This window comes from Cyprinus carpio, chromosome A4 (assembly GCF_018340385.1).
Source record: "Cyprinus carpio isolate SPL01 chromosome A4, ASM1834038v1, whole genome shotgun sequence".
In the NCBI taxonomy this organism is placed as follows: Eukaryota; Metazoa; Chordata; class Actinopteri; order Cypriniformes; family Cyprinidae; genus Cyprinus; species Cyprinus carpio.
The window spans coordinates 35,766,047-35,818,411 of NC_056575.1; the positions used below are offsets into that span (position 1 = coordinate 35,766,047).

The 52,365-nt window shown below is 41.0% G+C and overlaps 1 protein-coding gene and 1 long non-coding RNA gene across 2 annotated transcripts; both read right to left on the minus strand.

The window, feature by feature from the left end:
* Positions 1-8,766: 8,766 nt before the first annotated feature.
* Positions 8,767-31,126, minus strand: LOC109050260 (solute carrier organic anion transporter family member 1C1-like). The gene is made up of 9 exons (XM_042747041.1): positions 30,905-31,126; positions 29,094-29,235; positions 20,219-20,351; positions 19,970-20,094; positions 15,921-16,067; positions 14,053-14,151; positions 13,445-13,705; positions 13,097-13,261; positions 8,767-8,957 (listed from the first exon to the last, which is right to left on the minus strand). Exons 1-9 carry the CDS (start codon positions 31,007-31,009, stop codon positions 8,767-8,769), a joined length of 1,368 nt encoding a protein of 455 aa, XP_042602975.1. The 5' UTR covers positions 31,010-31,126.
* Positions 31,127-39,789: 8,663 nt separating this feature from the next.
* On the minus strand, positions 39,790-43,220 carry LOC122140823. Its single transcript, XR_006157399.1, has 2 exons — positions 41,637-43,220; positions 39,790-40,974 (listed from the first exon to the last, which is right to left on the minus strand). It is a non-coding gene; the product is annotated as an uncharacterized LOC122140823 (long non-coding RNA).
* Positions 43,221-52,365: the final 9,145 nt, after the last annotated feature.

Genomic DNA, 52,365 nt, shown 5'->3' on the forward strand with positions numbered 1-52,365 from the left:
GGGCATTAAAGGGGTGGGTAGTTAGAATTTTTATGTGTATATTTCTATGGAAAATAAAGAATATGAGTGAGTTATCTAAGGTTGTACAGATTAGTATCTAAGCTGTTAACAATGCGAACTGTGCTGGAGGATTGACGAGACGTGAGTACTCGGAAATGCTTTATAACCAAAAGATGGTAGAATCAAAATAGACTGAGTAAATACATACAACACAATATTGTAGACTCATTGAAGGACGAACTGCAGTAAGACTAGAACTTAAATAATATGGGGTAATGAATCTTAGCAGACAGCTGGGAACAATGAATACAGAATGGCGGCGCAGAAACCAAATATAAATACTACCAAACATAAAGGTTGTACAAGAGGGTCCGTCACAACCGGAGAAAACAGCCAATCACAAACAGTGAGATAAAAGGAATAATGGTTTGTATTATGAAGATTACTAAATTTTTGAATTGGCTTAAAATTCGACGTGGTGCAGAACAGACAACCAGATGGTACGACATAAAAAATGTATAATAATGAATAGTACAAATTGTGGGGAACTTTGTAAGGATTAAAAAAAAAAATCTATCTTTGACCAAGACACCACTCTGGAGAACAGTGTGTTTTACCACGTGCCCACAGCAAGTGAGAAACTGAGGACCGCACAACCCGTAAGTGGCGTTGCCGGACTAAGCAGAAGAGGGGCTCTCACAGACTGATATAAAAGGAGCTGGGATGAATACGATGAAATGAGCGAATAGACGAGTGCAAGCTACTTCCGTGAGCAGTACTGGGGGTATGATGTAAAGAAATAGAGGACTGTGAGTATGCATAGAGATTAGGGGCGAGTGCGGGCGGCGATGGAATTAAAGGAGGAGGTAGCATGAAGAAGCAAGGGGATTACGGTAAATGGGTAGTTTCAGTGGTGGAGGCAGCGGCTGGCTTGTGTGTCATGACAGTAGGTGGCGTAATGCAGACGTAGAAACGTGGCACTGCCCTGTCAATAAATTCCAGCGAAGAAGGGAGATCCACCCAGGGGGGACTGGAGAAGAACATCAGCACACAGTTAGAATTGCAAAGCATCAACGGCTCAACTGAACTTGTTTGCTGGACTGAATGGAATGAGCAATGGCTGGTCAATACACCAGAGGGAACCGGTAAAACTATGATGGGCAAAATCCACATGAATAATACTAATAAGAGGGCCCTTGACTGTACACACAAAAACAGCCACTGGCGTGTCTTTGGTGTTGTTACCTTTGCCTCCTGCAAATCGTTGGGAATTGGGTTGCTAACACACCTGTATTAAAATCTATCAGCGGTGTTACAAGGAGGGTCAATGAATTATACATCCCACAAAAGTTTACTGCTACTACCGCATGCAATTATTGGATGAAGTCCCCTTCTTCATCATTAAGAATACAAATTTTGCTTTTCATCATCAGCCTTAAGAGTGTAGTCTTCACACAACAACCACAAAACTTACGCGTACAACGAAGGTTGAATCAGAATCATATTACCGCCTGTGAGGCTGCAGACCGTCACCAGGTGCTAAGGACATATTACCATGTTATAATGGACAAAAAACAGGCCAGCACAAACTAAGAGAACAGAACCTCCGTCAACACCGTAGTAATCTGACGAAAATGTTGAGAAGACTTTTTATAGAGTGTTGATCTAGCAATCCACTGTTGATGACCTCTAGAAGGACAGAGCAGCACAGCCTTAATTTCAAGATCTATTGAATTTTTGTATATTGACTGAGATGTTCTGGAATCCTCGGGGTCATGCTTAAACAATATACAGTGCGGTAAAAAAATAAAAAGAACAATGGGAAGCAGATGGTGTATAAATTGACGAACAAACAGTCTATGCCGCTTACAACAGCCAATAGTTTTGAAGAGTGGAGCAGCAACTGGCAACATATTAGCATGGCTGCAAAGACGAGGCAAACCAGCCCTTGGCTCCTAGAAGAGAAGAAGTCGATGACGCAGGTATAGTGTATCTAACAACAAAGAACTTTTTATAAAGCACCCTACCTAGGTGGCTCACAAAACAAACTATGTCTAGCAATTTTTAACAAAAAAACCGCTGCTATTTATCTATTTCCGCTGTGTGTAACCACGGGTCCAACGTATATAGTTTGTCATGATAAGATAAGGATTTAGGTGAAGTAAACGTAGGTGTCCCGTGATACGACGGGTGACAGCACAGGTTAATTACCGGCATACAGTATAGTGGGATGTCTGTTATCCCACTTAATTAAATTAATTTGCTAATTATAATATTTTTAAAAAAAAAAAAAAAAAAAAAAGCACTTGCACAATTTCTCTTGAAATGATAAAAAATTATTTTAAAGTAGCCTTGAAAAAATGTTACTACAGGTGCAGTGACTGGTTGCAATGCAGTCACTGGCTAAATGGAGTGCCAAGACAGTAAATGCCAAGTGTACAAGAAGTCCTCCCCCCCCTCAACCGTGGAGCAAGCCCAAATCTTGTAAAGAACGTCTTGGGAGAGCATAAACTCTTCGCCTGTTGCATGCCCTCAGACCTACTTGACTCTCAGTCGATGTCCGGAGATATTCTGCGTTTGAATTCTTAGCAAATGAGGTGATATTGTGATATCTTCGCTTCGTTATTTGAAAACACATGAAGCTTGTAGATAAAGAAAAATAAATAAACTTTCATATATTTTAGATTCATTGCACACCAACTGAAATATTTATGTCTTTTTTTTTTTGTTCTAATACTACGATTTTGCCACAGCATTTGTGTCATTCAAAAGTCGATGCAAAATGACACATCTCAAAAATGTAACAACAATAAATTAGGCGCCATCATGTCTTAGGTGAGTAAACGAAATAACTCCACCATCTGGAATCAACACCTGCAGACTAGATAAACAACAATGTCAAACAGCAAAGGCTCATAAACATGGAATAATGTGGAGGCACAGGGGGTCTGAAGGGCAGCACAGGCGGAAGCTAGTCAGTAGGGGCCAGCACAAAGCTCAGGCATAGGGGGGCACAGTAGCAGCAATGGAAGCCAAAGGTTGGGAAGCTGGGGTGTAGTACAACACATGAAGGGCGTGGCAGCTAAAGCCGGGGGTGGAAGGAGCGGCGCTGGAGACGGAAGGGCAGTAGCAGCATAGCAGCAGTGTGGGGCATAAAGCATGCCCACACAGCACACAGGCGTAGCAGCCAGTCAGCCATGGCAGAAGTGCTACAGCTTATTGCCTCCCATGCTAATGTGCCAGCATTGGAAGCAGCTGGCTTTTACAAGCCAAAGGATTCTCACCAAGCATAGCTGAGTGCATAACTGAACATACTATTTTGAAAGTTTGACTTTTTTTTTGTATTAAAACACTTTTTCTTTTTATTGGCTATTCTGGATGAAATATGCTAATTTTTGAGATAGAACTTGGGGTTTTCATGCAGTGACTGGTATGCCAAAAAGTCATCAGCACAAAACAATAAAAGCACCTGAAATGATTTCCCCTGCAGTTGGTGTGCAATGAATCTAAAAATATATGAAAAGTTTACTCCTTATCATTACATAGATGGAAAAAATAATACAGCTTTTTTACAATAATTTTGAGAAGGACCTAATATGCATAAATCTCAAATTTGCTCATGCCCATTGCCCTTATATCACATAACATTTTAATTGATTCTGAAAATAATTTTTGAAATCATTATCTTTTTAAAATTATTTTTCCTGGTTAATAAAAATTACACTTGTAAAAAACATAAAATAAAAATAGCATTGGCTGGGACCAAACTTTCAGTATTAGCTTTACCAAAAGGCTGATGCAATCTAATCCTATTTGTATGTGAGCCAAGCCTGATCCCGAAGAAAAAGTTGATGTTATGGACCTGTTGCTATGACAGTAACTCCACTTGATGAGCTTGAAGAAACCTTAATGGTCAAATCGCCAAACAACAATAAAATCCAGTAATTTTTTTTATTATAATTACTTGGCAGCTTAAGTACATAGTTGTTTGTTTTGATACTGTTTTGAATGTTATTCTTCAAATATTATAAACATTATAAATACAAATGTATACCATTATCTTGAGAATAAATTGGAAGTAATGTTGTGGCAAAAGGTCAATAAGCATGAATTTAGAAAAAAGTCTTTCTTTTCACAAAACAGCATCCAATCAATAGAAACATACAAATTAACACAATTTCATAGCCAAAACCTCCTGCATTTCCGCTGTATAGCTCGTTGTTATATCTTTATATAAAAACTTTTTTAAGCAATACACACATTAGACTTTGCAAGCTAATAAACTTCAGGATACCAGTCTCCCTGCTCTGGACTTTCTTAGTACTTTATGATAGCTGAAAGATCCTGGCCCCACGTGGGGTAAGAAGAGAAACACAATTGGGTTAATCCAGTTCTGGAGCTTTTACTTCGGCCTTCCTAAGCCGCTAAACGGCTTTCACGCGATGAGACAGTCTGCTGTGGCTTCTGTGACTCCCCCACAACCACGAAGAATATGGGCGGCTGGCCATACATAACACCCAGCACATAATTTGCAGGCAAAAAAAAATATATAAAAATAAAAAAAAATCATATTTTTATTTACTCACAAAAATTTTGAAAATAGGTAGTAGTGAATACAGAAGTTCTGCATGAGGAGCAAAAAGCAGAATAATAGTTTCTAAAAAGAGCTCTTCAGAAGTTTAAGCTGCAGAAATATCCACTTTTTGAGCTAATGTGGCAGCTAGAGTGGTTTGAACATGAGACCCTCATATGATTCTGGAGGATTATTCTGGTCTTTTCAGTAACAAAGCGGTTTTTGGCACAGCAAAAAAATACATAAGGGTATCATACATATTCCCCATAAAAAAAGTTGTGACCACTTTCAAGAAGGTCGCTTTTGTCGTATATCTGTCCTGTATTTTACTTCAAACACCAATATATAGGATAAGCTTATTCACCTACTGTATTGGTAATTGCTTACTAGCTGCAAAAAGGTTAAAACAGTATTTATTAATTTATTTCTAATATGTTGGATTTCTGAAAGTGCCAGTGTGGGTTAATCCAACCTGAAGGCACTAGAATCATAGATACGCATCTGATATCTCCCTCCGCATTGTTTTTGTGCCCATTTCCAGTGACAGGTCTAAGTGTCAATCATACAATTCAAGGAAACACACAGGAGAGGGGGAATGCCACCTAGAAATGTTTTTCAGATACTTAAGATACAATTTTAATCAAGATACTTTTCTTTCTGTTGTTTAATAATCTTGTATGTTGAAAATGAGAAGAAAAAAAACTCTTACCCAGAGTCCGAACAAGCAGTGGTATGTATACCAGAGCCAAAGACTTTAGTTCTGGATTTATGGATCCTAAGAGGCAACAGTCATGAGGACATACATGCATCATTTTTGAAATGTATGTTTCTGATTCAGAAATGTCCTAAACAAATAATTCTAGAATTTATTTTTGTGCCTAGGGAAAACCTGTATATACACTGCATATACACAGTACATTGTAGTGTGGATAGAATTGTCTAACATGGTTGAATATTAATTAAATATAATTTGAAAAAGTATCTTTGCTAGCAGATAAATAGCTACAGTACACATTAAGTATTTAAAGTAAACTTCCATTTATCTCATTCACCTGGTTATGTCACCTACATTGTAAAAATACACTGTTATAAAACAAAAAAATAAACGTTTTGAGCAATTTGCATCTTTCTTTCTTTTAATGTTATACAGCACATGTTTAGGACCCACTAACGTATTACAAAGTTTTCTTAAAAGACAATTAAGTCTTTCAAAGGTGTTTGTTGTTTCTACTGTTGGAAAACAAATACCTGAGCAAGGAATAAAGTATCCTGGTGTGGCTGCACAAGGAGAAGAAAGGCACAATGCCTGTCACCGCCCTGTAGGACTTAAAAATGTAGTCACAATCACTCGGGCGAGGGCACTGGCCCAGCATGCTGACATGTTTGCATATGGGGTAGAGCGGCGGACTCTCTAAATACAGGTGCAGTTGGGAAATATCTTTAAAAAAAGAGTAAAGCATTATGTCAACTCCGACAAATAAACCAGCAAATGCAGTTGGGTCTAAATACAGTAGACCATACAGTATATATGCAATGTTTGTTTTTGGTTTTCGTTTTCTTTCCCTCATGTTAAATATAGTAATGGAAACAAAAAGGTGGTGTAACATTCGGTATGTTTTTTTTTTTTTTTTTTTCTTCATGAGAAAATTTAAGGTTAAACAATTCAAACACTAATTCTAGGTCACAAATTCAAATGTAAGCAACCATGTTTCTATTTAACAACAAAGGTCAGATGTGAGAAGCACATACCCAGGCATCACATAGATTATCAAAGTTTACACAAACTACTTCATGCCAGCTCAATTGCTGCTGCTTGTCAAAAGGGGTGTGGTGTGGGGGGGGGGAGGAATCTTAAATAACTGAATCGTATTGAAAAAGAAATATTTTTTTCAGTGACAAATTGTTCACATACTAAATACTGAAACATACTGAAAAAACAAATATATTTTTCTGTACAAATTTTCACCATACTGATTACTGAAACATTGAAAAACAAATAGTGAATGGTGAATGAAAAAATAAAAATTAAAATCAGCAAAATAGTAGCAGTTTCACTAGTGGTGATGTATATAATCAATACTAGCACTAGTATTATAGTACTAATATTCAAAATTCTGTATGTTTGCATACAAATGTGTGAATCTCCCTAAAATAATTATAATACAATTTTAAACCACAGAAAATTTGCTTTTACATTTTCAAAATTGAATTAGTTTCTCTGCCTATGAATTGACTTTTCGATTAATGGTTAACAAATATTATTAATGGCTAAAATTTGTTTCACAAATACATAATATAACAACAGCAGTTTTACATCTTATGTTTTAGTTTGTCTACACAAATGTTTCACTGTAGGTATACATGTTTGCTCTATACTACCAAAACAACAACAAAAAGTATCTAATATCTAAGCATAAAGTCTGTTGGTAAAAAAGGCATGTAGATGTCTGAAAAAAAAAGTGGGAAATAGCTTACCATTTCCTTGCCAACCCCAGTGGAGGTCTGGCAGCCAGCGAGGCACGGGGAGGCATAGGTCAAGCCATTGCTGGCACATATTGGATCCCAGTGTCTGAGAGAGCAGGAGCAACCCATATTACATGAAGAAATTAGTGCATTCTGCTTGTAGGACACCTCTGGAGCCCTGTTAGAAATACACAGAATAATTAAATCACTTAATAGAGTTTAAAAAATGACTGTATGTTCCTTTGCTTAACAAAATAACAAAATCATTGTTATGCTCTGTTTGAGATCGAGGAGACCCCCAATTTTTAATATCTCAAAAATACTTAACAAAACATTTATTTTCCCAAGTTTGGTCTGATCAGAGTATTAATAATTATGATTTGTTTGTTTTTTCTTTTTTTTTTTTGTTTCTTTTTTTTTTGACTGATGAAGGCTGTATTCATTTGATCTAAAATACAGCACAGCACACAAAAGTACAGTTCAATACTTTAACACTTTACTGGTCAGTGACTATGATGACAAAGGAATTCAACATTAAGTTACGTGACATGTGGCCAAGTATTTCATCCAAGTGCATACACACAAACACACATATGGATAAGTGGGCAGCCAATTTTTGCCTCTCCTTCTTGCTAACAAGGAGAAAGGAATCATAATGAGGGAAACCAAATCAGAAACCATGACATCATTAGAGCAGGGACATATAGAACTAAAACCATGGAAACTAATGAATGATAGGGCTGGCAAAAAGCAGGGAGCCATAGGGGATTACAGCAGGAGACACCAGGGTGGGGAGATGATGGTGGGAGGAGTCAGGGAGGGGCAGAATGCAGAAGAAACCAGGCAGGCTCCCAGAGCAAAGCCAGGATGAAGACCCACTGGAGACTGATGGAGGAAGAAGGCAGGGTGGATACTGGAACCTCCCTGACTGAGGTGGAGCGAAAGAGGAACCAAAGTGCTGAGTGAAGCCAGTGTGGACAGAGCTAAAGAACTGGAAATTTTAGGTATAGGAGGAGGGAGTGGGAGGCTGGACGGGACCAATAACAATGAAAACTTTCAGCTGGGTGGGACCAGCGACAATGAAGAAGACTCTGAGCTGGGTGGGACCAGTGGAGTCATAGGAGATTAAGGGATGGACGAAACCAAACGTGTGGGGAAGGAAGGTTTTTACTAAATCCCTAATAAAATAGTACAGAGGCCAGATACAGCTCCTCCTCAGCAGTGGGAGTATGGGCAGAGCTCCAATTCATTCCCTCAACTCCACGAGGATGCCCTCGTGGTGTACGATGTTAACGGCTCATGCACCTAGTCAGACTTTTCATTGAACATGAGCTCCCCGGGGTGCTGACAGTCACAGGCACAGGCTTGGGCTGTAGGTGAACAGCAAAACTAACTAAACAGTCGCACTAAACCATGCAAATCAGGATATTAGAATGCTAGAACATTTCTGAATGATCATGTGACACTGATGTCACTGAAAAAAAAAAAACTGTAATTATAATAACTTTTAACTGGTAGTGTAGACAATTTGCAGGGAAAGAAGTTCATATCAAAATCGAAATTTTTTAATTTTTACACATTAATAGATGGATCCTCTGAGACCAAACAGAACATAAGAACATAAGGACGCAATACATTAATTACATGTTTCTATTGACTGCTCAAAGCTGCCAGAGAGAATGATAATAACAAAACACGAACTGTAGTGATATTTCTGTGTTTTACCCTTGCTATGACACTGTAAGTCCAGGCACGTGTGAGTTGTCACACTGCAGAAAATACTGAACAATCATCAAAGAGAATGCCAGAACAGATACTGTAATGCAGAACTTGGATGCTCCAAGAACATTCAGCCTGAACTTCTTCATTATAAACCCCCCAGTGACAATTCCAAAAGCCACAGACGGTAAATTTGAAATGCCTGGAAAAACAAAAGATTAATAAATTCATGATACATAATTTATTTAAATGACAGTGGTTGACATTTTAAAAATGACAATACATTAGCTAAATGAATAAAAAAATAACATTAAAAAAAAGATTAGATTTGATCATAATTTAAAGAAGTTTATCATATTTGAACAAGCGTAGTGGGAGTGTTGCTGTGGTTAGTGGGGGTGGAAGCGGGGATAGTATAGTGACAGTTTTTCAAAGGAACGAAATCGAGAAATCACAGAGGAGCAAGTGTGTAGTAATGGCACTGTGAACTGTGGAAAAGTTTTCCAGACCTCTGAGGACTTAGAAGATGTGTTTGAGGATTGTTTTAAAGTAAAAGGTTTTCATTTTGTTCATTTAAATATACAGAGTTTAATGTCGAAGGTGGAGGAGGTAAGGTGGATGCTGAAGAAATTTAACTTGGGGATATTTTGTCTTACAGAAACTTGGTTAGATTCATCAATAACATATGATGAGATTAGGGTAAATAGGTATAATATAAATAGGAAGGATAGAAATAGAAAAGGTGGGGGGATATGTGTTTTTATCCGTGAAGACATTCATTTTAATGTGAAAATTAATTTCATTCAGCACAGATTATTAATCAGTCAACCACAGTTTGGGAAAAGGGAGAGAGTACCATTGACCTTATTTTAGTCTCTGACAAAATGAATATTGCCCAGCAAGGAGTGATTGAATATGGGGTTAGTGATCATTATATTATAAATTGTACAAGAAAATGTTATAAACCAAAGTTTATGGGTCATAAAACTGTGCGGACCAGACTGATGAAAAATTATGATGTTGAAGCTGTTAAAGAACAACTTAGAACAATTAAAATGGGAGAATATTCAGAATATTACAGATGTAGAAGAGGCTTGGGAGAAATGTAAAGAGTGTTTTCTTAATGTTGTAGCTCCCCTTAAGCCCGAGACACACTGCACAATTTCCGGATGTCCGAGACGAATGATGGGCATCGTGAAACAATCGTGACGATTTCTGTGATCATGGCTCCTAATCGGTGGTCCTATGTCATACAGTGAGAGAGGTTAAAAACTAAACACATAAAAACTAAAGCTGTCAAAGTCTGAATCATTATGCTCTTTTTGTTTATCACTAGCGCATGCTAATGATGTTTTATTCTTCTATAGAAACATGCGTCGTAGATTACAAGTCAATAGGTTTCATCATCATACAGACTACATCAGGGGTCGGCAACCTACGGCAGGGATAATTGCTGGCAAGTGAGCAATAGGAAAAACTGTATACTGACGTACATTTTGAGGTAATAACGTCTAATAGTCACATAGCCGGTTAGGAGCTATAAATACTATTACAGTGTGAGAATTAACTTGCGCTAGTCTACGGATGCGCATGCGACCGCTGCAAATACTAGGCACTTCAAATCAAAGCCTCATCGGTCTAACAGCACTCGTCAATGTCAAAATGACTGAGATCAATCAAATCAAAGTAGGCAGGGTTCACTGTTGACAGAAACAGAGCGCGAAGCATCAGTTTAACATTAAAGAGAGCGAGGTAAGATGACACTGCAAATCATTTCATATTTGTCCACTTTTAAACAATATATTTTACAATATAAATGTTAAATGACCGACAGCTATATCCTGTGATGCAAACTACTCATTTTGGCACAGCGGTTAACCAGAAAAATTAAAAATGGCACGTCATGTCGAAAAGGTTGCCGGCCCTGGTCTACATGCATGTCGTACCCAAGTTTATTAGATCCATGTCACACAGTGTGACCAGCAATGATCTTATAGGATTGCTAAAATAGTGCAGTGTGTAGAAGGCTTTAGAGAGGTGCGAATTAAACAAAGAGCTAGTCATTGGATGGATCAGTCGATAAGTGATCTAATAAATAGTAGAAATAAAGATTTTTTTTTTTTTTTAAATATGGGAGGACGAAGGACCAGGGTGATTTTTATAACTATAAAGTATTTAGACATTTAGTACAGAATAGGATAAAAGTAGCAACATTTAATTTATTAAAGATCAATAAAATGTAAGAATGAGGATCCCAAGTCATTATGGAGGGTTTTAAAAATGTTTGTGCCAATGGGAAAATCTGAACCTACCTCAATTAAGATAGTGTTAGGTGTTTTTGGAGGGACAGAATATGAGTATAATAGTAGAATAGTTGTAAAATAAATTGAATTACTTTTAATGATTTTGTTTAATACATCTATATCAGAAAGAGAATCACTTTTATTGCCAAGTACTGTATGTATACATGTACAAGGAATTTGTAAATTAGTAAATTGGTGCTTGACAAAGACAAAAGAAAAACAATAATAAATAATAGAACAATGAGATAAACAATTTTAAGTAAAAGCTATACAATAAGAGCAGGGAAAAAAATCAGGAAGATAAAAATATAAAATACAAAATAAACATGAACATGAACATTAACTCTACATTTGTGCAGATTATGTAAAGTGGGGAAGTGCAAATGTTCACAGTTGAAACTTAAATTGTACATTCCTGAATATTGTGCAAAATGTGCAGCAAGGAGCTAGTGCAAAAATTAGCATTGTTGATAAGTACAGTTGCGGATGGAAAGAAACTGTTTTGTGGTGTGAGGTCCTGGTCCTGACGGACTGCAGTCTTCTGCCAGATGGGATTGCTTCAAAAAGTTTGTGTCCAGGGTGAGAAGTGTCAGCCACAATCTTAACCGCCCGCTTCGGGGTCCTGGAAGTGCACAGGTCCTGAAAAGTTGCATCCAATTACCTTCTCAGCTGAGCAGATGACACGTTGCAGTCGGCCTTTGTCCTTGGCAGTGGCAGCAGCATACCAGATGGTGATGGAGGTGGTGAGAATGGACTCAGTAATGGAAGTGTAGAAGTGAACCATCATTGTCTTTGGCAGGTTAAATTTTTTTAGCTGCCTCAGGAAGTACATCCTCTACTGTGCTTTTTTAATTAGAGAGCTGATGTTGAACTCCCACTTGAGGTCCTGGGTAATGATGGTGCCCAGGAAGCGGACATAATCCACAGTTTCTACTGAGGAGTTACCCAGGATAATGGAGGCAGGTGGGGCTAGGTTCTTCCTGAAGTCTATCACCATCGCCACTGTTTTTACAGCATTGAGCTCCAGGTTGCACTGATTGCACCAGGTCACCAGATGATCAATCTCCCACTTAAAGGCAGACTCATCCCCATCAGAGATGAGCCCAATGAGGGTGGTGTCATCTACGAACTTCAGTAGTTTGACAGACTTGTGACTGGAGGTGCAGCTGTTGGTGTACAGAAAGAAGAGGAGAGGAGAAAGAACACAGCATTGAGGGGAGCCAGTACTGATGGTTCGGGGGTCAGAAACATGTTTTCCCATTCTCACATGCTGCTTCCTGTCAGACAGGAAGTCTATGATCCACCTACAGGTGGAATCAGGCACATTTAGCTGGCAGAGCTTGTCCTTTAGCAGAGCTGGTATGATTGTATTGAACACAGAGCTGAAGTCCACAAGCGGGATCCTGGCGTAGGTTCCTGAACCCCCACCCTGGCCTCTATGGCTGGAGCCCTATAACCCCCCCCAAAAAAAATACTTGGGGAAAATTACGGACTCCAAGGCCCTCCGTGGGCCAGACATAGGAACCAGAGCCCTCCATGGGCTAAAGACAGGAACAGGAGCCCTCTAGCTCAGTCCAGTGTTGTCTGTGAGGTCCAAGGGGCAATAGCAATTGGCCCTGATCCAAAACAGAGAGTTTAGTGTGGGGTCATCCAGCGCTGTTTTTGCGGCGATCCCACAGAATCCACGCATACTCTACAAAGGGGAGATCTCTGTAGGCTAGGGCTGAGAAGCTAGTAGCTAATTCCATGGCGCGGGAAGAAAATAAGGGGAAAAAAAGACTTTTAAAAACAAAAACACAGGGAGAAGGTGGGCCGCTTACTATGTTGGTCGGATCTTCTATCACGGTTGCCTACAGGAGGAGCGAGGATTGAGGGGACATGGAGTCATCACAAATAACAGTCTTTAATAAACTTCAGAAGGTGAGACACAGGGCATATATGAATACGAGTGACAACAACTGGCTTCACTATGTGTATTTAGACTAACTGTAAATGAATATTAAACAAATAAAAATATAGGCAATAAATTTAAACCCACCTATCAAAAATATGGTCCTTGATGCTGACAAGCCGTAAATTTGCTCCATGTACTTTGGTTGAAATGTGATCATTCCTATAAAACCATTGAATTGTATGATTGTGGTAATTATGATGATCAAGTAAACCGTGTTGCTGAAGAGTTTCTTCAGTGATGGCAGAAAATCTAGAAAATATCAAGAAGAAACTTTACGTAAGGTCAAGGGTCATGTATGCTCAATAACCAAACCTCATGAAAAAAAAAAAAAAAATAATAATTATAGATATATATATATATATTATATCTATATATATATATAGTATATATATATTGTCTATATATTCAAAAAATATTTAATTAAATGCACACCTTTAGCCAGAACTGCCATGGAAACTGGAGATGGTTTGTTGGGAGCAGTACTGTTTTTGTTGTTGTCCGGAATGAAACAGTCCTGCTCGCCCCCTAGAACATTAGAATTTCTTTCAGTTTCAGTCTCACCCTGCTTAGGAAGAGACTTGGGGAGGAACCAAAATGGAATTCCAGCCAGTAGCATCACTCCACCAGTTAGCAAAAAACCCAGCCACCAGGCACCAACCCAACGTGAGTCTTTGTGGTTGATGGTGATGGTATCTTCAGAAAAACAGACATGGACATAATTTGCCAAAAGTGTTTATAATTTGAAATCCAAACAAACAGTAGGACCAAATACCTTGTATTGCAATTATAACTTATTGGGTCAGCCAGTCAGTAATTATATAGAAGACTAGTTATCATAATGTCATGTCATTGATTAAAAATTATGATCCACACTGACTTCAGGTAATGATGTGTGTTACTGCAGAGTTATGATCTGGCCAAACAGAGAGCTTTTTCAAAGTTACACTTTTGAACCGACTAGAAGTGACCTGGCCAATCGATTAGACTAAAAGTCAACATCTACGTACATTGCAATCTTCACTGGTTAAACAGGTGAATACCTAAGTCCACTGCTCCTATGTCCACATAGAGCTTAGCACAGAAAGATCCTAACATGAATCCAAACATGGGCCCCATTATTCCCACAGTCTGTATGAGAGCTGGAAAAATAAAAATAAAATTCATTCATTCATTCATTCATTCATTCATTCATTCAATCAATCAATATTAAAATGTTGATTTAAAATCACCACTGAGAATAATGAAAGTAAAAAAAAGCAAAAACACATTACTTGCACATTATGTTTTGTTGTTTGTATGATCATATTGTTTCAATAGTTATAAAAATGGGCTTCATGTTCATTTCATCTTCATTTTCATCACAAAAATATTCTCAATTCATTATTTCATTATTTTTGAGGTGATATATATTTTCATGTATTGCATTCATTTATTACATCATATATGTTTTCACATTTTTGTTTTCAAAAAGAGGTACCAATCTAGGCATAGCATATTTTTTAAGAGTGTTTATTACATAAATGATATACTATAAAAATATAAGTATATAGAAGTAGACTTATAAAAGTATATAAAAATATAATTGAAAAAAATTAACTATTTTATTCGTGCACTGTAATCCAAATCTTCCGAATCCATATGACTGCAAAGAACAGACCCAAACTCAAGCCTTTATTAAGCAATCTTCATCTCCATCCTGAGCAGCGACCGTAAGCAGCAATTCCCATGCCAACGTGTTCATTACAAATGTAGAAATTACCACTTCAAGAAGCTTTACGACAGGTTTGCAGCAGTAAAAAGAACGCTCATTGGCTCACGCCTACTTCGTCATAGATTGCGACATTCCATGGTTCTGGTGAGGTGTGTTTGAATAAGAAATCCACGCCTTCACAGAGTGTATCAGGATAATAATCTGGACATTATTTTTAAGTCAATAACAACTTTTAAAGAAAAAAATGTTAATTCTGCTCTGCACCTTACACAAGCCTATTATATTCCATGAGAGAGTGTCATGATTTCCAGCTGGAGTGCCCATGAACTCCACCAGAGGGCACTCCACCCCTGACCCTTACCACTCTCACAGTCTACATTTCCCATAATCCTTTGCCGGACTCATAATCAATTATTGCATTCACTTGTGTCTTATTACTTCCATCAGTCTCACCCATTTTATAGCCTGGATGTGTACTCATTCATGGCTCAGTGTTGTTAGCCTGTAGAGTAGGCATCTCCAACCCTGCTCCTGGAGAGCAACTGTCCTACAGATTTCAGCTCCAACCCCAGTCAAACACACCTGAACCAGACTATATAAATATATTTTTAATGCTGTATTTTTACTAAAATGGTAATTTCCCTGCATATTTCATATTGGCTCTGTCTCAAGTGATTACGTTTTATATATTTTTATATATTCGTTATAAGGGATCAAAAAAGTTTTTTTAGCTAAAAATATGTAGCGATTCTTACGTTTTAAATGTTGGAATAAGTCCAAATTTTACGTTTCTTTATCGATAAAAACATACAAAATTGTAAGTTTTGTGCTTATAAATTTTATGTACTAATGCCTACATATAAACAATGAAACCTGGGGTGCGTTTCCCAAAAGCATTGTTAGCTTACTATGGTTGTTAGTTCCACTGAACTCTATTAGTAACAATGGAACTTTATTACTATAAATGTACTTCAATGTGTTAAGTGTGTTATTTTAAATATGTTATTTTTAAGTTATATGTATAAGTACACATATTCACAATCATTAAGTAAAATAAACAATTGAAATGAAAATGGAAACATGAAATCAGTATGTTTTGACATCAAATGGGGTTCCAGTGTAACTAGCAGGATGTCAATAAGGCTTGAATATATACCAGAATTGATAATAATGATTGAAACTGGTAATCAATCATACCCATGTAAAGAGCAGTGTTTTCCTCCCTCGAAAAATCATCCAGATAAGACAACCCAAGAGGCATGACTGGTGTTTCTCCTATCCCACGAAGCATGTTCCCGAGAAAGACATAGAGCCACAAGGAGGAGCTGGCTGCTTTCTCACACTCTTCACAAAAAAAATAAAATAAAAAATAAAAATAAATAAATAAATAAATAAATACTAATGAACAACTACACACAGCTCTGTAACACACTTCAATATCAGCATCTTAATGATACAAATACAAAGTCTAATTTTGTAGATTTCAAGTGTATCAGTTACGTAAAAAGCAATCAAACCCAATATATTAAGCTTCCCAAAGTTCAGAAAAGAGAAGCTAGGTAAGCAATCTAGAGTGACAGATCAGTGTTGCAGAGAATTGTGAGTAATGCAATCATACTACAAGCCAAACATGACAAATGATTCCACAACTCAACTTTCTCATCTTGTGATTTGTGAGAATGAAGTTATTTTTGAGTTATTTCTTATGAATGTGGATGCCAGTTTTAGGGTGGATCTTACAAAAATTATAAATATCTGGGGCATACAGGTGCTGGTCATATAATCAGAATGTCATCAAAAAGTTGATTTATTTCACTAATTCCATTCAAAAAGTGAAACTTGTATATTATATTTATTCATTACACACATACTGATATATTTCAAATGTTTATTTCTTTTAATTTTGATGTTTATAACTGACAGCTAAGGAAAATCCCAAATTCAGTATCTCAGAAAATTAGAATATTGTGAAAAGGTTCAATTTTGAAGACACCTGGTGCCACACTCTAATCAGTTAATTAACCCAAAACACCTGCAAAGCCTTTATGGTCTCTCAGTCTAGTTCTGTAGGCTACACAATCATGGGGAAGACTGCTGAATTGACAGTTGTCCAAAAGACGACCATTGACACAAAAGGTCACTGCAAAAGAGGCTGGCTGTTCACAGAGCTCTCTGTCCAAGCACATTAATAGAGAGGCGAAGGCAAGGAAAAGATGTGATAGAAAAAAGTGTAAAACCAATAGGGATAACCGCACCCTGGAGAGGATTGTGAAACAAAACCCATTCAAAAATGTGGGGGAGATTCACAAAGCGTGGACTGCAGCTGGTGTCAGTGCTTCAAGAACCACTACACAAAGACGTATGCAACACATGGGTTTCAGCTGTCACATTCCTTGTGTCAAGCCACTCTTGAACAACAGACAGCGTCAGAAGCGTCTCGCTTCAAAAAGGACTGGACTGTTGCTGAGTAGTCCAAAGTTATATGCTCTGATGAAAGTAAATTTTGCATTTCCTTTGGATATCAGGGTCCCAGAGTCTGGAGGAAGAGACATTTCTTGAGGTCCAGTGTAAAGTTTCCACAGTCAGTGATGGTTTGCGGTGCCATGTCATCCGCTGGTGTTGGTCCACTGTGTTTTCTGAGGTCCAAGGTCAACACAGCCGTATACCAGGAAGTTTTAGAGCACTTCATGCTTCCTGCTGCTGACCAACTTTATGGAGATGCAGATTTAATTTTCCAACAGGATTGGCACCATTTAGGCAACCTGCACACAGTGCCAAAGCTTCCAGTACCTGGTTTAAGGACCATGTTATCCCTGTTCTTAATTGGCCAGCAAACTCGCCTGACCTTAACCCCATAGAAAATCTATGGGGTATTGGGAAGAGGGAAGATGAGATATGCCAGCCCCAACAATGCAGAAGAGCTGAAGGCCACTATCAGAGCAACCTGGGCTCTCATAACACCCTGAGCAGTGCCACAGACTGATCGACTCATGCCGGGCGCTGCATTGCTGCAGTAATTCCAAGCAAAAGGAGCCCCAACTAAGTATTGAGTGCTGTACATGCTTATACTTTTCATTTTTATACTTTTTAGTTGGCCAAGATTTCTAAAAATCCTTTCTTTGTATTGGTCTTAAGTTATATTCTAATTTTCTGAGATACTGAATTTGGGATTTTCCTTAGTTGTCAGTTATAATCATCAAAATTAAAAGAAATAAACATTTGAAAAATATCAGTCTGTGTGTAATGAATGAATATAATATACAAGTTTCACTTTTTAATGGAATTAATGAAATCAACTTTTTGTTGATATTCTAATTACAGGTCCTTCTCAAACAATTAGCATATTGTGAAAAAGTTCATTATTTTCCATAATGTAATGATAAAAATTCAACTTTCATATATTTTAGATTCAGTGCACACCAACTGAAATATTTCAGGTCTTTTATTGTTTTAATACTGATGATTTTGGCATACAGCTCATCAATCTCAAAAACAATCTCAAAAAATTAGCATATTTCATCCGACCAATAAAAGAAAAGTGTTTTTAATACAAAAAAAAGTCAACCTTCAAATAATTATGTTCAGTTATGCACTCAATACTTGGTCGGGAATCCTTTTGCAGAAATGACTGCTTCAATGCGGCGTGGCATGGAGGCAATCAGCCTGTGGCACTGCTGAGGTGTTATGGAGGCCCAGGATGCTTCGATAGCGGCCTTAAGCTCATCCAGAGTGTTGGGTCTTGCGTCTCTCAACTTTCTCTTCACAATATCCCACAGATTCTCTATGGGGTTCAGGTCAGGAGAGTTGGCAGGCCAATTGAGCACAGTAATATCATGGTCAGTAAACCATTTACCAGTGGTTTTGGCACTGTGAGCAGGTGCCAGGTCGTGCTGAAAAACAAAATCTTCATCTCCATAAAGCTTTTCAGCAGATGGACGCATGAAGTGCTCCCAAAATCTCCTGCGATAGCTAGCTGCATTGACCCTGCCCTTGATAAAACACAGTGGACCAACACCAGCAGCTGACATGGCACCCCAGACCATCACTGACTGTGGGTACTTGACACTGGACTTCAGGCAACATGTGGCATTTCCTTCTCCCCAGTCTTCCTCCAGACTCTGGCACCTTGATTTCCGAATGACATGCAAAATTTGCTTTCATCCGAAAAAAGTACTTTGGACCACTGAGCAACAGTCCAGTGCTGCTTCTCTGTAGCCCAGGTCAGGCGCTTCTGCCGCTGTTTCTGGTTCAAAAGCACACGCCTGTGCACGGTGGCTCTGGATGTTTCTACTCCAGACTCAGTCCACTGCTTCCGCAGGTCTCCCAAGGTCTGGAATCGGTCCTTCTCCACAATCTTCCTCAGGGTCCGGTCACCTCTTCCTCGTTGTGCAGCGTTTTTTGCCACACTTTTTCCTTCCCACAGACTTCCCACTGAGGTGCCTTGATACAGCACTCTGGGAACACCCTATTCGTTCAGAAATTTCTTTCTGTGTCTTACCCTCTCGCTTGAGGGTGTCAATGATGGCCTTCTGGACAGCAGTCAGGTCGGCAGTCTTACCCATGATTGCGGTTTTGAGTAATGAACCAGGCTGGGAGTTTTTAAAAAGCCCCAGGAATCTTTTGCAGGTGTTTAGAGTTAATTAGTTGATTCAGATGATTAGCTTAATAGCTCGTTTAGAGAACCTTTTCATGATATGCTAATTTTTTTGATAGATTTTGGGTTTTCATGAGCTGTATGCCAAAATCATCAGTATTAAAACAATAAAAGACCTGAAATATTTCAGTTGGTGTGCAATGAATCTAACATATATGAAAGTTTAATTTTTATCATTGTGGAAAATAATGAACTTTTTCACAATATGCTAATTTTTTGATAAGGACCTGTATATGACCAGCACCTGTATATCACCTAAAAATGAGAAATATTTTTTTTATGCATAATGAAAAAGAATATATGAGGTGAACCCAGTAAGACCCAAACATTTCAACATTCACCCATTATACCATATTTATGTTAATTCATGCAATTTAATTAAATATAAATTATTATATAGGATACACTGTATATATAGGATTTTTTATAGGATTTTTTGGAAGAAGACATTTAATTGGAAAGGATATGGATCTTCTCTAGAAACCTGTTAAGGCCCATAAGTTTATATTGTGATAAATTGGTTGCAGTGTCCCTATATATGGTTTACTATCTCATCTGAGGTCTGTCTCAAGGTCTGGGCAGAACAACTTACCTGCTTGAATTTCCACTATGGGAATTTCATTATCATGTATAAGACTCCCGATGGTTAAGCATGGTAGAATACCCTCTGTACCATTGAAGGCAGGGAAATGTGAAATTGTTGTCTCGTATTTGTACCTGTATAAAACAAATGCACATTTGACACATATTGTTTGTCTTATAATTTGAATCTAGAAACATATCCTTGTTGACACAAACATGGTAACTAAAGGGATTTAAAGATTTAACCAGTTAAACGTACGGTCCTTGGAAGAAATGTGGTGCCACAGTTATGAAGGATCCCATGGCCATGATTAAACATCCAGCTCCTATGAGTCGTGGTCTATGAAGCTTAGCACCAAAATAACTCACAAAAGCTATTACAAGCAGATTACCTGAAAAAAACAAAAATTGGTGTCCTATTAACATCACCACCCATTTTAACCATAAAGACAGAAATAAATTGCACTTGTATAAATAAAACTGCTATACAGAATATATATTAAAAAAACAAACAAAAAAAAAAACAGTTTGAATACACTGGTCCTAAAAAGTTACAGTCATCTGTGTTTTGTGTTTGCTTTAGTTAAACTTTGTATTTTATCTGTTTCTTAATCAGTTTCTTTTGTCTGTAATAATTTCCTACTATAGTTACTCATTGTATAGTTACTCATAGTTACTCATTGGCTTGTTTCACTTTATTTAATCTCTGTTTGGTTGGTTTGGTTGTTCTTTTCTTGAGTTCTTTTAGTTAAATAAATACAAATACAAAAATACAAAAAATGCAGCATTTAGATCCATTTCACATCTTTATTTCAACCAAGCTGTGACAGAAGAACTGACCCAATAATCTTGCAGCAACGACAATAATCCTCCTCTTGCAGTGGAATCAGTCTCTAGAGAGGCAAATGCAGGAATTTCTGGACATTTTCCATCTTGTCCCTTATGAATGATTGTGACTACCTGTATGCTTTTCTGGACAAGCTTCAGCGTTGAAACAAGACTGCACTTGCCTCTGTAGGGGCTCTAGGGACTTTCATTTAGTAAATGGAGTGGGTACTCCTCCATAATGGTTCTCCTTTCACTATATGCGAGAGTGAGGAGGAAACCAGCAAGAACAACCAGTCCTGCGACTATGAAGACAGAGACCACTACAGATGCCAGAGCCCCCTGCGATCAAAGTGCCAGTGATGAGGAGTGAGCTGAAGATCATTCCAGAGCCCAGGTCTGATGTAACATCTCAAGTCAAGTCAAGTCTGCTTTATTGTCAATTCTTCCACATGTACATACATACATACAGAGAATCATAGTGCAGTGGTGCCTGGGGCAGAAGAGGGAAGGGGGGCAAGTTCGGGAGCGAGTTCAGCTTCCTGACAGCCTGATGAATGAAGCTGTCCTTCAGTCTGCTGGTCCTGGCCTGGAGACTCCACAGTCTCCTCCCTGATGGCAGCAGACTGAATAAGCTGTGTGACGCGTGTGTGGGATCACCTGCACTGCAGAGGGCTTTGCGAGTGAGACGGGTTCCGTAAATGTTCTGGAGGGAGGGAAAAGAGACACCAATGATCTTCTCATCTTCTCTCGCTATGCGTTGAAGAGTCTTCCGGCAGGACGTGTTGCAGGCGCCATACCACACAGTGATGCAGCAGGTCAGGATGCTATCAATGGTGCCTCTGTAGAAGGTGCACATGATGGGGGCCGGGGCTCTAGCTCTTCTCAGTTTGCGGAGGAAGTAGAGACGCTGCTGTGCTTTCTTGGCCAGTGCTGCAGTGTTGTCTGTCCAGGAGAGGTCCTCTGTAATGTGCACACCCAGGAACTTGGTGCTGCTCACTCTCTCCACAGTCACACCATTGATGGTCAGAGGAGCATGCTGAGTGTACACTCTCCTGAAGTCAACAACAATCTCCTTCGTCTTCTCCACGTTCAGAGAGAGATTGTTGTCACTGCACCACCCGGCCAGGCAGCTCACCTCGCTCCTGTAGTTTGTCTCATCTCTGTAGGTAATGAGACCCACCACAGTACTGTCATCCGCAAACTTAATAAAGAGGTTGGAGTTGTGTGACGTGTGCAATCGTGGGTCAGCAGAGTGAAGAGGAGGGGGCTCGGCACACATCCTTGGGGGCCCCAGTGTTCAGTGTGATGGTGCTGGATGTGTTGCTACCGACCTGTACTGCCTGAGGTCTTCCAGTCAGAAAGTCCAACAGCCAGCTGCACAGCGAAGTGTTGAGTCCCAGCTGGACCAGTATGTGCTGTTGAGGTATGATTGTGTTGAATGCTGAACTGAAGTCTATGAACAGCATTCTGACGTATGAGTCCTTTTTGTCTATATGTGTGAGTGCTGTGTGGAGGGCAGTTGCGATGGTGTCATCGGTCGAGCGATTGGACCGATATGCAAACTGGATGGGGTCCAGGGAGAGGAGGGAGGGCAGATTTGATATGGTGCATGACTAGCCGTTCAAAGCACTTCATGAGGATGGGAGTAAGTGCAACAGGACAGTAGTCATTGAAGCAGGATGGAGACGGCTTCTTCGGGACTGGAATGATGGTGGTAGCTTTGAAACGTGGGAACAACAGCCTGACTAAGCAAGATGTTGAAAATGTCTGTGAAGACATCAGTGAGTTCCACTGCACAGATGCACAGATGTGTGAGCCATCTGACCAGATATGTGAGCCAGCCACATCGTCTGCCCCAGAGAGTGCCTTTGTGAAGTACGAGGGAATGGATTGGAGCACCACCCATACTCCCACCATCAAGGGTGAGCTGTGCCTTCCCTTCTTCGTCCACTTCCAAGTCTCCTTCGGTGAGGTTGTTCCCGCCTCCCATTTACACCTCCATTACCTGTTTTCAATCAGATTTGCTTCTCCACATGGATTTGCCTTAGGCTTTGTGTTCACCAGCCCAGCCAATGGGCATTGACACCAGAGCACATCGAACCTACAGCCCTGTAATTCCTCCTCTGCCTGTCAAGTAGTTTGAGACAGTCATCCACATGACTCTGCTGAGCTTCCTCCCTCCTGCTCCGTACTGATCAGTCCTCACTCTGCCTGCACCACAGACTTCCAGTCTGTTGTCTGTGTCTTTTACCTCTACCCCTTTGGCTCTGTCTTGCTCCTACTTCCATCCGGTCTCCTTCCCAGCTCTACCACCAGGGTCTCTGTCTCTGTCCATTTATTCCCTGGTTCCAGCTGCCAAGCCTCCACCCTGGCTCCTCCTTCCACCCACCTCCTACACTCACCTTACACATTGATTGGTGCAGACACTATCAGTGTTTGATTGGTTTGCTTCAGTATATTTAAGCTCTGTGTTTCCTTCTGTTCATTGTCTGTTTCTTGTCACAAGTTGCTCTGTTCTTGATTTATTTTAGTAAAATCGAATTGCCGCATTTAGAGCCATTTCCATTTCATAGCATTTTTTTTCTTTTTTTTCCAACCAAGCTGTGACAGTAACAGCAACTTATTTGTATTGTTTTTAAGAAATTCACCAAAAATGTGGTTAAAGTTCCAAAAAAGTCACCAATAAATTAATGAATTGAGTTAAAAAAAAAAATAGTTCCAACATAACTTACTTACATAAAATATTAAGCCATTTGTCGCCAACAATGATATTTATAACTAAATTTAGTAAGAATTCAGTCAGTGTGATTCAGATGGACAGGTATGATTTTTAGGGAAAAAAAGCATGACTGTCCAGCCCTAAACCGAATTGTCAGTTGGGCATAAGAAGATTGCATGGAAACTCGAACTGTGTCGAGAAATGCTTTAGGAACACCCCTGCTTGACCGCGTTCTGAAGCACGTGAATCAGTCCAGTGGAGCAGCAAGACGTCACAAGCGGTGTGACGTGAGCAACCAGGAAGTAAAAAAGCGTATCCGGCAAAGTGCAAGTTCCCCTTCAGGAACTCGAGCTGCATCAAGAAACAGTTTGGGAATGCCCCTGTGTAAACGCTTTCTGAAGCACATGTAAAATCAGTTCAATGGAGCAGTGAGACGTCATTAGCGGGGTGACGAGAGCAACCAGTAAGTAAAAAAGTGCATCTGGCAGAGCGCAAGTTAGCTTCTGCTCTTCAATACCACTCCGAGCAAACATCAAAAAAGACATTGTGGAACATCATTTCAGACATTGTGTTCCTCCCTGCCCACGATATCTGGCAGCGGGGGATGTTGTTTGTTTGTTGTCTTTTGTCTTAGGACGGAGCATCTGGGTCAGCGGGGGCCAGGCATTTCATCTATCTTCCTCTGAGGAGGTGGATGTGATGGTTGTCGAGATCTTGCCTGGCCATGTTTGATTCTTCCCCCTGGAGAGAGAGCCAGGCATTTCATCTATCTTCCTCTGAGGAGGTGGATGTGATGGTTGTCGAGACAGAGGAGACTGTGGAGCTCGTGGAGGTTGTGACTCGTGCTTTAGCCAAATTAAATATCGATTGGCCAGCTGAGAAACAGGACTCTCATTAATAAATTAGATGAGCATTTTCTTAGAGCTAGATCACAGCCTTCACGACGAGGCCTTCCATTTTTTCCCCGATCTCCATGCAGAGGTTTCAAGATCGTGGGAGAAACCATATTCATCCCATATCTACAGCACCAAAGTCTCGAATTATTCCAACATCATGGGGCTGAATGAGAAGGGATATGGGGCGATGCCAATGGTGGAGCAGACGCTTGCGAGCTATTTATCCCCATCCTCAGCATCTTCCCTGAAGGCCAAGAAGCTTCCCACCAGGCCCGCTAGGCTGACATCTAGTCTGGTTGGAAAAGCTTATACGGCGGCAGGTCAGGATGGTGCATGTTTGCACACCATGGCGGTGTTACAAGTATACCAGGCTGAGCTGCTCAGGGACCTGGATGACAGGGGGGAGGAGGAATCTGATGTGTTAGCTGAACTGCGTCGGGCAACAGATTTGTCCCTCTGGGCTACCAAAGAAACATGTCGTCGAGAGATCTCAGGAGGCGAGGAAACAAGTGGCGGCATTCCAACGTTTCCTCCCTTGTCGCTCTCAGGCCCATGGGGCTGTTGAGCGGGAGCAGCCCCAGCCATCAAGCTCCTCATACCGCCAGTCACAAAAACAGAGCAACCCACACCCCTCCACAGAAAGAAAGGGGGATGGGGCGATGCTCTCAGTTGGGGTCTTCTAGACCAAAAAAGGATCTGCAGACCGTTATTTTCTTGAGGAAGACCTCGACTAAGCGGTCCTGACGCCACCATCATCAGGTCCTTGAGGGCAGCCCCACCTGTGGACGAAAATATAACACCTCAGTATACGGTACCCAATCCTCGTCAGTGCCCTCACAGAGGTTTACTGATATTCCTGCCACCCTCTGTGCTTCAGGGCTCAGTGAGCTCTGGCAAGTGAATTTCCCAGCTGCCGCCTGGCGATGGTACAGCACGGGAGAGCTTATCTCCTCAAGTGAGGGCACTACATTAGTCAGGTTAGTCGTTCCCTACCAGTCATCCGCTTCAGGGCACCCAACTGGCACCTCTAATAACACCAGAGGCCAGCCTCGAGTGCCTCGAGCCTACTTCCCTTAGTAGATTTTTTGGCAGGGTGGAAACTTCTGCAAAACGTCTCAAAATGGGTCGTGCAGATTGTAGAGAGAGGCTACAGAATCCAGTTTGGTTTTTGTCCGCCCCATTTCCCATGCTAGTGGTTTCCCGAGTAGGCTCTGGTAATGGAACAAGAAGTAGATACTTTCTTGAGGAAGGGGGTCATATAACGTGTTCCTCCTCTCGAGAGCGTCCGGGTTCTACAGCCATAACTTCATCATTCCGAAGAAGGATTGGGGAGGTTGCGTTCAATCCTAGATCTCCGTCTTCTGAACCGCACTATCAAATGGCTTTGGTTCAAGATGCTCACTATCAAGCAGATAGTATCTCAAATCCAGTCTGAGGACTGGTTTGTTACGATAGATTTCAAAGATGCTTATTTTCCATGTTTCCATTCTTTCTCAACACTGGAAGTTCCTGAGGTTTTCTTTTGGGGGGCGAAGCATACCAATATAAAGTTCTTCCCTTTGGCCTGTCACTCTCACCCCGCACTTTCGTGAAGTGTGTGGATGCAGCTCTGGCTCCTCTGCGACTCCAGGGCATCCACATACTCAATTACATCAATGATTGGTTGATACTAGCTCAATCGGAGCAGATGGCAGCTCGGCATCGAGATGTTGTCCTCGCCCATATGAGAGAAATGGGGCTAAGACTAAATGCCAAGAAAAGTGTGCTTTCTCCACTACAGAGAACCACTTATTTAGGCATGGTGTGGGATTCAACCACGATGCAGGCATGTTTGTCTCCTGCTCGTATCGAGTCAATCCTCACAGCAGTCAAGAGTGTAAGAAAAGGTCAGTCACTTACTGTCAAACAGTTTTAAAGTCTGTTGGGTCTGATGGGAGTGGCATCCAACGTGATATATTTTGGCCTGCTGTACATGGGACCCTTGCAGTGGTGGCTCAGGACTCAGGGATTTTCCCTGAGGGGGAATTCACTTTGCATTATCAAGGTCACGCGGCAATGCTTACATGCCTTGGACATGTGGAAGAAATGTTGCTTCCTAGCTCAAGGCCCGATGTTAGGAGCTCCTTGTCGTTGTGCAACGCTAACGACAGACGGGATCTCTCACGGGCTGGGGGGCGGTCATAAATTGCCGCTCTTCCCAGGTCTGTGGGAAGGCCATCATCTCACGTGGCACATAAACTTCCTGGAGATGCTGGCTGTGTTTCAAACTCTGAGACACTTCCTTCTAGACCTGTGGGGATATCATGTGATGGTCCACACAGACAACACATCGGTGGTCTCCTAGATCTATCGGTGGGGCGGGGGGGGGGGGGGGGGTGGTCTTGCATTCGATCCCCTACAAGCTGGCATGCCAGATCCTTCAGTGTGGGCTCAGGGGAAACTCCTCTCACTAAGAGCAGTCTACATACCTGGGTATCTCAGTCAGGAGGCAGACATCCTGTCAAGGCAGGGGCTGAGGCCCAGGGGATGGAGACTCCTACCCGAGGTGGTGGAGCTCCTTTGGAAGTGTTGGCCAGGCCAGGCCAAAGTTTGGCCAGGCAGAAGTGTATCTATTTGCATCGCAGGAAATGACAAACTGTCTGGTCTGGATCTCCCTCACACATCCAGCTCCACTTGGGCTGGATGCCATGGTGCTGTTGTGGCCGAGGCTTCGTCAGTACACTTTTTCTTCGATCGTTCTGCTCCCGGGAGTTCTGAAGAGAGTACGCCGGGACGAGGTCCATCTGCTGCTAGTAGCCCCGTTCTGGCCGACCCGAGTATGGTTCTTGGAACTAGTGTTCCTCCTCTACGGCTCTCCGCTGGAGATTCCGATCAGTAGGGACCTCCTCTCTCAGGTGGAGGGCACCATTCTTCACCCCCGCCCGGAGTTGTGGAAGCTGTGGGCGTGGCCCCTGAAGGAGCACAACTCCTAGCATCTGGTCTCTCAACTGAGGTTATTGAGACTATATTCCAGTCCAGAGCTCCCGCCACAAGGAAACAGTATGCCTTGAAGTGGAAGCTTTTCACCTCATGGTGTGGACAGCAACCGCAAGACCTAGTCAACTGCCCAATTGGTACAGTTCTGGAGTTTTTGTTTTGTTGGAGCGATTCTCTGCAGGGTTATCTCCCTCCACTCTGAATGTATACGTGGCAGCCTTAGCTGCTTACCATGCCCTTCTGGGTGGTCAATCATTGGGAAGACACCCACTTGTCATTTGTTTCCTCCATGGCACCCTGAGGCTGGGGCCAGTACCGCACACTAAGGTGCCCTCATGGGACCTGGCAGTGGTTCTGGAGGGCTTGTGCAATGCCCCCTTTGAACCCATAGAAGAAGTTGCAGTCAAATTTCTCACGCTCAAGACAATTTTTCTCCTCACTATTTCCTCACTCAAAAGGATCGGGGATCTTCAGGCACTTTCTGTTTTGTGCCTGGAGTTTGCTCCAGGCATGGTTAGGGCATTCCTTGACCTGAGGGTGAGGTATGTCCCTAAGGTGCTCACTTCTTCGCCATAGTACTTCAGACATTCTGTCCTCCTTCGTTCCAGGAAGTAGGCCAAGAAAGGCTTAACCTGCTCTGTCCAGTTCGAGCACTGGACGCTTATGCACACAGAGCTGCCCCGTGGCCTAAGGCAGATCAGCTGTTTGTTTGCTTTGGTCTGCCCAAGAGAGGATCTTCGGCAACCAAGCAGACTATGAATAGGTGGGTGATCGAGGCCATCTAACTAGCCTACGAGTCTTCTGGTATCCCACCACCTATGGGGGTCAGAGAGCACTCGACCAGGAGTATTTGTGCTGTGGCTGGTCCTCTCCGTACACCTTTGTCCACTTCTATAACCTAGGCCTGGCATCTACCCCAGGATCCCAAGTCCTCTCTTCGTGATGTGCTCAAGAGATACACACACAGGAAGTGGGGAAGTCGTGGCCTAAACGGACTCCAATCGAGGGTTGTGAGTTCAGGGGGCCGGCACTTGTTTCTCTCTCCAGTAGGTGCCCTTGAGCAAGGCACTGAACCCCCAACTGCTCCCCGCCGCCGCAGCATAAAATGGCTGCCCACTCATTGTGTCCACAGTGTGTGTGTGTGTTCTCTGCTCTGTGTGTGTGCACTTCGGATGGGTTAAATGCAGAGCACGAATTCTGAGTATGGGTCACCATACTTGGCTGAATATCACGTCACACAGGCAGGGACTTGCAGTAGGTATTCTCATTTCCAAAGCGTTTCTTGACGCAGCTGGAGTTCCTGAAGGGGAATGTCTCCAGGTTACGTATATTCCCCGAGGGAAGGAGACACTGTGTCTCTTTGCCATACTCCCTGCATCCCTGCAGGCGCTACTTCATCGAGGCTGACTTGTGCTCTGCCGGATGTGCTTTTTTACTTCCTGGTTGCTCATGTCACCCCACTTGTGACATCTCACTGCTCCATTTTACATGTGCTTCAGAACACAGTTTAGAAAGGGGTGTTCCCTAAGCATTTCTCGATGCAGTGTCTCATTCCCTCTGAAAACCATGGTTACATGCGTAACCTGGAGACGTCAGCCACCAATTCACCAAGTGTAATAATTATAAATTGCCATTATAGTGTGTGGGTACATGAAGGGTTTTATTTTTAGCATTCTGTTACATTTAGACACAAAACGTAATTTTTTTATTCTCACCAATTTCAAAACTTCCATCAATGAATCCAATAAGCGAGCTAGGAATGTCAAAACGTCTCTCAATCTGTGTGACAGAGCTCTTCATGTAGCTGCCCTGAAATGCTTTGGCAAAGTACACAAAACACATGGCAACCAAAAACATCTGAGGAGAGAGAGAGAGATTAGATTAGATTAAATTAAATTAGATTAGATTAGATTAGATTCAGCTTTATAGTCATTACACATGTAAGGTATAAGGCAACAAAATGCAGAGAGAGAGAGAGTGATTTAGTTAACAATTCATGTAAATAAAAACCCACTATGAGTTTATACACTAACAAACTATATATTTACATTTTCTGAAGAAATGCAAAGTCATTATTATGCTAGGATAATCTGGGTGGTCCCTAACATTGTTGCTAAATTGCTGTGTGAGACTTCAATGTCCATCCATTTTAATGAATAAAAAATATAATAATAATAATATTCCAAATACTGTAATTCCAGAAGTAACATTGTATCTTTATTCAAAAAGCCTCACAATCTGAGATATAATTCATGTCTGTAGTAGGCTACCTGGTGCAAGATGGGTTACACACAAAATTTAATACATAAGGTTGTTTGAATAGTGAATAGGAATATTATTTATGCTTGGATTATATCACATTCCGGTTAGTTTAAATAGTTAAAGATGGTTTTAGCTAGTTTAGGTTGGTATTTCCAGGCTGACCAAGTTAATCTTAATCAAACCAGCTGAAAAGTGCCAGCTAAAATAAGCCAACAAATGATAAAATATTATGCTAATTTTAGCCATTTAATTGTACCGTAACTTACCATAATCAAACTGAAGTACTTTTGTAAATAGTTTTGTGAAACCAATTGCAATCACTCACAGGTTCCCCATTAAAAGTTATGAAATATTTTGATGACCTACCAAAAAAGGCATTTTCTAACCAATGTGTTCATTCTGTATAGTATATTATGTCATATATGTGCATTCCAAAACAATAAATATCATTGAATTCAAAACTTATTCAACACTACACGAGACAGTGACATACACCCATGGGAATACAAAGATGTTTAACCCACATTTTGAGGACTAGTAAAACCATTTTCTCAGTATTTGAACTATCATCAGATTTCCATTGTATGTTCATGTTACATGAGTTAACCATTAAAAAGTTGTAGTTTGGGTCAGAAACCGTTCCACTGATTGGTTTACACAAAAGGAAGTACACTAATCATCATCCACCACTCAAACTCTTACCCTGCTCTAAACATTGACATCCTAGAGACTAATTTCTTCTGAAAGATAAGATCAGAATTTCCTAGTAGAATGTTGTTTCCTAGTAGAATATTGTTTGTGAATGGGAAGTTAAAGGGACCAAAAATTCACCCAAATGACTAATTTATTCATCCAGATTATTGTTATTCCAAACCTGTATGGCTTTTCTATTCAGACTTTTCTATTCTTTATTTCTTTCCGACTTTTCTATTCTTTCTTTCTTTCTTTCTTTCTTTCTTTCTTTCTTTTTTTCTGCTTAATTAAGTTATTTCTTTCAAACTAATCCCAACTGGTGTAATATTTAAAATGGAATGTACACATTTGTCTGAGACTAAAATGTAAAAATTATTTTGGGGGCCACTAAAAATGTCTGAATATAAAGCTGAAACTATGCAGAGAAAGTCAAAAGAAAGTAATTGCATAGTGATGGAATTAAATGAGCTGTTATCAGTTTCATGTCTTTGATTATAATGGGTCAGTGTAAACAAACAAACAAAAAAATAAATAAATAATGAAAAGCAAGAAGAAAATAAGTTAAAATTACCTTTAATTTGGAGCAGCATTGCTCTCGTGCAGTCTTCTTTTCCACACTCATGATGCCCTGGAAGCAAACGATACGAATGACAGATGACAGGACAGTACAGAGCATGTAAACACCAGGATCATTATGAACAGCATCACATTACAGTCGTGCAAACAGCATTTTTTCCAGGGTCCGTTGTTCATGGAAGTAAGAGAACTTCATCTGAGGGGAAAGACCCCTGAGGGTGGAGCTGTGAGTGGATTCAGAAATTGCACCACATTTCCTGCAAGAGGAACTTTTCTAGAATCATGGACAGCAGGACAAACTTTGTTGATGCTGGCTTGATACTGAAGACAATGAAACATGATGTGGGGAATAGAGAGACAATGAAACATGATGTGGGGAAGAGAGAGAGAGAGAGATTTTATAACACTTTATTCTTAACCATTAAAAACAATTAACAAACATACACTTGACTTAAGACACTCAGAAAAAATAGTTCTCCATCTTTAACAGAGCATAACATTTCTTTGTAATCCCATACATTTTCAAATTCTTCAATATTCTTCATATTTTTATAAAATAATCAAAATTAATTCTTACTTTTATTACTCTTAAAAACATATACAGCATCCGTACCAACTTTCCTTTCTTGTCAAATAAATAGCCATTTTTGCTTTTCCAATAGCAAAGTTTATAAGTTGTGCTTTCTTTCTCTTTTTTTTTCCTAAACCTAAAACCAGAAATGAACCCAACCTTAGAAAAAATAACCTTGAAATCCACAAACATAAAATTAAGCATCAAAAAAATAGGCTTTTAAGTCTATCACAATGTACAAAACAGTGAAAAATGGTTTCCTTCTGTTCACAAAAAGGACATTTACTATCAACTGATAGATTAATTATGCTAACAAATGCATTCACAGCAACAATACCATGCAATATCCTCCACTGAAAATCCCCATTAGATTTAGTCAATGGTGGCTTATACATACTTCTCCACACAGGTTTACAGTTAGTTTCAACCCCAAAATGAGCAGCTCATGGCGTTTCTACCATTTCATACAACTTTTTTCCATTTACAGAACAAAAATAAAACCCCTCTAGCCTTTTAGACACAAGTAATTCATGATGATATTCTTCTTCTGAAAAAGTTGATAAAATTTCCATATTTGAAAAAATTTCACTTTTCACCCAATCATTGTGCCACAGCATCAACATTTGCAAAGCCATTTCCAACAACATCCAGTAACTGTCTCAAAGTAATCATTTTTGCGGTTATTAGGATTCTTGTCATTCCAGGCATTATCTGTTCAGCAACATCCAGCCTTGCACCTTTGATTAAAGGTTCTTCAAGTAAACCAATGAAGTGATGGCATAGACATAGTCTTTGCAGTTCTTACTAATGACTTAAGGACACTGCGGTAGTAAAAGGGAAGTTATTTTATGTCTCCCGTTTCACATTTAGTCCAAAACAAATTTTTATTTAGTTCCAAACCTCCCGCTTTTTCCAAAATAAGACTTATCCCTGCTATCCATGAATTTCTCTGAACATTTTTTTTTTTTTTTTTTTAACTGTAATCTAAAAGCTGTTTTATGGCTTTCTAGATGCAGAAGACCCTGCCCACCCTCATCCCTTGTTAAATATAAAACACATTGTGGTACCCAGTGCATGTTATTCCAAAAAAAAAAAAAAAAAAACAACAATTAAAGCTTGAACTCTTGATAAAAGACCTGCAGGTGGCTCAAGTACTGCCAGACGATGCCATAAAGTTGCTGCTACCAAATTGGTAATAATTAAAGTATGTCCTCTATATGACATTCGTGGCAGAAGCCACTTCCATTTTTTTTTTAATTTTCCTTCAACCATTTCCAAAACCCCATCCCAATTATTCATAACAAAATGTTCTTTTCCTAAAAAAAAAAAAAAAAAAAAAATCCCAAATATTTAACACCCTCAGTAACCCATGACAGTCCGCCTGGCAAACTTGGTTTTCCTTGGGTCCACATACCTACTTGTAAAGCTGCAAATGTAGACCTATTCACTTTTGTTGGAGACACTTTTACCATAAATTTCCACTATCCCTTTAACCTTTTCCACACCAGTATTTCCCTTGACCACTACCATTACATCTGCATAGGCAGATAAATAAAACGTCTCGGGTTACGACTGTAACCCTTGTTCCCTGAGAAAGGGAACGAAAACTGCGTCGACCGACACTTTGGGGAAATGCCCCTCAGCGTAGCGCCTCTGAAGTATGAATGAAACTAAGCCAATCCTGATTGGTGTTGCGTCATGATGTAATGTGTGACGGCATAAGCGGAAGCTACAAAAGGACGCCGGCACACAACAGAGATAGCTTCTGTGATGAAGCAAGCGCTCCCAGGCAGGGGGAGGTGTGGCGAAGGGACGGAGTTCTCGTTCCCTTTCTCAGGGAACAAGGGATACAGTCGTAACCCGAGACGTTCCCCTTCGAGGGAGCCTCGAACTGCGTCGACCGACACTTTGGGGAACGAGTACCCTCTATGCCACAACGAGCCCTGCTTGTCCTAGTGTGAAGCTGCACACAGGCACACTTAGGACGAGAGCACACGGGTGCCAGGTGTCGATGGAATGTCCAGGCTGTAAAATCTAATAAAGGTGTGAGGGGTGGCCCATCCTGCTGCATCGCAGACCTCTTGGATTGGGACCCCTGAAAGGAGGGCTCTAGAGGACGCCATGCCTCTGGTAGAGTGAGCCCTCATGGCCAGAGGTGAAGGCAATTTGCGCACCTGGTAGGCCATAGATATAGCTTGGACAATCCAGTTGCTAATGGTCTGTTTGGAAGCAGGAAGCCCCTTCTTGGGCGACCCGAAACACACTAACAACTGGTCTGACTTCCGCCATGAGGAGGACCTCTGGATATATATCTTGAGAGCTCTGACAGGGCAGAGTAGGTGAAGTCTCTCTTCATCCGCCGTCACATGAGGCGGAGGATGACAAGCCTGCAGAACCGTAGGCCGTGCCACGTTAGACGGCACCTTGGGCAAATAGCCCGGCCTAGGATGTTGGATGGCTTTGATGTCGCCTGGAGCAAACTCAGGCACCCATTAGATATAGAGAGTGCCTGGAGATCTCCTACCCTCCTCAGAGAGGTAATGGCCAACAAGAAAGCCACCTTTAGGGAAAGGTTCTTGGCCTCAGCCGACTCCAGCGGTTCGAAGGGGGCCTCAACCAACCCTTCGAAAACCACCGCCAGGTCCCAAGAGGGAACCTTGGAACGAGCCGCAGGTCTCATCCTCCAAGCCCCACGGAGGAAACGTACGACCAACGGCTGTCTCCCAAGAGGCCCATCACTCAGAGGAGCATGGAAAGCCGAAATGGCAGACACGTACACCTTGAGAGTAGACGGGGTAAGACCAGCCGAGAAGCGATCTTGGAGGAACTCCAGCACTGAAGCCACTGGGCAGTTAACTGGGTCCACCTCACGCTCTCTGCACCAAATGGTGAAAACATTCCATTTTAGGCCGTACAATTTCCTGGTGGAAGGAGCTCTAGAGCTGAGTATGGTCTCCACTACTCCTGCTGACAGGCCGGCCTCTCGGTACTGTGCCGCCTCAGGGGCCAGACCCACAGTTTCCATAGTTCGGGCCGAGGGTGAAATATTGAGCCCTCTGCCTGTGTCAGCAGGTCCCTCCTGACGGCAAGCTCCCATGGAGGGCCGTCCAGGAGTAATATTATGTCTGAGAGCCATACTCGGGCCGGCCACAATGGGGCTACCAATAATAGACTGATGCCGTTGCGACGAACTCCCGGGAGCAGAGCGATCGGGGGAAAAGCATACAGATGCAGCCTCGGCCACGTCTGTACCATGGCATCCAACCCCAGTGGGGCTGGATGTGTGAGGGAGAACCACAGTGGACAGTGAGTCATCTCCCGAGACGCGAATAGATCCACTTCCACTGGGCTGAACCTCTGACATATTGACTCCACCACCTCGGGATGGAGTCTCCATTCCCCTGGCCTCAGCCCCTGCCTCGACAGGATGTCTGCTCCCTGATTCTGATTCACTGGGATGTATGTTGCTCTGAGAGACAACAATTTGCCCTGGGACCACAGGAGGATCTGATGCGCCAGTCTGCATAGAGGGCTAGACCTCAGACCCCCTTGATGGTTTATATAGGCCACCACCGACATATTGTCTGTCCTCACAAGGACGTGATGACCCTTGAGGTCCGGCAGAAAGCTCCTCAGAGCTCGGAACACCGCCAACATCTCCAGGCAGTTTATATGCCAGGAGGAATGACAGTCTTGCCATAGCTCTCGTAATGCGGCCGTCCATGACCGCGCCCCAGCCCGTGAGGGAGGCGTCTGTCGAGATGGCTTTTCCGGTGACATGACGCTCCCAGCACGGGACCTCGGGACAGAAACCAAGCTCTCTTCCACATAGATAGGGAACGAAGGCATCTGCGCGTAACCCTGATCAAGCGAAACGGGTTTCCCCTCGGGGAGAACCCCTTGGTCTTCAACCATCACTGCAAGGGCCTCATGTGCAGGAGACCGAATGGAGTGATATTGGATGCTGCTGCCATGAGACCTAACACTCTCTGAAAATGTTTTAACAGTGATGGCCTGGCCTAGCTTTATCCTGGTCACCGTGGCCAGGATGGATTCGATCCGTGCAGGAGACAACTGTGCCCTCATCTTGACCCAACACAACACCACTCCCAGGAACGTGGTTCTCTGGGCTGGTGCCAACACACTCTTTTTCGTGTTGAGTCTCAACCCCAGGCTCTGGATGTGGGCAAGGAAACATTTCAATGCTGAACTGCCAGCTCTTGTGACTGGGCTAGAATCAGCCAGTCGTCAATGTAATTGAGGACCCTGAAACCCTGAAGCCTCAGCGGTGCTAGAATCGCATCCATACATTTTGTAAATGTGCGAGGGGAGAGAGCTAGGCCGAATGGAAGAACCCGATATTGGTACACCTCGCCCCCGAAAGCGAACCTCAGGAACTTCCTGTGAGATGGAAGGATGGAAATGTGGAAGTATGCGTCCTTCAGATCTATCATGACAAACCAATCCTCGGATTGAATTTGGTTCACAATGATGGGAATAGTGAGCATCTTGAATCTGAACCTCCTCAGAGACCGATTCAAGTGCCTGAGATCTATTATTGGACGCAACCCCCATCCTTCTTGGGAACTACGAAGTAGCGGCTGTAAAACCCGGACTCCCTGTCTGGAGGAGGAATACGTTCTATAGCCTCCTTTACCAGCAGAGAGCTACTTCTTGTTCCAATACCCGACTCTGCTCTGGGTCGAATACAGTCCCGACCACCCCGTTGAACTTTGGCGGGCGGCAACCGAACTGTAGTCTGTACCCCTTTTGAATGGTGCGCAGAACCCAAGGAGAAATATTCGTGAGATTTTTCCATGCATCGAAATACTCTACTAAGGGTACCAGCCTCTCGAGGCTGGCTTTGGGTATTAATCGGGATTCATTCTTGGCCCCCTGAAGCGGATCTCCGGCAGGGTTCGACCGAAAACGATTCTCGATGTGCGGACGCGAATGCTGCCTGGCCGCAAGCCTGTGGGGCGGACAGTGCAGGGCGCGTTTGCTGGAAACTGATTCGTCCCGAAGCGCACTTGACGGCGGGAAGTCGACATCGATTTCCTGCGGGCTCCGTGGAGGAGGCGACCTCGATCACCCCCCCACGGGTGGGGCCGCCCGCAGAGGACATAGGCTGGCTAGGACCTCCCTGTTGAAGCCTTCTTCACCTGCAGGATGGCCCTCAGGTCGCCCTGCTTAGGCTGAGGCCTCGGCTGAGAGTGTCGCTTCTAGAGCCCCCCTCAAGCAGCCTGTTTTTTTGCGCCTGTCTGTAGGTGGAGGAGCTGGCGGATGGCTGTGGCTGCCCGCTTGGGGCAGGCTTCTTAGGCTTCGAGCGGCGAGGGGGGTATTGCCTGAAGGCTGCAGACTGTTTCTTTGCCTCCTGAAACCTGTCGACGACGATATTAACTGAGTCACCGAACAGGCCAGAAGGCAAAATCGGGGCATCGAGGAGGAAAGCCCTGTCTTTCTCCCTGATGCCCGACAGATTTAACCATAGGTGTCTCTCCGAGACCACCATCGCCGCCATGGAAAGGCTGACAGCGCGGGCTGTTTCCTTGGTAACTCGGAGAGACAGATCTGCAGCCTTCCTCAACTCCGCAATATCTTCCGGAGTCGGGCCCTCGCCCTCATCAATATCCTTAAGAAGGTCGGCCTGGTACGCTTGTAGTACCGCCATTGTATGCAGACTAGCACCAGCCCGACCCGCAGCAAAATAAGCCCTGCCCACTAACGTAGATGTAACACGGCACGGTTTAGTGGGCAGCACCGGGGTTTTTAGGGATGATGCAGACTCGGGGGCTAAATAGGTGGCAAGCGGCTGTTCCACCCGAGGTATCATCCCATAACCATTCTCTCGCCCCCACAAAATATCACTATAGTTTAGCACAGGGGGGTTAGAACTCGTTGTGTAAATCGGGAAAGAACGGTAAACCCCGATGATGAAGTTGCTCTCTGTGCTGCAGGAAACGCTCGTCCAACTTGCTTTTAATAAGCGTTTCCTGCCTCTCATGTGTCCAACTGATATTAAGACGGGCCACCGCACGAGAGACAACCTCTAGAAGCTCCTCATATGCGGGGACATGGGGTGGCGAGTCATCCCCAAAATCCCCGCCCTCGATGCTGAGCACGTCTACTTCCTCGGAAGCAGACAGCTCAAGCATCGGGCTCTCCACTCGTGCGGAAGAAGCCGCGGGGCGGGCTTCCGCGCGAGGCGGGAGAGCATCGGAACTGGCGGATGAATCGCGAGAGCGTGCCTCGGCAGTCTCGGGATCCTCCGCCAAATCCATCTGCGAGCCCCATGAAGAGCGTTGCCGTTCAGCAGACGGGGGTCCCGCACCACGGGGCTCGCGAGCCTGGCCGTCTTCGTTGAAAATAGCCAGGCGGGAGCACAGCACACGGATTGGTAATCTCTCACAATCCTCGCAAGCAGCCCCCTCGAGAGCTGCCTGCGCGTGCTGCACTCCCAAACAGTGTACACACATACGATGTGTGTCTCCACCCAAAATATAACGTGGGCAGGGATGCACACACCTCGTGTAACTGCTTGAGCTCGCCATGCTTATAATATATGCTTGTGACTGAGACAATACAACACCAAATAAGACAGACAAGAGACTGAGAGCGCTTTGCTGAAGAACAAAAGATATCTCTGTTGTGTGCCGCCGTCCTTTTGTAGCTTCCGCTTATGCCGTCACACATTACGTCATGACGCAACACCAATCAGGATTGGCTTAGTTTCATTCATACTTCAGAGGCGCTACGCTGAGGGGCATTTCCCCAAAGTGTCGGTCGACGCAGTTCGAGGTTCCCTCGAAGGGGAACTCCTGTTCTCAAGACAGTAACACTTCTTCTAAAGTTTTTCTCAATTTACATAAAAACGGTTCAATTGCTATTGAATACAACATTCCTGACATTGAACAGTCTTGCATAATCCCCCTTCTAAACTTTAAGGGGGCACTTAAGACACCATTGACCTTTACTACACTTTCAATGTCACCATACAATACTTTAACCATTTCAATAAAATTTGGAGGAAACCAAAACTCTCAAGTACTGTATATTCCATAAATATTGGTGCTCAATTTGGTCAAAGGCCTTTTCTTGATCTAATGAGATCAACCCAAAATTTTGACCTGTAATCTTGACTATATCAAAAATATCTCTAATTAGTCCAATGTTGTCTAAAATAGATCTGCCCGTCATTGCCTAACAGATCCCAGAAAGCTTTATAGAAATCAACAGTTAGACCATCTAACCCTGGAGCCTGACTATTCTCCATGCTCATTAAAGCTGCACGTAATTCTCTCGGAAATAGTTGGCTCACCAACTCTTCTTTTGCCTCCTCCTGCACTTGAGGTAGGCCTCTGAGAAAATCCTGCAAAAGCTCATAGTCTTCTGCATACTCGCATTTAAATAACTCTTTATAAAACTCAGCAGCCCTCCTGCATACATCAGCAGTTTCTGTGAGCTCTTGCCCACTGGCTGCCCGAAGACAGTGAATGATTCTGCTTTGGCCATTTTTCTTCTCCAGGCTGAAAAAAAAACTTAGACCGAGCATCCATTTCAGAAGAAATTCTGAAAATGAGATCTGATCAATACCCCGTGTACTTGCGACCCAGCAGATCTCTTAATTCTGCTTTCTTTCCAATGAGAGATTTCACTTGATTTCCAGACAAATCAGGTATATTTTGAAGCTCTACAATATAATTTTCCAGAGCTCTCATTTTTTCAACCAAATTCTGGGTGACATTGAAATTGTACTGCACACATAGTTGCTGTATTTGCTTTTTACCCAGATCCCACCATTGCTGCACACTTGAAAATATTGTTTTCTTTCCTCTCCATTCCTTCCAGAAAAACTCAAAACACTGCTTAAAATGCAAATCTTGTAACAAAGCACTATTAAAAATCCAATAAGCACTTTTAATTTTTAAAAACCGTATAAAAACATTTGCATTCACCATGGAATGATCAAAAAAACACACAGAATTAATACAACATGATTTTACCATTTGTAATTGGTTTAAAACAATACAAACGATCCAGCCTTGCCATTGAAAGTCCACTTTTCCTTATTTGTAACCATGTGTATTGTTTAATATTATAATTTATGTTTCTCCACACATCCACTAAATCAATGGGTTCAATCACCCAGATCAAGGAAAACCTAGAAGCTGTATGCAGCTCTAGATGATTCCTATCTTTATCATTGCTCGTACAATTAAAATCTCCTGCAACCAGGAGATAATGTTCAGAATCACAATTATGTATTGTATTTGACAGTGTCTCTAATAACAACAATCTCTGAGTTGCCATAACTGGAGCATACACATTTATTAAAACAAAATTTGCAACATCAAATTTAGCAGTAACCTTTAACAGTCTTCCTTCTACAATTTCCTCCACCTCATATAAGATTGGCAAAAATCTATTTGCAAAGAAGACTCCTATATCAGCACTTGTACTGCTCTTATGACTCCGGATAACCAAACCCTCCCATTCTCTTTTCCAATTTACTTAATTGAAAGCATTGCTATGAGCAAAAGCTATATCTATTCCTTTCAATTTCATTAACTGGAAAAATTGACTCCTTTTCTTAATATCCCTTGCCCCATTCAGATTTAAAGTGAAAACTTTTTTAATGTTGAAAAAATTTGCCGATGTCTTGCTAATTTGCGTTCTATAACCTCATCGCTGATGAATGGGGGAACATTTGAAATCACTACTTTTTTGGCCAGATTGACAAGCGGAAAAACTCCAATGTGTAGGTCTTTGATCACAATTCCTAGTTCAATGACTTGGTTAACCTTTTCAGTCGTCTCCAAAAACAGTACAATTGCACTATTCATTCTCGATGCCAACTTATTACAGTTATCTCCAACAACCTCTCCAACTGCGAGGCTACATTCCTCAACGGAGCAATCCACTCCGACCGGTACCTTAATGCCATGCCGGCGCGTCAACAGTTCAAATGCCAGAGAGAGAGATAGAAGAGCAAACGTCAGACACAGTGGATTTTATTTAACAGAATCACACAAAATATCCAAAATGGGATTAAAGGGTTCTGAGGGGAAATAGTGTCCAAAATAAACAGGGGATCTGGTGTCCTTGTTGAGCCAGGGAATTGTGAAGGAAGGTCAATGTTTAGAAAGTTGGGGTCCAGGTAGAGGCCCGAGTCCGGCGGCTGCACGTGCTCCCCTCTCTGGTCCAGGGCGCAATGGGTGGCGGCTTTGTCAGAGTGACTCATTTTTCCTGGCCCACGGCGCTTGGGGGGAGAATAACAGCCCAGCCTCCAGGCCCATCGACCACGTCAAGGGTGCAGTCCCATTCAAAACAGCAGGTCCAACGGCTCGCGTACCGTTCTCTTGAGGAGAGGCGCGCTCAGCTTTTAACAGCGGCGGTGATTAGGCTCCATTCACTTCAGGTGTGCCTCATTACACGCTGCCAGATCGGCTGTTTCTGCGTCCCTCCTCTTTCACACACCCACTCCTGTCAGGAATCTGGTGAAGGGCAGTGAGACGGGGTGATGATGATATTTAGGGGAAGGCAGCCAATCCGTCACAATATATATATATAAGAAAGGGAAAAAAAAGAAGAAAAAACAATTAATTGTTTTATGCTTTTGGCAAAAGAAAATAAGTGTCTTTTTAGTCTAAAAGAGACCAGGGCTCGAACCATATAATGGAGGTAGACTTTAACTGAAAGGTGTAACTGGGATCAAGAATATTAATATTAACAAGAAAGTTTGCATAAATGTCAGTTCAGGACAAGTTACCATATAAATTTTATTTTTAATTTTATAATTTCTGAAAAAATTATGGTTTGTCATTTATTTGTATACTACCTTTCATTTCATATATTTTATATGAAAATGTTTCTTTTTTTAGTAATAATACATAATAATAAGTCAGTTAATAGCAGACTGATCATTATAATTCCATATAGTGTGACAAGCTTTTACAGAAATTAAAATAAATAAATAAAAAACAACAACAATAATAAGAAAACTAGAAATATTCAAAGATGTGACAAATGGCCCTGGTCATATGCATAGTCTAACAAAATACAATGCATATTAATACAAATAAATCATCTCTGCAACATGTGAAAACAGGATCTTTTTATAAACAACAAGAGTAAGAGATACAGAGATGACATATACCTGTGCTGTTGTTTGTGTCACTGGCACTTTGCTCACAGGTAAGTGAAGCCAATGTTATAACATCTCCTGTAATCATTAACCAAACAGTCATGTCCATCTGCTGATCATGTCAACAGTTCACTTCTCTACAGAGAGGGGTGCTGGGGTTTATCAGAGGTCTAGAAGAAAGAGCAGATCAATGTTCTCTCATATGCTTTGGACAAACAGAGATGGAACGCTGCAGAAAAAGGTGAGTGCAGTACTGGAAACAATGTGATCTATTAAACAGTAAAATCTTACACTCTAGTTACTGTGCCTGTGAAATGAACCTTCACTCCAATTCAAATAAACCACGTTTGGTCAGAATTCTGCAATTCAAGAAATTCCAGGTTGGATTTCTGGAAAAGATTGCCCAAAGGAGTCACTGTATCCAAATATCAATAAATATCAATAAAAAATTAATAAATAATAAAAATAATTATTATTAGAATAGCAAAATAATAATAATAATAATAAAAACAATTAAAAAGGTTGATTAATTATTATGATAAAGCTAAGGTTATAACAATGCTACTACTAGTAGTAGTAGTTGTTGTTGTATTATTAAAAAAGAAGAAGAAATTAAAAAGGAAAGAAAAGAAATACATACATACAGCTATGGGACCACAAAAAAAAAAAAAAAAAAAAAAAAATTAAAAGACCGATTTTTCTCCTATTTTTTTCTTAAATAATAATCTCTACATGTATAGCAGCAATTCCATTCCAGGGTTTTTCAGTTTGAACTACTATAGGTGATCATCTCAACCAAATTTTATCTTACTGATGAGGAAAACAAGGTCATCATTTTCCTCTAGCAATAGGACCAGATGGATGGCAAAAACAGTGCTAGTAGTAACTCAAAAGTAATTGGAAACAAATAATTACTGCCCATGCCAAAAGAGTTTAAATGTTTTGAGTGAGGAAAAGAAGGGTTCAGTTCTGGCTTTACTGGCAGAGGGAAACAGTGAGCGTCAGGTTGCTTCCGTCCATTTCAAAGACAGCTGTTCATAAAAAGAACATCATGCTGCAGACATTGGGGACAAAGATATAGACTGGCAGAGGAAATGAAAAACTGAGAAAGAAAAAAAAGAAAATAACTTTCCTTTGACCGGGATGACCGCCACTTCATTTAAATGTCACTCAACAACCGTAGAAGGACATCAAGTGACCTACAAAAAGAATGGTAAATTGCAGATTGTCACGGTATGTGGTTTTAGATAGCGCACAAAGAAGGAGTAACCAAAATACACTTTAATTCCACTTTAACAAAAAGAACAGGCACGCTAAATAGTATCAACACATGTGTACCATTAAATCAACATTAATCCAGGACAAAGAACAGACAGAAACTGAAGGCTTATAAAGACAGGGAAACAAAGGAGCAAACGAGATGATTAATCAATACAGGTGAACAGAATGAACTAATCAGGGGGACTAAGGCAAACTAGGTCAAAGAAGGTAGAACAGAAACACAGGAAAATCTAAACCAGAACAGACCATAAACATGACACAGATGGGGTGAAGTGTAGAGCAAGGACAGGTTGAAACATGCTCTAAGGGGCAGGGCTGAAGTCGTGCAAAGCTAGAAAAAAAAGCCCTTTATCAATGAAAAGCAAAGAAGAGCGAGGCTGAAGTTGGCAAAAGACTATAAGGACTGGACTGTAGAGGACTAAAGTAAAGTCAGTTTCTCTGTTGAGTCCAATTTTCAGCTTTGTCCAACACCTGGGTCCTCATTTATAAATTGTGCGTACACACAGATTTGATCTTAGAGTGTGCGTATGCTAAAATCCACAGCAAAGTTTTTAGTTATAGAAATGGTCTTTAACATGAAAGTACTTACCACCATGTCAGGGTCTGAGCAGGCATACACACTTTTCCTTGTGGAAAAGTCGGAGTACTGTAGCTATTTGAATATCTGAGCTGCAATAATAATAAAAGTGGTGTACTGTATGTTCAAGCACCGAATTCATATTAAACAACAGAGATAAAGTGTAAGGGATTAATTGTCCAGTGTAGTCAGACAATTTTTTATTAATGGGAGTTTTTGCAAGATTAAACTGACCTTTTTAGTAATGTTATTAGTTCTTTACATGCTTTCTGTCCACAGTTTATTCTACAAGATAACTTGTGAAGTCTACATTTACTACTTATGCATAAAATAGAAAAAAAAAAAAAAAAAACATTTCAGAAACACTTCTCCAACAGTTTTATCTGTGTAGCCTATAAGAACATGTTGTGCAATAACATATACAAAACATATAATAAAATAACATACTTTACTTATTTTAAACATCAACAACTTCTACACTGCTAAAATGAAAATAAACATCAGCCAAATCCAACTTTGTTTTGTGTGAAATCCCATTGGAGAGGCTCCCAAAAAGCGTCCCCGCATGAACCTTTACCTCTGCCAGCAGGACCTCAATTTTTTTGTGCTCGTCATTTTCAAGCATAGAAATTCAGACATAGACTTGTGCTCTTTTATATGGTAATGACATTTATTATGGGGCATTTACAAGGTGGAGATTTGAACAGTGCAGCTGTGTGCATTTTTAAGATCATTTGAGACTTATAGATCTCACATCTGGAAAAGAGGTGTACGCACATTTTTTGTGTGTGCGTTTGTTTTCACTGAATCACATGTACGCAAATTTCAGAAATGATCTTAGATAAAATTTAAGACGATTTTTACACAGCATTTTATAAATGAGGACCCTGGTCATCTAATGTTCAGACGGAGATCTGGAAAGGCTTAAAAGCCACAGTGACTCGCAACCACTGTGAAATTTGGTGGAGGATCAGTGATGATCTAGGGGAACTTCAACAAGGCATTTGTCTTTGTGAAGGCCACATGAATCAAGCAATCTACAACGTTGTCCTGGAAGAAAACTTGCTTCTTTGCAAATGCTCTGCAAATGTTCCCCAACTCTGAGGATTGTTTTTTTTCCAACAAGACAATGCTACAGTACATGCCACACAGCCAGGTCAACCAAGGTGGGGGTGGAGGACCACCAGATCAAGACCCTGTCATCGCCAGCTCAATCTCAGAACCTGAACCCCAGTGAAATCCTTTGGAATATGATCAAGAGGAATATGGATGGTCACAAGCCATCAAACAAAGCAGAGTTGCTTAAATTTTTACGCCAAGAGTTGCATAAAGTCACCCAACAGTAATGTCAAAGACTGGTGGAAAGCATGCCAAGACGCATGAAAGCTTTAACTGAAAATCAGGGACATTCCATCAAATATCCATCAAATACATATTTCTTACATAAAACACTGCAAACAAAAAAAATAAACATTGAATATAAAAGTTAATCTAAAATGAATCTGAATGTTTTCTTTGCATTATTTGAGGTTTCTTTTTTTTTCTTTTTTTTCTTGTTGTTTTTTTGACCAGTTGTCATTTTCTGCATTTTCTTTAAACAACAGTATGTTTATTTGGAATTTAGGGAAAATGTAGGCAGTAGTTTATAGAACAAAACAAAAATATTTTTTTTTCTCAAAAACATACTTATAAATAATAAAACCAGAGAAACTGATAATTTTGCAGTGGTCTTATAATTTTTTCCAGTGCTATATATTATCATGAGGAAAAAAAACAAACAAAAAAACAATGACTATACATTTAAGGTTTATTTATTATTATTATTATTATTATTTAAGCAACAGCAAATACACATTAAAATAAAACACATTGTTTTTTTTTATTATTGAATTAATGATTATTGTGAATTACGACTCAAAGTGGATTGTAAAAGCCTTTTAAGCCTTGACACCTGATATCAGCTTCAAGTTTGATTTGGTGATTAAATCACATTCAAAGTACAGACACACACAAGCATGGCATTATTCATATGTGACATGGTCAGAAAACATAAAACAGTTCAAATTAAAGTAATAATTGAAATATATTCCACATATATTGCAGTAGGTTTTTGGCAAAACAAGATAAAACTGGTTATTATTTAAGTAAGATAAAGACTTTTGCACAGATAAAGATAAAGACTTTTGCACAGACAGATGACTGACAATTAATGAAGTTGATTTGCTTGAAATATACGGAAAAGTACTCAATCATCTCACACATCAGGAGCTAATAATTAAGTGTGCATATATAACACACACACACACACACACACCAAAGTTAATCACATTTAACATTAACTAACATTTTCATACATTTGTTTGTCAAGTAAACTTAATGTTCAACCTTGCATTCACAGCCTGTAACATGTTTATATGTGAAGTGGGTTGGGAAGTTTTTACTGCAAGTCAAAGTGATTTCTCTCATCTCATAACCTCTCCCCTTACAGCACTGGTGACTCTGTTCAAGCTGAAGTGTGTCATTAGTAAGAACCCACCTGCAAGACAACATAGCAATTAACTGCTGAACTCAGGGGCCACATATACAAATGTTACACTGGCTACATGCGGTTTGTAAAATCAGAGACAAAGCACTAAACAGTATTACACAATAAACAATATTTTGTACAATATTACAAATTTTTTATTTATTTTTTTGCACAAAATGTGTGGTCAGAGTTTCTGAGATTACATCTCATTCCTCATCACAAATAATTGTACTTTCATATTAGGAAATTATTTTCAGCTTAGCTGTTGCATTGGGATAAATGACTCCCCTAAGGATTTTTTTTTTTTTTTTTTTTTTTAATATAACATGAACATATCAACAATATACATTCAAAATGCATATATATTAAACCCCAGTAGAGTACTTTTTTTCTTTAGTTTACCTTAACTTCATTTGTTAATGTTGTCTGTGTAAATAGCGCTCTATATTTTGTCTTTTGTCTTTTTCCATAATTTAAGCGCACAATTTTGTTTGTGCTATAGTCCTAGCTGCAAATAATGGCCAATATGAAATGCTTTAACTAAATACTTAAAAGAAATATTTTCATGCTCAAATGTTTCTAAAATTGGGGGATGAGACTCCATATTCATACATCTGAAATTGAAAAAATCCCTGTAGCTGAAAAAAAAAAAAAAAACTCATGGTTCTGACAATACCATATAGTGGCAAAAGGCTATTGTCAAGGAACTAAGAATGTTTGGCAGGTGTGTGATTTTGCTTTTAGTAAAACATATATCTTTGTAATAATCAACAGACCTTAACATAAACCATTCAGCTAACAAAGTGTCTGTGCCTCAAAATAATGCACACTAAATTATTCTATCTTATTTTAGAAACAGACTGATAATTGTTAAACTTGCCTGTTGTGTGTCTCACACTGGCTGTCACAAAATGGGCAGCTTGACTTCCGAAATGCATTCAGCAATTGTGAGGTTCATCCTTATATGTCTGGCAGTGCATGTAACATTACCTATGATGCACAGAACAAAATAATCATATATAATAATCTAAAATGCATATAGATTAACTTCCAGTAGAGTACTTTTTTCATATTTAGTTTACCTTAACTTCATTTGTTAATGTTGTCTGTGTAAATAGCGCTCTATATTTTGTCTTTTGTCTTTTTCCATAATTTAAGCACATTATGTTGTGCTATAGTCTAAGCTGCAAATAATTGGCCAATATGAAAATACTTTACTAAATACTTAAAAGAATATTTGTCATGCTCAAATGTTTCTAAAATTGGGGATGAGACTCAATATTCATACATCTGAAATTTAAAAAATCCCTGTGCTGAAAAAAAAAAAAAAAAAAAAACTCATGTTCTGACAATACCATATAGTGGCCAAAAGGCTATTGTCAAGGAACTAAGAATGTTTGGCAGGTGTGTGATTTTGCTTTTAGTAAAATATTATCTTTGTAATAATACAACAGACCTTAACATAAACATTCAGCTAACAAAGTGTCTGTGCCTCTAAAATAATGAACACTAAATTATTCTATCTTATTTTAGAAACAGACTGATAATGTTAAACTTGCCTGTTGTGTGTCTCACACTGGCTGTCACAAATGGGCAGCTTGACTTCCTGTGTGCAGTCAGCAATTGTGAGGTTCATCCTTATCAGTCTGGCAGTGCATGTAACATTACCTATGATGCACAGAACAAAATAAGCAACATATTCAGTGGTGTAAATATAAAATAGATTTGTATAACCTTACAAATGTCTAATAAAAAGTACCAGTTAACATAAAATAATAATTGTTTGAGTGAATGTTCAAAATTCTACAAACTAAAAATCTAATATATATATATATGTGTGTGTGTGTGTGATATGTGTGTGTGTGTGTGTGTGTGTGTGTATTGCTGATTTTTCTTTGAGGTCAAACTACATGTGTGTGTGTGATTTTTAATGTCTTGTTCTTCATATATAAATATGCGTATAACGTGTCTACATGGTGTAAATATGCAGATGTCATTCCCAAAACTTTGCAAAGTATGTGGCCGAAAAACAAAAGTTCTACATTTTGAATGGATTATAGCCTAAGCTTATAAAGAACGCTCCCCTTATAATCACTAAAAACCTGTCACTCTTTGTTCATCGCGATCTCACAAAGTTCTGTTATGACCAATGAATCTCTATTCTCTGCGATCAATCAATTATTTACATTGTGTATGTTATAATGAGAGGATTCAACTGTTTAACTCAGCACGAAACAAAAACTGGTGTATGGTGTCAGTACGATGTCAGACACTGTAATATGTTCTGGATCCCTCCCTGCTTACCATGGTGATGAGATACATAGCAAACTGACATTATTTAATGGCTGAATGTCTAAGTGGTGCCTGCAGAATAACATAGGTTTCATAGACAACTGGAGTTTTTGGGTCAGACATGACCTGTTGAAAAGAGATGGTCTTCATCCCTCCAGGGGCCACTCTTCTCTCTAGAAATATGGCACATACTCTTAGAGTTTGTATTTGACTTATTGGGGCCCAGGTCAGGAAGCAGACAGACTGGCTAAACCGACCATCTGCTAGCCGCCTCATGCCACAGAAGTCAGTTAATTTTCAGCACATAGAGACTCTTTCACCTAGATATCACACTATAGAGACTGTGTCTGTTCTCCGAACTAGAAAATACAAAAAACTAATTATAAAGCTTGGCTTATTGAATATCAAGTCCGTTCTACGAAAGCACTTTTTGTAAATGATATGATCACTGATCATAACCTAGATGTGTTCTGTTTGACAGAAACCTGGCTAAAACCTGATGATTACAATATTTTAAATCAGTCTACCCCACAAGATTACTGTTATAAACATGAGCTGCGTCCAAAAGGTAAAGGGGGAGGTGTTGCTTCAATTTATAACAATATTTTCAGTATTTCTCTATATACTGTATAACATTATCCAAAGAAACAAGTGTAAATGATAAATCACCTGTGATGTTTGTGCTGGCTACTGTATAAAGGCCACCAGGGCACCATACAGACTTTATTAAAGAATTTGCTGATTTTCTTTGAGTTAGTGCTAGCTGCAGATGAAGTCTTAATTGTTGGTGATTTAAATATCCATGTTGACAATGATAAAAATGCACTGGGATCAGCATTTCTAGGTATTCTGAGCTCTATTGGGCTTAGACAACACGTATCAGGTCAGTTTCTGTCATTTTCATGACACTTTGCGATCTTGGTTCTGTTTCTCTTTCCTTTGAGTTCCTTGTATTTTGTTGTTTTATTTAATACATGTATTCTACATTTGGATCCTGTTCTCCCTTTTCTATGAGTACATGGGCTTTACATAGAATTCAGGGATGGACTATATGGCTGTGACGGAGGAGACAAGGAGCACAGAGAGTTCAGAAACAGCCTCTAAGGCCAAGACAGAGCAGACAAGGAGAATAGACAGTTCATGGATGGCCTCGGTTGCTGTGACCGAACAGGCAGGGGTGGCATTGCTGCCAGTGACAGAGCAGACAGCTAACACAGGTAGTTCAGAGAAAGCACTCAGGGTACGTTTCCATGCCACTGATTGTAGTAAAAACAGATTTGTTTTTCCTTTGCATTTTTGAAAGGTTTTATGTACAGATAACAACATTGTCAAAGTGATCTCCGTTCACACAGATCTGCAAAAACAACAAAAAATGCTATATTATACATGCCAGGTCGGTAGTTGGCGATGTCACTTTGTAAAGAAACACTACACATCTGTGCACATTCCTATAGGCTGAACATGTAATACGCATTCATATGATGTCACTGTTTGCACAAATTTGTGTTTTCGTAGTTTACACTGAGACAATAGTGGTATCTTTTTAAAAAACTTGCACTTTGAAACCCGTTGTCAAAAGTTTGCACTTTTAGGCCACCAAAATGCTGTTGTTGTATAAATGAACAGCCAAAACGCATTTTCCATTTTTAGCTAATTTTTTTTAATTACTACACAACAATGCATTTGAATTTATTTTAAATAATACTATTTTTGAAATATTTTTATTCAAATTGCTTAAAATCAGCATGAATCTGTTCACTGTGAGAGAAACAAAAAAAGTATGAACATGGTTAAAATAGGGCTAGCTGTGGAACAAGCAATATTAAATTTTAGACCAAGATGGCGGTGTGTACACATCGCAAGGCTTGGCGTCTCTCCAGTTTTTGCAATTTTGCAATATTTTTCCTGCTCATCTCGGGTCTGTTCGTACTGAACAGCTTTGCTTTAACATCATACACCCGACAGGAGCTTTTGGATATTGGTGAGGACTTTTCCAACAGTTTTATCACCAATCTTCGACTCATCCCTGAGATCTCCAGATCACCCAAGGCTACGCACTCTACCCGGCCGGGTGGAAGTGCTCACAGGCAGCGTCGAGATCGTAAACAAAGGCGGGGGAAGCGCGGAGGTCTAAGAGCTAAACTAAAGCTAACACCGCTCCTCCTCTCTTTACCCAGCATTTTCTTCGCTAATGTGCGGTCACTGGTGAACAAAATGGACGAGTTACGACTTCGCGTCACCCACAGTAAGAAACTTCTGGATTGCAATGTCATGGTTTTCACAGAAACATGGCTACACAGCGATGTACCCACTAATGCTATTGAGCTAGCCGGACGCTACACGTTCCGGGCAGATAGAACGGCAAATGACTCTGGCAAATTGCTGGCATTTATGTCAACAAAGCTTGGTGTACGAACACTGTCATTGTTGGGAGACACTGCTCAGCTAACCTAGAGTTTCTCATGGTTAAATGTAGACCTTTTTATCTGCTGCGGGAGTTCACTTCCACCATTATAACAGCAGTCTATATTCCACCGGATGCTAATGTCAAGCTTGCTTTTAACGAACTTCATTCGTAAACAACAGACTGCTCACTCGGCGGGTGATTTTAATCACTCCAAATTAAAGACAGTGCTCCCCAAATTCCATCAGCATGTTTCCTGCCACACCAGAGGAGACAAAACTTTGGATCATGTTTACACAAACATTGATGGAGCCTACATCGCGACCCCCCTCCCCCATCTCAGACAGTCTGATCACCTTTCTTTGTTTCTCACCCCTAAGTATTCACCCCTTATCAACCGTGTGAAGCCATCAGTAAGGACCATCAAAGTGTGGCCAACCAGAGCAGACTCTTTACTTCAGGACAGATTTCAATACACGGACTGGAGTATGTTTGCTTCTCAGGCTCTCTGTGGCTCTCACACGGACATTGATATCTATACCTCCTCTGTACTGGATTACATCAACACCACCATTGACAGTGTTACAAGAGAAAAGCAAATCACAACATACCCTAATCAGAAGCCATGGATGAACAAGGAGGTGCGACTTCTGCTGAAAGCATACAACACTGCCTTCAGGTCAGATGACGCTCAGGTCTACAGCAGATCCAGGGCTAACCTGAAAAGGGGCATCAAAAAGGCCAAGTACTGCTACAAGCTGAAGGTAGAGGAACACTTTTCCAACTCTGACCCCCGACGCATGTGGCAGGGCATCCAGGTCATCAGCGACTACAAGTCAAGCAACTCTGCTCCAACGGTCACAGACGTATCCTTCCTTAACAAGCTAAATGACTTTTATGCTCGCTTCAACAGTGACAGCAAGGTGACGGACACCAAAATCACACACTCAGCAAACCACCAACACCTCAAACTCAACTCCACAGATGTCTACACTGCATTGAGCCAGATCAACGCACGCAAGGCTGCTGGCCCGGACGGCATTACTGGTCGTGTGCTTAGGGCATGTGCTGAGCAGCTTGCAGGGGTCTTCACAGACATTTTCAACTTGTCCCTCACCCAAGCAACTGTGCCAACATGTTTTAACACCTCAATGTACCACAACATGTACCAACACCTCCAGCCTGGTCAAGAAGGCTCACCAGTGCCTCTTCTTCCTCAGGACACTGAAGAAGAACCAGCTGTCTTCAGCCATCCTGGTGAACTTCTACCGGTGTGCGATCAAGAGCATCCTGACCAGTTGCATCACAGTCTGGTATGGGAACTGCTCAGTTGCTGACCGCAAGGCACTGCAGAGGGTGGTGAAAACTGCCCATCGCATCACAGGGACACCACTTCTTGCTATTGAGGACATCCAGAGGAATCGCTGTCTACGTCGAGCTCGCAGCATTCTTAAGAACTCCTCTCACCCTGACCACAGACTGTTTAACCTCCTGCCCTCCGGGAGACGCTTCAGGAGCCTCCGGACAAGGACCAGCAGATTCAGGAACAGCTTTTTCCCTACAGCTGTCTCCTTACTGAACTCTGCCCTCTGACACCCCCCAGTGCCCCCCCACACCACACACACAGACTCCTCACCCCTCCTCATCACTACATCTGATT

Excerpts from the sequence above, each read along its gene's own strand:
- LOC109050260 (XM_042747041.1), bottom strand. The coding sequence starts at position 31,009 with ATGCTCTGTACTGTCCTGTCATCTGTCATTCGTATCGTTTGCTTCCAG. Across the intron at positions 20,352-29,093 it reads TGATGGAAGTTTTGAAATTG|GTAATCTGCTTGTAATAGCT; the intron begins GTGAGAATAAAA and ends TGTTTTTTTCAG. Across the intron at positions 20,095-20,218 it reads CCACATTTCTTCCAAGGACC|GTACAAATACGAGACAACAA; the intron begins GTACGTTTAACT and ends TGTTTTATACAG.